Raw genomic sequence first — 72,089 nt, forward strand, 5'->3', positions numbered from 1 at the left:
TAATAAAAGAACTTGTAGTGCAAATTAATGCATTAAGTTTATTAGGTGCTTACTGAGTATTGAATGTGTGAGAATTCTCAGTAGCTATTCAAAAGGCGGTATTCGAGAGAGGAAGTTTGAATTATGGGTTGAGTAGCAAATAATGCAATTTTTTTCAGACCATTATATTTCCCAAGTTAGATATTTATTTTGTGCTTATTTCTCCTAAACAATCATAATATGAGAAAGTAAACTGTGTTCAAAGATATCGATTTTTTTTTCTTTTTTTTTTATGTTTTATTTTCCTTACCATTTAACAAGGAAAAAGAATTGATACATGCATTGAACTTACCAGAAATAATCCATACCTTCTTGCAACACGCAATCTCATTGGCTGGGAGGAAAAAATAACACCCTTTAAAATTTGTTTTGCTATCACGAAATAAAATTGAGTGAAAAATCTGTTTTTTGCTGGAACAGACTGATAAGATAGCGACAATTTTTCCATTCATCTAATTGCCCAGTTCAGTGAGTAATAGGAGTTCATCATGATCTAACAATTCTACTTCATTTGAAAGAACACCAAGATATTGAAGCTCAACAGATAAGAATAACCCATGACTTCATTTGTTCCTCAATCCCCAACACAAGCAACCATAGGTAATTAAAATACAGTTTATAAAAGAAGTGTTTTCCGCTAAAAACAAGTATTTAATTTCAATATTAGAAGTTTAATTACATCAATTACACATTAAAAAGTGTTTAAAAGCATTTCCAGATCTGACGATAATATACCTAGTACCTAGATGCTTCAGACCAAACTGTCAGTTTTGCCTCCATAGAACATTGAGTAATGATGTGACAAAATTCATATAAATCTCAAGTCTCACACATGATGATGTTGGCACTTAAATCAACAGGGTTCATTGAAGAAGGAACTTTTTTAATGACAGGTTATGTGGTCAGCTTTCAACTGGAGTTCTGGATTTTAAAGTGTTGTTCTTAAGGGCATTGTCCCTTTTCGTCACATTTGAGTAACCTGGCAAGCTTGATTTTTGATTTCGATATGACTTCAGATTCTAGTAGAATTGGATGTGACTCCAGATTTTGGTAGAAATTCTATAGCAAGATTTAGATGAGTTACTGTATCTGAATATACAGCAAAGGCTGATTTGTCAGCGTATAAGTGGGCGTCATAATGAACGTAGAATTATCAGAACTAAACTCCTTGGTTCCCGTACTGGGGGTTGTAAACACAAGTTGCTTCGAACCCAGAGGTTGGCTTTCTAACACATCAGAACTCATTACTAGCTGTGTAGTTCCTCCAGTGTCCACCAGAGTGTGCCTGTCTAGGCGATTCTCCAATAGTTGATGGCTTTCCAATAGTTCATTACTATTCAACAGTTGACTATCGAGATGACTAGAAGTTTGAGGAAGAATGACTTCGTACTCTTGAGCGGGATTATTTTCTATCACAGCAGTTTGAATAGGGTTGTTGCTATTAGGAACTTCTACTATGGTATTTGCAGCAACTTCTGAAGACACCAGGGTCTGTTTGATGAGCTTATCTCCTGGAAGAAAGAGAAAACTCAACTGTAAGACTGTACAACATGGGAACACGAGAGAATTGACCATCCAAAATAAGAAATAAGCGAAGAACTTAATATTAATAACTATTTCCTTAACTGTTAGGCCTACTTCAAACTATTCAAAACTGTTAGACCCACTTCAAATTACACAAGAAATCGAGAAAATCTAAAAATTCCGAGACGAAACTTCTCATTCTCGAACTTTTCCAAATAATAATAATCATAATAATAAAAATCACAAGATACTCACGATTCATCTCCTTGCCTGTTTTACAGGCAAATGACTCTTGCTTGACGAACTTAACATGCGGGAACTGGTGTTTGATAAAGTAAAGGAACGTTGTATATCCCATCAGTCTATCATTAGTGTGGTTATCGTTATCTTTACTAGCTCCTTTGGGGGCGAATTGTTTCATATATAGAGCGTGAATATGTTTCCGTGTGGATTTATCAGAAGAAATGGTAAGGGGGGTGCGGCCATACCTAGAAATAGAGAGTGGAGGTTAGCGGCATACCGGCATACCTAATTTAAAAATAAGGGAATTTGAAAGGCCGGGATCACAATGTGAGTTTAAACTCAGTTTAAACTAAACTCCTTAATTAAGGATTCTAATTGGCTTAAAAATAATAATTTTGGCTTTGTCCTATCCTGTCTTCCTTCTCTCTTTGATTTCGGGATGATAAGACCTTAGCAGTTACAGTTCCCCCTGTCAAACCTCATACTGATGACTGTCCAGTTCGATTCCGGTACTTTCTGAACAGAAAGGGCACGGAGAAAGAGAAAGAAAAAAAAAAAAAAAAAAAAAAAAAAAAACATGCTATTGATTTAATAATTAATTAATTCACTCTGATTCTACCGTGCTACCCACTTCACTACTGAAGTTTCCCCAGACTCACTTTTTTTCCTCCCTGTCTATCTCTCTTGCAATACCTCCCTACCTCTCTCTTTCGGTCCTTATTTCCCTTTCTTTTGTTACTTAAACTGTCAACACTTCTACTGTCTGCACTGATATATTTTTGTAGATAAACTTGTGTCACTGTCTATGTCTACACTTTGCACTGATAAGGGGAGTACCATGTTGGTAACCATGTAGGTACGTGATAAAAAATTAAAGTAATGTTTACCTAACTGTTGGGGGAAAAAGTGAGTAAAAAATATTTGTTCATTATAACACATCAGGATCATATACTGAATACACAAAAGTTCCTGACAGCTTTGCGGAAAAGCTGGAAAGCACTTGAAAAGTGGACAAGACGGTAGGGTGTGTGAATGAAAGGAGACAAGATAAAATAAATACGAATAATAGTAGACACTGGGAAAGTGTGAGAATAAAAAGGAGAAACTTGCAAGTGAATAAGGAGCGCGGTCCGCCCCGCCAAGTCAAAATGGGATTGACATTGAATATAAGGTATAGGAAAAGAAGGACGCGGCGTACGCAGTGAGTGAGTAATAAAAAAGAACTACTCGTTTTATTCTTTTTAGTGTACTACTGAGTCAATCAGATCCAAAAATATAGCACGTCTGCCTTATAAGCGCTAGGTCACGGGTTCGATTGGATTCTCGCCCAGGGTGGATTTTATCCTAAACAAATAAGGTTCAATCTCGGAACGGCTGACTTTCTTCTATCCTGTCTTTCTTCTCTTTTCGTTTTCGGGATGATAAGACCTTAGCAGTTACAGTTCCCTCTATCAATCCTCTAAAAAAACGATACTTTTATATGTAGAGGTAGGTAGGTATTGTTTTAGTTTACACATATTTATGATCAAAAATGGAATTAGCAATGTAATACTTAGCAAGTGATGACGCTTTCTTTGTCAAGTAGTCCACGGTATAAACCTTTACTCACCCTGAGCCGGCACCATATTGTTCGAAGAACTTCTTGAGGAATTCCGAAGCCTGGTTATATGTCTCCAGTGAGAACACATTGTGAGGACGTTTGCCCTGATTCCCATGCACCCTGGGCGTTACCCCGTGTGACATGAGGTGACATCGGATACGTTTCAGCTGATATCGGGTGCAGTTCTCTAGGAACAGGAATGCCGTCAGACACACTTTCCTACCCTGGAAATCACATACATATAAACCGTGTAAGATAAATTGAAATTTTTAATTGTGTTAAGCATATTTAAATGCTTGTCACAACAATCGTTCCCCAAATATTACACCTAAGTAAGTAGATAAATTTTAAAACTTGACTTTGACTCGAACCACCAACCTCCAGATCCAGAGTCCAATGCGTTAACAACTGCACCACTGAGATTGGTGTGTAAGATAAATTGCAAACATATGTCCCAAAAATCCCAAATTGTGAATTTATTTATGTTAAAGCAGAGCCTTTTCACAACTTTGTGTGGGTATCACAGCATTACGAAGTGCCTCCTTTCCAATCCATTTTCAGAATATTTTTACACTGATAATGCCGCCACTGGCGCTGGTAGCTACTCGATCAAACCAGCTACTCAATTGTCGAGCATAGAACCGATAAAACTTCTAACCCGCCGGGAATCGAATCCGGGACCCCCACTCGGCCACGGAGGTTGCTAGATCCTAAAATTCTTACCTGATAGAAGTAATGAGCCCTCAGTCGTTGTCTCTCCTTATTTTTGCTCGTTTGATTACAGCTAATACAAGCCTTTATCAATCCCATGAGGTACATATCATGTTCAGCCTTTGTTAACTCGGTAATATTCAGCCTATGCCTGAGGAGAAAAAGAAAAAGATTATTAGATAAGGCGGTTCGGATATGAGATACTCAGAGGAACGTGAATACTACGGCTGTTAAGATGTGAAATGCCGGCTTTAGCTAGCTTGGATAGGAATTTCGCCTGCATCGTAAGCGCTAGGTCGCGGGTTTGATTTCTGTCCGCACTTCTTTGGAAATGTTTACTTCCGCCTAGAGTAGGTCTGTAGGTACCAGGTACCTGAGCCACTATACAAGTTCAATGCAACTTCAAGTTATTGTAATGTAGATATAGCCACTACCACTACGAATACTGTAGATATAGCCACTACCACTACGAATACTGTAGATATAGCCACTACCACTACGAATACTGTAGATATATATAGCCACTACCACTACGAATACTGTAGATATAGCCACTACAAACACTATGATAAGGTATATTATCCTATGGATAGGTAACAAACTTCAGTAATGCACTTTTATTCACATGCGAAGAATCAAGGTAGGGTTCTTTATCTGCCAAGGTTCCCTCATCTTCTTGACAAAGTCAATGCTAGACCTCAAATGTAAATATAAAGTCGTTCCTACCTGCTAGATAAATAATTACATTGCCTATTAACTAGGACAGGTTGGGAGGTAGGGACACATATCTAGCAAAACTGTTCGTTATTGAACGAAGTGCTCAGAAAGGAATGGCATTGGATACATTTAAAAGAGCGAGGTTCATTCCTGGAAAATTTGGTTGATCTATGTGCATTAGGGGCGAAGTTTTGGGGGTATTCCGGGAACTTTACAGTCGGATCTCGTATCCAGTGCCTATTAAAACACCATAATTGGCATGGGACAGATACTATTGCAGAATGTAAAAAGAATGGAAAGTTACCCTTCACAAGAAGGACAAATGAAGCCGGTCTGACAAAGAATGTGAGTGGGTACAAGTCTAGGCGTTCTGTATACATTATGATCTTGCTTGAAATTTGGAGTGTAGGTGTGATATGTGCCAAGAGGTCTTTCGGGGATGATGTCAGAGGACGCAATATCAATAGATTATATTGGTACAATGGCAACTAACTGAAGAAAATAGACAGAACTTTACATGCAAATGAATGTACGAGCTACCAAGACCTAGATATACCCCAAAGAAACCCAAAGGTACTTGTATTGGAAAAGAAAAGCAATTAATAAACTACATAATAAACTAAAGAAATATTGCAAGGAGTGGTTCGTACTACAACACATATGACAAGTAGCACTTGAAAACTTAAATAATTATAGTATACCACGTTCTACTATGAATAAAGAACAATCAGAAAAATCACCATTGAAAATGGTTTTCAACGTTGACTTAACCCGATGGCAATTGTACCACAGGGAACCAAGACCCATGTCTTGGAATCCTAGGGGTTCACAATGGGTGGGAAAATTAAAAAAATTCCAACAGCAATTTTCCAAAGAAAAATACCTCAACGACAGAAACATATAGCGAGCCTAATGCAGCAAGGTGGTTAGGAAAAAAATGCAACAACTAATAACTGACGAGTTTATCAAGAATTCCAGCAAAGAAAATCAGTTGTTCCGATAAGATTCTAGAATCGCACACACGCAGACTTAAACAATACAGAAAATTAGCAGAATTATGCTAAGAACTCTAAGAAGATTACTAGTATAGCTGAGAATGAACACAACATATTCCCTGAAACCAATCAGGCTGGTTGCAAGATTTTTGAGCTACGAATAATGACAAGTACAGCTCTGACCTGGATATTTAATTTATGTCATTTTCATGAGGTGACATCATGGTGACCTCATAACAAGCCTCGTTATTTGCAACATCTTCCTGTGTTCCCATAAAGGACATGATTGAATTGAGAGGTGCACTCAAGTCATCTTTTTCAAATCGCGTTGAAAAAATGATGCATACTAAAGTATATACAATCAATGTTATAGTTACCGCCCTTTTCTCAGAGTCTCAAGTTTCATCGTTCGTTCAAATTCTTGAGAAAATTGGTGATTCTGCCTTAGCCCGCTGTTCTATCAACAAAATTAGATAGGTACTTTAGAGTCAAAAGATATAATAAAGAGATTAATCCATTTATAGGTCGTAGCTTCTTCTTTTCAAATTAGTGTGTGTTTCATGGAAGTACAAGTAGAGTATGCCAAATACCAACAAAAATTCTCGAGGAAAGAAGGAAAATGTTCTGAATTTCTGCTTTGTAATAATTTATGATATCCACATGATGTTCATAAAAACATTAATTTCACACAGAAGCATCTTCTACATTCGCACATCACTTACGTAGGTTATTTTATAAATAGCGAAAACTAGAATGAAGTATCACATTGAATGTGTTTATTTGAAAGTAACCTGTATCTACTCATGCATATGTACCTAAACAATAATACAAAATATGTTTTTGTGTCTCCTAACATACTCTGGGAAGAGTTTTCTTTTTTTTTCCGATGCCATTATTATATTTTTCATTATCTTCTGTCACTCATCCATCTATCAGACCATCAGCAAATAAGAAGGTACATAGAACTACATTAATATATTCCTACGTATCATAATAAAAGTTTTAAATATCTACGTACAACTAGTAGAACTAGTTCTACTCAGATTCGATAAAAAGTCTCCATAACAGGGGAATCTTGTAAGAAAAGCGTCTGTCAACCCCTCAATAATTTTGAATTGATAGAATCAAAGGTGTTTTATAAAAAGTACCTACCTCCTGTAACTCTCCTACCTATTTCACCTCTAAGGTTTGGAAAATAAATCGTTACCATATTAAGAATTTTGAAAATCGAGAAATGAATGGAAATAATATCCGTTTTGAGATCCGTCATCGTCAGTCTATAACGTTCATCGTTCAAAGAAGTAATCCCAAAAGTACGTAATCGTAGGTCCAAAAAAATTCAAATTTTAGAGCAAGAGAAGTGCTGTCCCACAGCACCCACACGTTTACCTCTGTGCTCTCAAACACAGCTGACTCTACCTTCTTGTCCCGTTGAAATATTGCTATCAAGAAAAATCACATTGAAAACAGCTGTTTTGAACTTATTTTTCGCATAACCATAGGTATCACTTTATTTTCATATAAATCTCAAGTCTCACACATGATGATGTTGGCACTTAAATCAACAGGGTTCATTGAAGAAGGAACTTTTTTAATGACAGGTAATGTGGTCAGCTTTCAACTGGAGTTCTGGATTTTAAAGTGTTCTTGAGGGCATTGTCCCTTTTCGTCACATTTGAGTAACCTGGCAAGCTTGATTTTTGATTTTGATATGACTTCAGATTCTAGTAGAATTGGATGTGACTCCAGATTTCAACACGCAATCTCATTGGCTGGGAGGAAAAAATAACACCCTTTAAAATTTGTTTTGCTATCACGAAATAAAATTGAGTGAAAAATCTGGTTTTTGCTGGAACAGACTGATAAGATAGCGACAATTTTTCCATTAATCTAATTGCCCAGTTCAGTGAGTAATAGGAGTTCATCATGATCTAATAATTCTACTTCATTTGAAAGAACACCAAGATATTGAAGCTCAACAGATAAGAATAATCCATGACTTCATTCGTTCCTAAATCCCCAACACAAGCAACCATAGGTAATTAATTAAAATACAGTTTATAAAGGAAGTGTTTTCCTCTAAAAACAAGCATTTAATATCAAAATTGGAAGTTTAATTACATCAATCACACATTAAAAAGTGTTTAAAAGCATTTCCAGATCGACGGTAATATACCTGGTACCTAGATGCTTCAGATCAAACTCAGTTTCGCCTCCATTGAACATTGAGTAATGATGTGACAAAAGACCCCTGTTTGAACTTGGTCTTTATCTTCTTCATTTCGTCATCCTCATCTGCCACATCCTCCCCACACGCCTCTTCCTCCTCGTTATTTTTCTTTCTCAATCTCTTCTTGTTTTTCTTTTTCGGCGCTTCTTGTTCAGGGACATGAGCGGTTTCAAATTCACTCAGGAATTGAAGAGGACATTCCGAATCAATGTCGACATCGTCAGTCGAATGACTCGGGTCATTGAGGAGTTGAAAATTCGAATCGTTGTCCTGAGAAAAAAAACAATGCGTTAACAACTGCACCACTGAGATTGGTGTGTAAGATAAATTGCAAACATATGTCCCAAAAATCCCAAATTGTGAATTTATTTGTGTTAAAGCAGAGCCTTTTCACAACTTTGTGTGGGTATCACAGCATAACGAAGTGCCTCCTTTGCAATCCATTTTCAGAATCTTTTTACACTGATAATGCCGCCGCTGGCGCTGGTAGCTACTCGATCAAACCAGCTACTCAATTGTCGACCATAGAGCCGAAAAAACTTCTAACCCGCCGGGAATCGAACCCGGGACCCCCACTCGGCCACGGAGGTTGTTAGATCCTAAAATGCATACCTGATAGAAGTAATGAGCTCTCAGTCGTTGTCTCTCCTTATTTTTGCTTGTTTGATTACAGCTAATACAAGCCTTTATCAATCCCATTAGGTACATATCATGTTCAGCCTTTGTTAGCTCGGTAATATTCAGCCTATGCCTGAGGAGAAAAAGAAAAAGATTATTAGATAAGGCGGTTCGGATATGAGATACTCAGAGGAACGTGAATACTACGGCTGTTAAGATGTGAAATGCCGGCTTTAGCTAGCTTGGATAGGAATTTCGCCTGCGCCGTAAGCGCTAGGTCGCGGGTTTGATTTCTGTCCGCGGCGGACTTTATCCTAATACCTAATACGATGTGATTTTTCACGTCAAACCGAATGGTACTACTTTCATCTCTATCCGACTTACATTTGAGAAGTTACGGGTTCAATACCCCTTGTCAACGATTTTTCCGCAAATGTGATTCGGCAAAGTTAATAGAAAGTCGTGTGATGTTCACACCACCACACCAGATTTTTACTTTCCTCATCCTATAACAAGGAGAGTAAAGGTAATTTTACCTGTACACACTCCTCGGATCCAAATCCTCGAAACAGTTGCTGTCCTCACAATCGCACCCCTGTTTGAACTTGGTCTTTATCTTCTTCATTTCGTCATCCTCATCTGCCACATCCTCCCCACACGCCTCTTCCTCCTCGTTATTTTTCTTTCTCAATCTCTTCTTGTTTTTCTTTTTCGGCGCTTCTTGTTCAGGGACATGAGCGGTTTCAAATTCACTCAGGAATTGAAGAGGACATTCCGAATCAATGTCGACATCGTCAGTCGAATGACTCGGGTCATTGAGGAGTTGAAAATTCGAATCGTTGTCCTGAGAAAAAAAAAGGAAAAATAAAAGAAATTAGAACGATGTTTACTGAACGTTGTAGGTTTACAAAGAATATTTTATAAAAAGTACCTACCTCCTGTAACTCTCCTACCTATTTCACCTCTAAGGTTTGGAAAATAAATCGTTACCATATTAAGAATTTTCAAAATCGAGAAATGAATGGAAATAATATCCGTTTTGAGATCCGTCATCGTCAGTCTATAACGTTCATCGTTCAAAGATCAAAGAAGTAATCCCAAAACCCAAAAGTACGTAATCGTAGGTCCAAAAACAAATTTAAATTTTAGAGCAAGAGAAGTGCTGTCCCACAGCACCCACACATTTACCTCTGTGCTCTCAAACACAGCTGACTTCAAACACGCAATCTCATTGGCTGGGAGGAAAAAATAACACCCTTTAAAATTTGTTTTGCTATCACGAAATAAAATTGAGTGAAAAATCTGGTTTTTGCTGGAACAGACTGATAAGATAGCGACAATTTTTCCATTAATCTAATTGCCCAGTTCAGTGAGTAATAGGAGTTCATCATGATCTAATAATTCTACTTCATTTGAAAGAACACCAAGATATTGAAGCTCAACAGATAAGAATAATCCATGACTTCATTCGTTCCTAAATCCCCAACACAAGCAACCATAGGTAATTAATTAAAATACAGTTTATAAAGGAAGTGTTTTCCTCTAAAAACAAGCATTTAATATCAAAATTGGAAGTTTAATTACATCAATCACACATTAAAAAGTGTTTAAAAGCATTTCCAGATCTGACGATAATATACCTAGTACCTAGATGCTTCAGACCAAACTGTCAGTTTTGCCTCCATAGAACATTGAGTAATGATGTGACAAAATCAATGATAAAACAAACTTGACACACATACACATGGTGTTTCCTTGTGTCTGAATAAATACAAGTTGCTGTTGTAATAAAATCAGGTTCCACTGAACAAGTTTCATTCCTAGCTGTCAGATCACTAATGCTAGCAGAATGGCATTTATGATGAAAAAGAAGAGATACACATTCACTGTGGAACTCATTGTAGAAGACTTGAATGCTGTTCCATTTGTAAATGCTGTACTGTTTGTTAAGGTAAGACTTCTGGATGGAAAGAACTTCTGTGAAACATCTACACGAGAAGAAGTCAAGAACCATACTGTTAAGTGGGGAGCAAAGTTTGAGTTTGTCAGAGATACACATTCACTGTGGAACTCATTGTAGAAGACTTGAATGCTGTTCCATTTGTAAATGCTGTACTGTTTGTTAAGGTAAGACTACTGGATGGAAAGAACTTCTGTGAAACATCTACACGAGAAGAAGTCAAGAACCATACTGTTAAATGGGGAGCAAAGTTTGAGTTTGTTTGTAAAATGAGTGCTAATGCATCCACAGGAGTATTAGACCCATGTAACTTACGTATTTCAGTGAGAAAGGAGTCAAAAGGAGGCCGATCCTATCAAAAACTAGGATTTACAGATTTGAATTTGGCAGAGTTTGCAGGTTCTGGACAAATCATGCATCAGTGTATACTGGAAGGTTATGATTCCAAGAACAGACAGGATAACTCAGTCCTCAGGGTAAAGATTAGAATGAACATGCTTTCTGGTGATATTTTATTCAAAGTTCCTTCCCCTTCTCTCAAGCAGAAGAATATAACAGATCCCACTACAACAGACAGGATAACTCAGTCCTCAGGGTAAAGATTAGAATGAACATGCTTTCTGGTGATATTTTATTCAAAGTTCCTTCCCCTTCTCTTAAGCAGAAGAATATAACAGATCCCACTACTGAGATGAGTGATAATATTCATGATGATGTATCAAGTGGATCTTCCAGCTTTAGTAGTCACACTAAGAAGAGACCTGGCCTATTCTCATCTGATCTATTACTCAGTGGCAGAGAAGATGATAATGAAGATGTCAAATGTCAAGATGATGATGTTTCTACTAACCCTACTAGTCAATCACAGTCCTCCCAACATTCAAGACAAAGCTCAGGAGATATGTCAAATGGTGTTAGTCGCAACACTAGCCATGGCTCAGGGCTTAGTGAAACTGATTCATTAGATAGAAACAAAGCAAGCATTGAGAGGAGGAAAAAAATTGTAGAGGAAACCATGTCATCAAGTGGGAAGATAGAAGTGACAAGAGTGGATGCTGATATGTTGATAGATGAGCTTATTAAAGCAACTAACTTACAGCAGAATGAGTATGACAACCAGAACACTGGACTACAGTTGTTCATTGCAAAGGATGGCACTACAGCACTAGGAAGCCAGGATCAAGTCAAAAGTCAAATTATGTCAACCCGCACTTTCAAACAAGTAGTCATGCCTTCAGAAAATTTGAATTCCTGAGACATTGCTTTTATGTTAGTAAGCTTATTGTTTATTTTATTACTTCATTTTGTTGAATTCTAGTTCCAGCAAAAATCAATTCCCTTATTGAAATTTCAATTTATCAATAATAAAATGCTTACCTACCTACTGTATCATTTGGTATGTACCTATGATGTATACTTGAAAAACATTGCATTTATTTCTAGGTAGGTACCTAGCTATGTATCTAATAATTAATAATGGACAAAAGGGAATGGAAAAAGTACCTATTATCAAATATGTATAAGGTTATATATTTTTTACTTTACCCTAAGATCATTTAACTTGCTTTGAATAAAACATTGTGCAAAAAAAAAAAAAATCATTCCAGAAACAAAAGAATTTTTACAAACTCTGTTTCAATTATTTTCATACAGCTTCTTTTTTCTTTTCTTTTCCTATCTTGTTACCTTTAAGAACTGCTTTTCATTTAAAACTGTTACCTATTTACTTAAACTTCAACTGGATATAATATACATTGAGGGTAGGTACTCAGTTAAAAGTTGGGTTTCAAGTGGAATATTTTTGATATGTATTTGCGATGGAAAGTAGCAGCTTTAGCTTTCGCCAAATGGTGATGGCAGATGAAAGAGAGGAGATCTTTTTGTGTCTGCCATTAGGTAGGTACACTATTTAGGTTCCCTTACATATTGGAACACAAAGATTAAAAAGTAAAAAAACCTTGGTTTATTTTCAAAAATGTATTAGACCAATGTGTTAAATAGGTAGGTACCTAACTTTTTTTAACCCAAGATTAGGTAAATACCTAAGCTATTAAGTAGGTACTTACCTGCCTATCAAATGAAAAGTTCATTAGCTGAAAAATAAATATTTGACTTTGAAGCTAAGTTTCCTATTAAAACTGGGCAAATGGCATGTAATCTAGTTACTTTTTTTTTACAAATTCAACTTCAAGGTAAATGAGTTGATTTATTATTCTTCAATATTGAGTGTTTGGTTTTTGAGTTGTTTGCAAACCTGATGTAATACTGTACTTGTTTATAAAGTGATATTTTTAATGTTATAATCCAATAAGTAAAAATAAATAAAATATGTTTTATTTAATGTTTTAATACTATTACCAACTGTCTGTTTTCTCTAATTTTTGACATTTACAGCAAAGCTGCTTTTAGTAGTAAAAAATAGAAGGGGACTTTTGAATTTGGTGTGGGCAGGACACTCACAAATATGTAATATGTACTTGAGAGAAGTGCAAAGTGGGGGCAGTGGGTATGGGTATACCTTAAGTTCTATCAGAGAAAATGATCATTTATCTACATAGGTCACTAGTCCCTACAGTACCTACCTTAGTGTGCTTCCTGATAGAGTACCTACAGACTGTCACATCTCAAAAAAAAAAAAAAAAAATAAGGAGGCTGCTATGAAAACCATTGAACCAATCAGAAGTTGCCTTTCATTCTCATACTGTGTGGCACAAATAAAATGGGTTATTTTCTGAAGATTTGTAAAGGAAGATACTGTAGGTACACAATTCTTTCTTTTTTTTTTTTAGATATGACAGACTTATAAGTTAACATCATGCCATTAAAGGAAATGGAAAACTTACCTCTACATCAATTGTGGGACTCTTGGATGCATCCAAAGGTTCAAACTTGAACTTCTCAACGGGTTGATCACACAGCTCATCTTTGAAACACCATTTGTTACTATCTTTTTCTAAAGATGATAGTTCCTGAGGGGAGAAGGAAAGAAAAGCTAGAGCACTTACAACAACGAAAAAGAAAGCTCCTTTTTGTGGTCAACCTAACCCTATAATAAAACTGCTCACTGCTCAAATAGTGAAAGCTCCTTTTTGTGTTTAATCTCACCACCAAACCCTATAATAACACTGGTCACTGCTCATTTTTGTAGCAATTTTCCATTGACGTGACTTCTGAACAAGTACCAAAAATGGTTTACTTTACATTTTGCTACTCCCGTGCCACATATATTGGTGTTCATGTTCTACACTGAATATGTGCCCAAAGTAGACATGGAGTGGATTTTCTACTCAAGTCAGAACTCAAGTACATACTCATAATATGGAAAGATTAACTTGAAATAATTTAGTAAAAACTGTGGGTAAGTAAGAAACAACTACCAAACTTACCATTGTAAAATTCCACTTTAACTTGATGTAGGCTAGAATATTGAAAGGACTTGATTTTGAGATCCTGACATCTGAGGGAAAAAAGAGGCAAATGTAAATGAACAAACATGTCACAGACCGGAAAACACACAAACACTCACTTCCACCTACATGTACGCATTAGAAAATACACAACAAAACTAAATAAAAACACAACTGAAAATGCAAAACTGCACCGGGACAATATCTCGAAAACCGTAACACATCGAATGTTAATGAAATTCAATTGATAGCGACAATTTGTATGAGAATCACATGTTGAGTGAACGATACCCGATTCTGAACTGAATATACTGATTCTACTGATAGTACACAGCGTGCTAGCCAATGTCAGACAGCGGGTGCCAAAATGAGCCACGACCCATTAGGGAGAGCTATTTGCCGTAGAAATTGCTCGTTACAGAAATACGAGGGGAGGAACTTTAGCTCTAAATTAACGGCGGGACGCGGTTACGCTAGCAGAAAGAACTGCGCAGAAACGTATGCGCACAAACACATTAATGCGTTGCCTGCAAGGGAGCTTTGCTCGGGACATTTGATGTGACGTCATCGCCTACGGGAGCGTATGCCGTGACGTCAAAGTTAACGATTTACCGGCATTTTTTTAATCGATTTATCTCGGGATCTAAAAGTCGTAGAAGAAAAAGAAAAATTCCGTTGGTCCTCATTTTTTCTGCTCTATGACTTTGAAACATCACCCAAGTAAGCGCAACTGATCTATTTGCGTGTTTTATGGTCGGGGCTACAATCTGAGTTTGAACTCAGTTTAAGCTCAACTTCCCGATTAAGCAATCTGATTGGCTAAAAAAGTGATTGTTTTTTTTTTTTTTAATCATCCAACTAGATTGATTAATTCAATTGTTTAACACTCAGATTTTGGTCCCGGCTATAACGTTCGGCATATACGTCCATATGTCAATGATGTTAAAAAATGTTGGCTAAAATTTGACCTGACATGGTTTCGAACCACCAACCTCCAGATCCGAGATCCACAGTGCTGTGCTACCTAACCTAATACACTACAATCACTACACTATTAAAGTTTGAAGTCCCAGACAGTCTTCTTTCCTTCCTGTCTATCACTCTCTCGCAATCCCTTCCTTTCTCTTTCTTCCCTTTAGTTTGTCACTTAACTGTCTACACTTCTACAGTTTGCACTGATATACTTTTGTAGATACACTTTTGTCACTGTCCATGTTTACAGTCTGTACTGATAAGGGTATCATGTTGGTAAACATGTAGGTACGTGATGAAAAATTAAAGCAATGTTTACCTAACTGTTGGGGGAAAAAGTGAGTAAAAAGTATTTGTTCATTATAACACGTCATATACTGAATACACAAAAGTTCCCGACAGCTTTGCAGAAAAGCTGGAATGCACTTGAAAAATGGACAAGTACGATAGGGTGTGTGAATGAAGGGAGACAAAATAAGATAAATGTACGATAGTAGAAACTCGGGAATTTGAGGAAAAGGGAGGAATTCGTGAGAGATTGGACAAAAAATTTAAAACAAAAGAAAGCGCATTTTGCTCGAATTTTTGAAATTATGAGAATATCCTGCCAATAACAGGATCAGAGAATTCATTTCCTAGAGTTCGAGGTTACGCCGATGTACATCATCACAGACTAGAGATGTGTAAATAATGAGTGAGTTATCTCTTTTCAGTGGCCTATTTTTTTTCTAAGAGGTTTAATAGAGGAAACTAATCGTCTCGAAATCGAAGAGAGACAGGAAAGACAAAGCCAGCCATTCCGAGAATGTAGTTTATCTAATACGGAATCGAACCCGCGACCTAGCGTTTACAACTCAAAGGCCGACGCACTATCCTCCAAGCTAACTAGGCTGGCACTACCGAATCAATCAGTTACATCCTACAACATCTAACTCAATCTTCAACTCCCTAAAGGTAAAGGGAGATAGGATCTGACCCATTATAGTCCACTGAAAAAAGAAGCTTTTTTAACTCACTCTTGACACATCTTTGTCTTGACATTTATGGTTTTTTTACGGTATTTTTCCCTTACTTACCCTGAGCCGGCACCATATTGTTCGAAGAACTTCTTGAGGAATTCCGAAGCCTGGTTATATGTCTCCAGTGAGAACACATTGTGAGGACGCTTGCCCTGATTCCCATGCACCCTGGGCGTTACCCCGTGTGACATGAGGTGACATCGGATACGTTTCAACTGATATCGGGTGCAGTTCTCTAGGAACAGGAATGCCGTCAGACACACTTTTCTACCCTGGAAATGACATACATATAAACCGTGTAAGATAAATTGAAAATTTTAATTGTGTTAAGCATATTTAAATGCTTGTCACAACAATCGTTCCCCGATTATTACACCTAGATAAATTTTAAAACTTGACTTGTGCTATTCAAAAGGCGGTATTCGAGAGAGGAAGTTTGAATTATGGGTTGAGTAGCAAATAATGCAATTTTTTTCAGACCATTATATTTCTCAAGTTAGATATTTATTTTGTGCTTATTTCTCCTAAACAATTATAATATGAGAAAGTAAACTGTGTTCAAAGATATCGATTTTTTTTTATGTTTTATTTTCCTTACCATTTAACAAGGAAAAGGAATTGATACATGCATTGAACTTACCAGAAATAATCCATACCTTCTTGTGAGGAGATCTTTTTGTGTCTGCCATTAGGTAGGTACACTATTTAGGTTCCCTTACATATTGGAACACAAAGATTAAAAAGTAAAAAAAAACCTTGGTTTATTTTCAAAAATGTATTAGAAGAGGAGATCTTTTTGTGTCTGCCATTAGGTAGGTACACTATTTAGGTTCCCTTACATATTGGAACACAAAGATTAAAAAGTAAAAAAACCTTGGTTTATTTTCAAAAATGTATTAGACCAATGTGTTAAATAGGTAGGTACCTAACTTTTTTTAACCCAAGATTAGGTAAATACCTAAGCTATTAAGTAGGTACTTACCTGCCTATCAAATGAAAAGTTCATTAGCTGAAAAATAAATATTTGACTTTGAAGCTAAGTTTCCTATTAAAACTGGGCAAATGGCGTGTAATCTAGTTACTTTTTTTTTTACAAATTCAACTTCAAGGTAAATGAGTTGATTTATTATTCTTCAATATTGAGTGTTTGGTTTTTGAGTTGTTTGCAAACCTGATGTAATACTGTACTTGTTTATAAAGTGATATTTTTAATGTTATAATCCAATAAGTAAAAATAAATAAAATATGTTTTATTTAATGTTTTAATACTATTACCAACTGTCTGTTTTCTCTAATTTTTGACATTTACAGCAAAGCTGCTTTTAGTAGTAAAAAATAGAAGGGGACTTTTGAATTTGGTGTGGGCAGGACACTCACAAATATGTAATATGTACTTGAGAGAAGTGCAAAGTGGGGGCAGTGGGTATGGGTATACCTTAAGTTCTATCAGAGAAAATGATCATTTATCTACATAGGTCACTAGTCCCTACAGTACCTACCTTAGTGTGCTTCAGATATGACAGACTTATAAGTTAACAGTTTTTGTTTTTCCAAAATCAAAAAAAAAAAAAAAAAAAAAAATAGAAAGTAAAAAAAAAAAAACTAAAGGTGGCTGCTATGAAAACCATTGAACCAAACAGAAGTTGCCTTTCATTCTCATACTGTGCGGCACAAATAAAATGGGTTATTTTCTGAAGATTTGTAAAGGAAGATACTGTAGGTACACAATTCTTTCTTTTTTTTTTTTAGATATGACAGACTTATAAGTTAACATCATGCCATTAAAGGAAATGGAAAACTTACCTCTACATCAATTGTGGGACTCTTGGATGCATCCAAAGGTTCAAACTTGAACTTCTCAACGGGTTGATCGCACAGCTCATCTTTGAAACACCATTTGTTACTATCTTGTTCTAAAGATGATAGTTCCTGAGGGGAGAAGGAAAGGAAAGATAAGCTAGAGCACTTACAACAATGAAAAAGGAAGCTCCTTTTTGTGGTCAACCTAACCCTATAATAAAACTGCTCACTGCTCAAATAGTGAAAGCTCCTTTTTGTGTTTAATCTAACCACCGAACCCTATAATAACATTGGTCACTGCTCATTTTTGTAGCAATTTTCCATTGACGTGACTTCTGAACAAGTACCAAAAATGGTTTACTTTACATTTTGCTACTCCCATGCCACATAATTATATTGGTGTTCATGTTCTACACTGAATATGTGCCCAAAGTAGACATGGAGTGGATTTTCTACTCAAGTCAGAACTCAAGTACATACTCATAATATGGAAAGATTAACTTGAAATAATTTTAATTTAGTAAAAACTGTGGGTAAGTAAGAAACAATTACCAAACTTGTGAGTTTCCTCTGGGACAAGTAAAATAAATTTGGTTTGTGCTTGACTTGATTGTGTTTTCAGTGCCATTTTAAGGTCCAGACTCCACAGAGTGGATACGTAAAACAAAGTCGCTACTAGTCGCTGTCACTTTCACAGCTGGTGGGTAAGTGATTTTAGTTTTTTAGTGCAGTACCTGCTTATCTACATAGGTACCTATACCTACCATCTTTACCAGAGTAGCCTGAATACACGTGCATTTAAGTAACTTGCATGCAAACATTTATTACCCAGTGTATCACTCACTTGCATGCAGACATGTTGCATTGACCCGTGTGAACACTGTCCTATCAATTTGCATGCAATCCTATCTTGCCCCTTGCAAATACAGTATCGCATTGACTTGCATGCAAATCATGCACGTGCTATTTGAAATCAGTTTAAATCAGTGTGGCGTGTGATTTTCAAAAGGGGAAGCTATAAACCCATGTCCGGATCTGCTGGTGGCAGGGGGGCCTTAAATTGTGTAGGTCGACTATGTGTGGACACAGCTTTATAGAATTCTGGTTGATCTTAAATACCTATCTGGTAAGTTGTAAGCTAGAGGAGGTGAGGAAAAAATGTAGTGACGAATGGACGAGTTGCAATTGAGAAAATATTATTAATAAAAGGTCGATTCCTACCTAAAAAGTTATGAAAAATCCAAATTTGAGCTTGAAACTCCAAAAAAGTAACCTTTAAAAGGTCGAAAATTCAATTTTTAATTGCCGTTCTAATGAAAAAGTTCAAAGAGTTGTGACGTCAGATTTCACGTCAAAATGCCCAGAAACGCTTGCGTACAAACAAACGAAGCGGGAGTCATGAATTCTGACGTCATCGTCTACGGGAGCGTATGCCGTGACGTCAAAGTTCACGATTTACCGGTATTTTTTAAATCGATTTATCTCGGTATCTAGAAGTTGAAGAAAAAGAAAAATTCTGTTGGTCCTCATTTTTCCTGCTCTATGACTTTGAAACATCACCCAAGTAAGCGCAACTGTTCTATTTCCCCCCAGATTCCATAGAGAATACATACGAACATACGTCACTGGTTTAAATAAGCACTCTTCCTGAATTTTTCGTCTGTTAGTTCATCCTGCTTCCAAACTTAGAACTAGGTTGTAACTGGCCCTGGTTATATGCGGTTGTGTGCTGTTTTAAGCATTTTGGTGGGGACGCCAAATTGCAAGGTAGGTAGGTATCTAAGAGGACTCTCACCTCTCAGGCTCTTATTTTGTTCCTTTACCTACTGTGAGCTCGACTCGAAAAATTTGGAGAATCCCCCCCGTTAAATACCTGTTTGGATTCTGCCCCCCCCTCTCTCTCTCTCTCTCTCTCTCTCTCTCTCTCTCTCTCTAACATCCTGAATACGAGCCTCTACCTACATAGTTAGCTTCAAAAGATTAAACATTAAAGCTACAGGGTGCGTTTGAAAAGAGAAACATGCTCAGATGTTCTTACCTGATGATTTCCCAGCCGTAGTGGCATCTTCTGTCATAGATAGTCCTGAATAGGAGCTCCTCTTCATTTCATACTCCTCCATCACTTTGGCCGAACTCAGTTTGAACTGCTCCAGAAATTCTTCGATTTGTGACTCCATTGTAAAGCGTTTTTATTCGATTTTCATCTAATGAAACCACATCACCAACATTTAGTTCTGACAAGACACTTCGTTTTCCTCAATATCAACTAATTAACACTATTAGATCAGTTCTGTTTATAAATTTTATAGCAAGTCTCAAGGGTTTATGCTCAGTTAGGTAGGTAGGTAACTACCTATTTTAATAGAAGATTAAAATTTGTTAATTTGTAACTTTGTTATTAGTGGTAGATAACTTGGTTATGCCCAAGAGCTAAAGGAGATAGGTACTTAGGTAGGTACCCTAGCACCTAATTATTTGGTCTTTTCAGGATTTTCTGACTGAAAAGCTGGGTGTGGTGAAACTAAAATTCACCCTCTCTTGATGCATGGTTCCAACACCTAAGTACTTGTACCTATAAACCTACTCGAGATGGTGCTGAGACTTACCTTTATTTTTTAGAACTCAACATTGTCATTCTTGACCTTACCTTAGTTAGGTAGGAACTATTTTAGTAAATAATTATAATTAGGAACTTGCCTACTTACTTATTTGTTTACAATCTTGAGCATTTTATTGCAGTTCAAAAATAGGTTGAAAACATTTGGAAAACAATAAGGTCATACCTTACAAACCCAATGACTTAAATTAGTACCACAGTTACCTACTTACCTACATATCCTAACTAGGAGGATCAAGGTGTCATATTTGGACTTTCAAAGTAAGGACCTATTTAATCATTAATCCTTTTTTTTTACTTATACACATGTATCTATCTATAGGTAGATAGGTACCTACACTTCTACATTTATAATTAAGTATTTTAAAATTAGATTTCTCTCCTTATTTAAATTGAGAAAATTACAAGATCGTTTTAAATTTAACTGCTCAGATTTAATTGGGTACATAAATTACCTCCCAAAAATAATAATAATAAAAAGGCAAGAAAGAAGGAGATAAATTTTTACCAAAATATTGCACACCTGACATAGGTTAAGCACTTCAAAACAAAAAATTTATTTTTTAGCACTGAAAAAAAGAAAATATTTTGAATTTTTCCTTATCAAAAATTAACTTCCTACTAGGGCTCATAGCCCTCAAAATTTCGGGTATTGTAAAATGAAAATGTTTTTTTCACTCAATCTTCAAATAGCGAAAATAAATGAAAGTTCGATTTGAGAACTTTAGACGGGATATCGAAATCGAAAAGTTCAAAACGATAAAGGAAGATTGAGGAGTAAGTAAATACTTTTCCCTAGCATGAGCTTTTTTTCCCCTCGGTTATTAACTTTCTTCAAGTTGGTAGGGTATATAAATATGCTATTACTTGCTTTTATAGTCTAACTTGTTCACTAAATCTGCCTTCATAAATAGTTATCGACTGATGACTCCTACCACCAAAATGTCCTGTAAAAAGGATGACGCAAAATTGACTTTCAAAGCTGTTATCGAAGGCATTTCAACGGTCCGATATTCGATACATATCGATAGCGATTTATCGTCTTTCGACGTCGAATATTGACGCACATGCGTCGATTACATAACGCCACCATGTGTATTGTGATAGCTCCGTGTACACACACACACATCTCAGCAAATCGATTTGTGTAAAAAAAGAAAAATCTCTTTTGCGTACTCTCTGCACCAAAATACAACACAATTTTCCCCGCTCCATCCTCCCTGATCAGTTATTTGAACTTTAATGCTTCATATAGAGTTTTTGCTTTCTCGAACATCTTGTACGGGGAGTTTTGTTATCATGTAATTTCGTGTTATGTCATTTGAAGAAAGGAAACCTTGTGAAAAGCTTCGAACGTGCGTTTTGGCTAGTTCCAATTTGTTCTGCAGGTACATTAAAGAATTTAAGTAAATTATAGGTGTTTGGATTTTTCTGTAGGTAGAGAGGAAGCGCAAGGGACGACAAGTGTCAGATAGAATCAGGTGCCTATCTACAGAAAACCCATTGAAGGTATCACCGGGAGTGGCATACAGAAACGGATCTAATGAAATAAGAGAGGCAAGTAGAGCGGCAGGTACAAGAGGAAACTCGAAAGGTCGGAAGTCTCCAATTGGGTCCTTTTGGTGGAGACGCCAGACTTCTCGGGAGAATTTTTTTGAGATATTCTAAATGCCAATGCTTTCTCGTTACATACGTTGTGTCAGTTTCCTCTACTAGTGGGTGGCCCAACGTCACAATTTTGGCCAAAAGCTGCATTTATTCAGGAAAGCACCAAATTTGGTATGGACCTTCATTGGGAAAATATGAAACTTTTAGGAAGGGGTGACACCAAAAATCATGCACACAAACAAAATGGCGGCCTTTTTTCAAAATGGCGACCAAAAACGGGGTTTTGATAATATCTCGTTTCCGGTAACTTTTTCCTAATAACAATGAATTAGAAAGTTTTTTATATTTATATTTCCTACATTTTGTAAATTTACACTTTTTTTCTAGGATGTACCGTAATCCCGTACCGTAAGGATTTTTCGAACATGGCGGCCAAAAAAGAGGTTTTCTCATAATATCTCTTTTCAGCTAATTTTTTTCTAATAACAATAGATTAAAAAGTTGTTTGTTTTTTTCTTTCCTACATTTCATACATTTACACTTTTTCTCTAGGATGTACTGTAATCCCATAACGGTCGATCCCGTTTCAAAATGGCGGCTAAAAAAAGGGTTTTTTGAGAATATCTCGTTTTAGGTAATTTTTTTCTAATAATAATGAATTAGAAAGTTGTTTGTATTTCTATTTCCTACATTTTTTACATTTACATTTTTTCTCTAGGATGTACCGTAATCCCGTACCGTAATGATTTTTCCAAAATGGCGGCTAAAAAAGAGGTTTTCTTACAATATCTCGTTTCCGGTAATTTCTTTTTATGAACTATGAATTAGAAAGCTGTTTGTATTATAATTTTCTACATTTTATACATTTACACTTTTCTTCTAGGATGTACCGTAATCCCGTAATGGTCGATCCCGTTTTTGGGATATGCTGCTACTATAGGGAAATCCTTAAAAATTGTCCAATATATTGAAATAATATATTGAATTGTATGTTTTCAGGTATGCTGACTTGAAAAAAAGTGGTTATTTTGCCGATTTAAGAAGCTATATTACAGATGGACAAGATGGCGGCCAAATAAGACAAATAAATTAATTTTCTATTCTTTTAATCCAGTTTAGCCCAAGCTGTACATAATTTTTGACATGTGAATACGGTGCGGTGGTGGTACCCATTTTGCTGTTGAATACTGATCTCAGGACAACTTGCAGTTCCTATATGGTGTCGATCATTCGTGTCGACAAGGTAAGTTATAGAGTCAGAGTGTGCAGGCTCGTATAGAACCTACCCAAACTTGACAATACTAGACCTGCCCGAAGTTGACGGTACTATTCATAGAACTCAGACATTCCCTCGGCCTCGACATGAGAAGAAAAGACAAGCCTGTGAATGTGAATGGCTAGCCTTAGGCCAGCCATCCACTCACAGGTGCACTGATCAGGTCCGCCTGTCAGGTCTACCTGATACCTCATGAGTAAGTACGCACACTATCATTTAGACCTGACAGGTACGGCTGAAAAGTTCCGCCTGTCGGGTCTACCCTATACCTGATGAGCACACACGATATTAGGTAGACTTGACTGGTGGACCTGATCAGGTTACCTGTGAGGTCCACCTGATAGTGAGTGGCTGGCCTTAGGCCTGACTGTTGGTGGAGACTGCCTGGAAACTACTGGTCGAATATTCCAGGCCACTTGCCTGATTGATACAATGATACAGATACAGATACACGGTGTTACGCAGAGCTGAGCCAGCTGACGGTTAGAGCGGAGCCAATGCAGCCAGTGTGATAAGGGCTTGAGCCTATAGGTACTGAGCCGTTATCCCGCATGCATTGTGTTCATCAGTTATAGAGCAAGCTCTTTTCTACCATATTCTCTAAAATTGGGGAGGCACCTTGAGATAGAGGTCTTATCGTCACACAATTGAAGAGAGAAGAATAGGAGAAAGCTAGCCGTTAAGAAAAAGAACCTTATGCCGACCGTCTCATCTGACAGACTAAGGTTTCACAGACCGGAGTGTGGCATACCGTCTTAACATGTGTGCGGAAAAAGCTCGAGACCCAGGTCTGTGAGAAGAGGTCAGCCTGAGTGGCTGGTCTAAAACAAGGTGGATCAGAAGTGTCTGCGCCAGCCTAGTTTAAGTTAGCTTGAAAGGTAGCGCGTCTGCCTTGTAAGCCTATGTCGCGGGTTTGTTTCTGTTCAAATATACATAAGTGTACAGTATTACAGTTGTTTCTGGCGCAGACGGCAGCTAGGGGTCTCGCTAAATCAGCTAAACCCATTTCTTTAGGCGGTAATTGAGGTTACAATGACACTGGCTGCACTAGCTTAGCTCTGACCGTACGCTTCCTGCGTAACGTGTATCAATACTATCAATGATGTGCACTTTCAAACAAGTAGTCATGCCTTCAGAAAATTTGAATTCCTGAGACATTGCTTTTATGTTAGTAAGCTTATTGTTCATTTTATTACTTCATTTTGTTGAATTCTAGTTCCAGCAAAAAAACAATTCCCTTATTAAAATTTCAATTTAATAATAAGAAAATAAAATGCTTACCTTTACCTACCTACTGTATCATTGGTATGTACCTATGATCTATACTTGAAAAACATTGCATTTATTTCTAGGTAGGTACCTAGCTCTGTAATCTGTATCTAATAATGGACAAAAGGGAATGAAAAAAGTACCTATTATCAAATATGTATAAGGTTATATATTTTTTACTTTACCCTAAGATCATTTAACTTGCTTTGAATAAAACATTGTGCAAAAAAAAAAAAAATCATTCCAGAAACAAAAGAATTTTTACAAACTCTGTTTCAATTATTTTCATACAGCTTCTTTTTTCTTTTCTTTTCCTATCTTGTTACCTTTAAGAACTGCTTTTCATTTAAAACTGTTACCTATTTACTATACAGCTTTTTTTTCTTTTCTTTTCCTATCTTGTTACCTTTAAGTACTGCTTTTCATTTAAAACTGTTACCTATTTACTTAAACATCAACTGGATATAATATACATTGAGGGTAGGTACTGAGTTAAAAGTTGGGTTTCAAGTGGAATATTTTTGATATGTACGAGTATTTGTGATGGAAAGTAGCAGCTTTAGCTTTCGCCAAATGGTGATGGCAGATGAAAGAGAGGAGATCTTTTTGTGTCTGCCATTAGGTAGGTACTGGTTGACATTTTAAACTTAATTTTTATACCAGGACTATCCTTCTGTCATATCATAAGAGACAAAGAGGCTTTTGGAAATGAGTTCCACAGCTTACAGAACTTACTACCTAGTATTTTTTTTCCTATTCAGCTTTCCTATCAAAGAAAAACAAAAGTAACAACTTACCTCTTATTTATGACTACAATGTATTTTATCTTTTCCCGAAGATCTCACTGAGTGACTCCAAACTTACAAGTGATCAAGGGTTGTATTTCTTTGGTTTCTGGAACTTCCACTGGCAAACATGAATATGAAAGCTCCTTTGACACATGCACCAAAACCAAGTTTTCAAAAGTGTCAACTGTCAATCTTCATTCTTGTCCTAATATGATGATCAAAGAACAACAGAAGACTGGAACTGGAAGATTTTAAACTCGTAAATCAGAATTTAAAAGCTTCATTCTTTAACAAAAGGGTAGGTACCTACTCAAACTTTCCTTGAATCTACATTCAAAAGTTGAAACTTAAAATGTTAACTTCAAAAATTTCAAAGAGCAAAAGGCAAAAGCTGCAAAGATAGAACTTTTTTTTACTTTCTCAAATCTCTTATCACATGGTAGATTTGTCCCAAAAACACAAAATGTGCGCGCGCAACTTTCTGAAAAACCCATCCCTACCACAGAGTTTTATTGTAGGCCGTCTGTCCACTGGAACCGATTTTGAAATACCTCGCTCTGTTCCAAAAAAAAACTCCGCACATTCAGCATTTCGCACGGCAGAAAGAATTTTTAGGTAGGTAGATAATAATAACTTATAGGTAGGCAGGTAGGTACTTCCCTATTTAAAAAAAAAAAAACTTGCATTCCTAGGTACCCAAGTTTGCGTCCAAAACATGGACCATAATATTGGCCCAAGACTAGACTAAATTCTATACCATCCTACCATCGACCCTTGCACCTCCGGACCATCGAAGTGGTTACTGAAGGCTGAATTGATGCTAAATGTTTGAATGGAATCAATTTGGAACCGATTTTATGGTTAAGCTGACCACAACAGTAACAGTCGCTAATTCGGGTTTCTGTGTTTCATCCGCAATCGTAATGCCATTGAAGAATACCTGTTGGTGTGGAAGGAAGGTACGGTTCACTTTTGTTCGTAATAGACTGCTATCTAGACCTAGCTATTGGAGAATTGAACACATTCGACGAATTTCGGACCAGAGTATCCGGATATCCATCTCTGTTAGAAAATTATTTGGTCAAGTGTTTTTTTAGTGTTGATCCTCTGTGACCGGGATTGTTTTTGATACATTTCCTACTTGTCTATGATCAAAGATGAAATTATAGTGATCCGATGATTACGAGCGTGGTTTTTCGCCTGATTGTGTCTAAAAATCTGAAGACAGTGAGTAGGTTATGTTTGTAACAATGATTTAAGGAGTGCTTTAGGTTTAAGGTATCTATGGAATTCTTTTTCCTCATTCTGGATTCTGATCTGTATCGAACACACTGCTAGATATCTGTAATTTGTTAGGTATTGATTTAATGGGACTACATGACCTAATCCGACATACTAATTAAAGCACCAACTACGCTAAAAATAATTTTTTCATACAGAAATAATCTTTATCGAAGATTTATATTCAAATCTTAAGTTTAACAAGCTGAAGTTGTTCCAGATCAAGCTAATTTATTCTTCAGACCTTCATCTACTTGATTACCTACTTGAAAAAGTCCATGTACGAGTTGCATCTAATAATTCTAATACCTATTACTTACAGTTCACAGTATGTACTTGTTACTTTTGTTGCTACAAAGAACTTTATATTATTCATAAATGAAACTCTTCCATCGTACTGCTTTGAGGCAATGCGCCCATGATACAAGCTGCACTGCCTCTTTTATGCTGGATTTTACCAATTCGGAATTGAGATGAAATTAGGATTTCCCTATACTTAATAGCCAGGTCAACCTCGGATTGAACTTAATCCTGAGATTCCCGAGACAATCCACGGTGGTAAAACTCGACCTTATTGTTTAGTTTGCCTAGCATTATCGACTATACAGCAGCGGTCACGACCAAATTTACAAGTAGTCTGTGACGAAGATTTTCTTTAGGTCGGGAACACTGCCCGAATATTCCGGATGAATTTTCGGTTCGTACATAACGTCCCCGGTGTCCAAATAGGAGACATCACTATAGTTGATGGCCGCGATAAGCGAATCCATGGACAGGACAGGCGCCAAACGTCGCGAGTTAGACGACAGAATACGTCGCGACGGAGGAGGGGAGCCCGCGACCAACAATCGTCGCGTGTTGGGAGGCGAGAACCGGATCCGAGTGTTCCGCTGTCAAACTTTTTTTTGACTTGGCAAGGTTTTTTTTTTTTAAATGATCAAGATAAGAAACACACTTCTGGCAAGTTAGGACACAAATTTCAGTTTCATATCCACCTGAATGATTTATCATACAATCTGATTGTATGTTCAGAATTTCAGATCAGAAATGTGCACCAGACTTTACGGTTGACATTTTAAACTTAACTTTTATACCAGGACTATCCTTCTGTCATATCATAAGAGACAAAGAGGCTTTTTGAAATGAGTTCCACAGCTTACAGAACTTACTACCTAGTATTTTTTTCCTATTCAGCTTTCCTATCAAAGAAAAACAAAAGTAACAACTTACCTCTTATTTATGACTACAATGTATTTTATCTTTTCCTGAAGATCTCACTGAGTGACTGGCATCGTTATTCTCAATGATAACTTCGTTGAAGAATTTCTCTTTGAACTGTTGCAAGTTTTGCGAGTAGATTGGATTGGTCTTGTAAGTGTTAGGTGACATCCGGTCAAGCTCGTTGCTACTTCCATGGATGCTGAAGTTAGGTTCATTCCCGCTGTACTGGGAGAAAGAGGTATGCTTGGGGTAAGCTTTAGCTTTGTTCATGTTGCAGTTGGTGATCTCTACGGCTGTCATGATGTTAGCGTATAGTTGAGAGTTGACAGATAGAGGTGTCGGAGACAACACGTTGCTTGTAGTTCGAATTCCTAGAACAGAAAGTGCGAATAAAATAATTAATAAGAATTAAAACCAATCCGGTTAACAGGAATAAACCTAGCGGACTTGAGTTACCTGATAGAATGATTTAGCTTACTGGGTTAAGCCACGGTAAGTAAGACAAATGATCCGCTGCGCTGTTAATAAATATCATATTTAAATACACGTCTGAGGTTTAATCTCGATTCAAATTATCCAATGGGATTACTAATTGATAGGTTTATTGTCTATATTCTTGTTACCAGCCTTTCATTTAAAACCAAAGCATCAAGGTCGTGCTCTGATTATCGAATCATGAACTTTACTAAATACTCAAAACCAGCTGTATTCATGATTCTTATTTATCATTTTATTCATTGTATCTAGAAGATTTAATTGAATCTTATGTCCTAGTGACTTCTCATTTCTCTCTCCCCTCCTTTTTTCTTATTCTCCATCATTCTCCTCATTATTTCTGTTCCCTCCCTCCCTCTTTTCCATCCTTATGTTTGATGTCCCTCTTGTACTCCTTTCGGCTTTCTCTCCTGCCCGTCCTTTCTCTCTCCCCCTTTTCTTCTTTTCTCTCTATCCCTCTCTTTCTCCCAGTCTCTCTCCTTCCCTCCCTTCTTGTTCTTCTTCTCTCTCCCTCTTTCTTTCCCTTTCGTTCTTGTTTTCTCCTATATTCGAAGTTCATTATTCCCTCACTATTTTCCCTCCTTTGCCTTTTAAGTTTTTCTCCTGTGAACACCCGCCTTATTAAGTTCCTCTGTGGAATGAACACCTCTGTGTTTGAATTTGTTGCTCCCTCATTTTTCTAGTTTCTACTTTTATCAGTTAAGTAAGTTGTAACGACTTTTATCTTTAATTCTTTATCAGTTTTATCTTTTACGGCTTTTGGTCACTTTTTGGCTATTTTATTTTAGTTTTTATTTCACATTTAAGTATTACTTTTCACTTTATTTTTCCTTTTTCTGTGTGTGTAATTTAATATTCATAACTTCTTCAATATTTTGATACCTGATACTTACATAGGTAGGTGGTACCTACTTTAATTATTCAATGTGTTTTTAACATGGTACCAGGTACATGGTCTGTTGGTAGGACTACAAAGTGCCTTGAACTGATTCTGATTTGTGAGTTTCCTCTGGGACAAGTAAAATAAATTTGGTTTGTGCTTGACTTGATTGTGTTTTCAGTGCCATTTTAAGGTCCAGACTCCAGAGTGGATACGTAAAACAAAGTCGCTACTAGTCGCTGTCACTTTCACAGCTGGTCGGTAAGGGTAAGTGATTTTATTTTTTTAGTGCAGTACCTGCTTATCTACATAGGTACCATCTTTACCAGAGTAGCCTGAATACACGTGCATTTAAGTAACTTGCATGCAAACATTTATTACCCAGTGTATCACTCACTTGCATGTTGCATGCAGACATGTTGCATTGACCCGTGTGAACACTGTCCCATCAATTTGCATGCAATCCTATCTTGCCCCTTGCAAATACAGTATCGCATTGACTTGCATGTAAATCATGCACGTGCTATTTGAAATCAGTTTAAATCAGTGTGGCGTGTGATTTTCAAAAGGGGAAGCTATAAACCCTTGTCCGGATCTGCTGGTGGCAGGGTGGCCTTAAATTGTGTAGGTCGACTATGTGTGGACACAGCTTTATAGAATTCTGGTTGTTCTTAATTAATACCTATCTGGTAAGTGGTAAGCTAGAGGGGGTGAGGAAAAATTGTAGTAACGAATTTTCCCCCAGATTCCCTAGAGAATACATACGTCACTGGTTTAAGTAAATAAGCACTCTTCCTGAATTTGTCGTCTGTTAAGTATTTCATCCTGCTTCCAAACTTAGAACTAGGTTGTAACTGGCCCTGGTTATATGCGGTTGTGTGCTGTTTCAAGCATTTTGGTGGAGGCGCCAAATTGCAAGGTATATAGATGTAGATCTGTCCTAGGACAGGTTTCAACACGACGTTCTCCACTTTTCTCGATCTTGGGCGTCCTCCTTCATTTGTCCAAACGTTCTTCCATTCAGCACATCTCTCAGCATTCCAAACCTCTTTCTTCCTATTGATCTCTTTCCTCTCAGCAAGGTAGGAATCTAAGAGGACTCTCAGCTCTCAGGCTCTCATTTTGTTCCTTTACCTACTGTGGGCTCGACTCGAAAAATTTGGAGAATCCCCCCGTTAAGTACCTGTTTGGATTCTGCCCCCCCGCCCCTCCTCTCTCTCAATAACATCCTGAATACGAGCCTCTACGTACATAAGTAGTTACCTTTAAAAGTTTAAACATTAAAGCAGGTACTCAAACTTTCCTTGAATCTACATTCAAAAGTTGAAACTTAAAATGTTAACTTTCAAAAATTTCAAAGAGCAAAAGGCAAAAGCTGCAAAAAGAGAACTTTTTTTTTACTTTCTCAAATCTCTTATCACATGGTAGATTTGTCCCAAAAACACAAAATGTGCGCGCGCAACTTTCTGAAAAATCCATACCTACCACAGAGGTTTATTGTAGGCCGTCTGTCCACTGGAACCGATTTTGAAATACCTCGCTCTGTTCCATAAAAAAACTCCGCACATTCAGCATTTCGCACGGCAGAAAGAATTTTTAGGTAGGTAGGTAGATAATAATAACTTATAGGTAGGCAGGTAGGTACTTCCCTATTAAAAAAAAAAAACTTGCATTCCTAGGTAGGTACCCAAGTTTGCATCCAAAACATGGACCATAATATTGGCCCAAGACTAGACTAAATTCTATACCATCCTACCATCGACCCTTGCACCTCCGGACAATCGAACCTGCCTAACGAAGCCTGGAACCTCCTGTTTTTTTTTGTTTTTTTTTTTTTTTTTTTTTTTAAATATATAGATACCCTTGAAAATTTTGAGGTTTGTCTGCGAGTGTCAATGATTTTATATATGGATTTTTCCGATTTTTGATACTCTCTTCAATCTTGAACCTGGGGTCTCTCTCAGGCGAAATCTTGCGGGGTACCTACTCCGAAAAGGTATCTACGCCACTGAATTTCGGCTCCTGTGAACACCCGCCTTATTAAGTTTCTCTGTGGAATGAACACCTCTGTGTTTGAATTTGTTGCTCCCTCATTTTTCTAGTTTCTACTTTTATCTTTTATCAGTTGTAATAACGACTTTTCTTTTATGAGTTTTATGGCTTTTGGTCACTTTTTGGCTATTTTATTTTAGTTTTTATTTCACATTTATTACTTTTCACTTTATTTTTTCTTTTTCTGTGTGTGTAATTTAATATTCATAACTTCTTCAATATTTTGATACCTGATACTTACATAGGTAGGTACCTACTTTAATTATTCAATGTGTTTTTAACATGGTACCAGGTACATGGTCTGTTTGTAGGACTACAAAGTGCCTTGAACTGATTCTGATTTGTGAGTTTCCTCTGGGACAAGTAAAATAAATTTGGTTTGTGCTTGACTTGATACTAGATCTGACAAGACTTTATTTTCCTAAATATCAACTAATTAACACTATTAGATCAGTTCTGTTTATAAATTTTATAGCAATTCTCAAGGGTTTATGCTCAGTTAGGTAGGTAGGTAATTAAACTTTGTTAATTGTAACTTTGTTATTAGTAATAGATAACTTGGTTATGCCCAAGAGCTAAAGGAGATAGGTACCCTAGCACCTAATTATTTGGTCTTTTCAGGATTTTTCGACTTAAAAAGCTAGGTGTGGTAAAACTAAATTTCACCCTCTCTTGATCCATGGTTCCAACACCTAAGTAAGTACTTGTACCTATGAACCTACTTGAGATAGTGAGGCTTACCTAACTTCATTTTTCAGAACTCAACATTGTCATTCTTGACCTTACCTTACTTAGTTATCAGTAAATAATTAGGAACTTGCCTACTTATTATTTTACAATCTTGAGCATTTTATTGCAGTTCAAAAATAGGTTGAAAACATTTGGAAAACAATAAAAGGTCATACCTTACAAACCCAATGACTTAAATTAGTACCACAGTTACCTACTTACCGACATATCCTAGCTAGGAGGAACTAGGTCTCATTTTATTTGGACTTTCAAAGTAAGGACCTATTTATTCATTAATCCTTTTTTTTACCTACACACATGTATCTATCTATAGGTAGATAGGTACCTACACTTCTACATTTATAATTAAGTATTTTAAAATTAGATTTCTCTCCTTGTTTAAATTGAGAAAATTACAAGATCGTTTTAAATTTAACTGCTCAGATTTAATTACATAAATTACCTCCCCCAAAAAATAATAAGGCAAGAAATACCTAATGAGATAAATTTTACCAAAATATTTCACCTGACATAAATAAAGCACTTCAAAACAGAAAATTTTATTTTAGCACTGAAAAAAAGAAAATATTTTGAATTTTTCCTTATCAAAAATTAACTTCATACTAGGGCTCATAGCCCTCAAAATTTCGGGTATTGTAAAATGAAAATAATGTTTTTTCACTCAATCTTCAAATAGCGAAAATAAATGAAAGTTCGATTTGAGAACTTTAGACGGGATATCGAAATCGAAAAGTTCAAAACGATAAAGGAAGATTGAGGAGTAAGTAAATACTTTTCCCTAGCATGAGCTTTTTTTCCCCTCGGTTATTAACTTTCTTCAAGTTGGTAGGGTATATAAATATGCTATTACTTGCTTTTATAGTCTAACTTGTTCACTAAATCTGCCTTCATAAATAGTTATCGACTGATGACTCCTACCACCAAAATGTCCTGTAAAAAGGATGACGCAAAATTGACTTTCAAAGCTGTTATCGAAGGCATTTCAACGGTCCGATATTCGATACATATCGATAGCGATTTATCGTCTTTCGACGTCGAATATTGACGCACATGCGTCGATTACATAACGCCACCATGTGTATTGTGATAGCTCCGTGTACACACACACACATCTCAGCAAATCGATTTGTGTAAAAAAAGAAAAATCTCTTTTGCGTACTCTCTGCACCAAAATACAACACAATTTTCCCCGCTCCATCCTCCCTGATCAGTTATTTGAACTTTAATGCTTCATATAGAGTTTTTGCTTTCTCGAACATCTTGTACGGGGAGTTTTGTTATCATGTAATTTCGTGTTATGTCATTTGAAGAAAGGAAACCTTGTGAAAAGCTTCGAACGTGCGTTTTGGCTAGTTCCAATTTGTTCTGCAGGTACATTAAAGAATTTAAGTAAATTATAGGTGTTTGGATTTTTCTGTAGGTAGAGAGGAAGCGCAAGGGACGACAAGTGTCAGATAGAATCAGGTGCCTATCTACAGAAAACCCATTGAAGGTATCACCGGGAGTGGCATACAGAAACGGATCTAATGAAATAAGAGAGGCAAGTAGAGCGGCAGGTACAAGAGGAAACTCGAAAGGTCGGAAGTCTCCAATTGGGCTTCAAAAGATTAAACATTAAAGCTACAGGGTGCGTTTGAAAAGAGAAACATGCTCAGATGTTCTTACCTGATGATTTCCCAGCCGTAGTGGCATCTTCTGTCATAGATAGTCCTGAATAGGAGCTCCTCTTCATTTCATACTCCTCCATCACTTTGGCCGAACTCAGTTTGAACTGCTCCAGAAATTCTTCGATTTGTGACTCCATTGTAAAGCGTTTTTATTCGATTTTCATCTAATGAAACCACATCACCAACATTTAGTTCTGACAAGACACTTCGTTTTCCTCAATATCAACTAATTAACACTATTAGATCAGTTCTGTTTATAAATTTTATAGCAAGTCTCAAGGGTTTATGCTCAGTTAGGTAGGTAGGTAACTACCTATTTTAATAGAAGATTAAAATTTGTTAATTTGTAACTTTGTTATTAGTGGTAGATAACTTGGTTATGCCCAAGAGCTAAAGGAGATAGGTACTTAGGTAGGTACCCTAGCACCTAATTATTTGGTCTTTTCAGGATTTTCTGACTGAAAAGCTGGGTGTGGTGAAACTAAAATTCACCCTCTCTTGATGCATGGTTCCAACACCTAAGTACTTGTACCTATAAACCTACTCGAGATGGTGCTGAGACTTACCTTTATTTTTTAGAACTCAACATTGTCATTCTTGACCTTACCTTAGTTAGGTAGGAACTATTTTAGTAAATAATTATAATTAGGAACTTGCCTACTTACTTATTTGTTTACAATCTTGAGCATTTTATTGCAGTTCAAAAATAGGTTGAAAACATTTGGAAAACAATAAGGTCATACCTTACAAACCCAATGACTTAAATTAGTACCACAGTTACCTACTTACCTACATATCCTAACTAGGAGGATCAAGGTGTCATATTTGGACTTTCAAAGTAAGGACCTATTTAATCATTAATCCTTTTTTTTTACTTATACACATGTATCTATCTATAGGTAGATAGGTACCTACACTTCTACATTTATAATTAAGTATTTTAAAATTAGATTTCTCTCCTTATTTAAATTGAGAAAATTACAAGATCGTTTTAAATTTAACTGCTCAGATTTAATTGGGTACATAAATTACCTCCCAAAAATAATAATAATAAAAAGGCAAGAAAGAAGGAGATAAATTTTTACCAAAATATTGCACACCTGACATAGGTTAAGCACTTCAAAACAAAAAATTTATTTTTTAGCACTGAAAAAAAGAAAATATTTTGAATTTTTCCTTATCAAAAATTAACTTCCTACTAGGGCTCATAGCCCTCAAAATTTCGGGTATTGTAAAATGAAAATGTTTTTTTCACTCAATCTTCAAATAGCGAAAATAAATGAAAGTTCGATTTGAGAACTTTAGACGGGATATCGAAATCGAAAAGTTCAAAACGATAAGGGAAGATTGAGTAGTAAGTAAATGCTTTTCCCTTGCATGAGCTTTTTTCCCCTCGGTTATTAACTTTCTTCAAGTTGGTGGGGTAAATAAATATGCTATTACTTGCTTTTATAGTCTAACTTGGTCACCAAATCTGCCTTCATAAATAGTTACCGACTGAGGACTCCTACCATCAAAATGTCCTGTAAAAAGGAGGACGCAAAATTGACTTTCAAAGGTGTTATTTCAACGGTCCGATATTCGATACATATCGATAGCGATTTATCGACTTTCGATGTCGAATATTGACGCACATGCGTCGATTACATAACGCCACCATGTGTATTGTGATAGCTCCGTGTACACACACACATCTCAGCAAATCGATTTGTGTAAAAAAAGAGAAATCTCTTTTGCGTACTCTCTGCACCAAAATACAACACAATTTTCCCCGCTCCACGGCTCCATCCTCCCTGATCAGTTATTTGAACTTTAATGCTTCATATAGAGTTTTTGCTTTCTCGAACATCTTGTACGGGGAGTTTTGTTTAAAAGTAATAGAAAGTAAAAAAGTAGAGAGAGAGAGAGAGAAAGAGAGAAATAGTGGGTGAGGAGGTGGGAGAGTATGAGTAAGTTTCTACGGATGACTCACTCCATCTTAACTTATGACTCATTGCCTTTCCAGATGAAAGGAGTGGAGGGGGTGGTAGGTAGTGCGAGGCTCTCTTCCCTCCCCTCCCTAGTGACATCTCATTTCTCTCTCCCCTCCTTTTTTCTTATTCTCCGTCATTCTCCTCATTATTTCTGTTCCCTCCCTCCCTCTTTTCCATCCTTATGTTTGATGTCCCTGCTTTTACTCCTTTCGGCTTTCTCTCTCCCCCTTTTCTTCATTTCTCTCTGTCCCTCTCTCTCTCCCAGTCTCTCTCCTTCCCTCCCTTCTTGTTCTTCTTCTTCTCTCTCCCTTTCTTTCCCTTTCGTTCTTGTTTTCTCCTATATTCGAAGTTCATTATTCCCTCACTATTTTCCCTCCTTTGCCTTTTAAGTTTTTCTTTGAGTTCCGATAGGGGTTTGATAAAGGTCAGAGCTAGGTATAGGTATCTCTACTATTGAAATGTCTGAAGTAATAAATGTCATCTGTTCTATCACAGTCTCACACAAAAGCATGACACTTGCCAAAATGGCCTTGTTTCACACAGGGCATACATACAGTGTGTTTATAAAGTCCTCCCCCCCCCATCTTGGTCAGCTAGAGGTAAAAATAGGCCCCAAATGCCCCGGTGCAAAATTTCAAGTTTCTAAATTTACCCCTTTTAAAAACTAAGAAAGGGGGGGGGGACCTTATGTCTTATGAACACATTGTATGCATTTAGTTGACCGTGATGAATCAATGGATGGTGACTGCTGACCGCCACCTACTGATAAGTTCATTTAAGTACCAATTATTTTAATTTCGAATTACCTTCGTACTTAGTGGATTTTTGTCGAAGACACCACCAATCTATGGAAAAGACTACCTATTGAAGGGCAAAAAATTACACCGATTTAATATACTTTAGGTAGGTAATGATTATAGGGTATATTTTTTTATCATTATAAATAAGTTATCATACAATATTAGTTTATGGTACAGAGTGAGAAAAATAAATAATAGAAAAAATACTATACATGTGAAATTCTAAGCGAGTTTGAAACTATGAAAAATGTATGAAGCGAATGGAGAAATCTAGCTATTCTAATACATCAAATTCGAGTAAAAACGTCCATGTACAACTTATTGTAAGTACATGATAGTCTTATTCTTTCAATTGTAGACATACTGTAATGATTAATGTCCTAAAAAGTCTACACAAGAAGCTTACACAGATGGAGAAGAAAAAACGGCATTTTCCTACTGCATAGAAAACTGCAAAAGTGGCATAACTTCTCAAGAAAATTTCATTCCTTGTTCGAGTCCTAACGAAAGTGAAGCACCAAGTTTTATAAGAAAATCGATCTAGTTTTACCTACAAGAAATGCAAACTAATAGTCTACACAAGAAGCTCACACAGATGGAGAAGAAAAAACGGCATTTTCCTACTGCATAGAAAACTGCAAAAGTGGCATAACTTCTCAAGAAAATGTCATTCCTTGTTCGAGTCCTAACGAAAGTGAAGCACCAAGTTTTATAAGAAAATCGATCTAGTTTTACCTACAAGAAATGCAAACTAAATCATCAGAAGAACCAGCGTGAACGACCAGTAAGGGCGTCCACAAAAAACAATTATGTACAATAGCATACCCTGATTTATCCACAACCTCAAGGATATGTGTGATCAACCGTTCCAGCCCGTCTGTCTTGTAAATTTGATCTAAAAAACGTGGTTACTGAAGGCTGAATTGATGCTAAATGTTTGAAAGGAATCAATTTGGAACCGATTTTATGGTTAAGCTGACCACAACAGTAACAGCCGCTAATTCGGGTTTCTGTGTTTCATTCGCAACCGTACTTAATGCCATTGAAGAATACCTGTTGGTGTGGAAGGAAGGTACGGTTCACTTTTGTTCGTAATAGACTGCTATCTAGATCTAGCTATTGGAGAATTAAACTTATTCGACGAATTTCGGACCAGAGTATCCGGATATCCATCTCTGTTAGAAAATTATTTGGTCAAGTATTTTTACTTTCTATTTTAGTGTTGATCCTCTGTGACCGGGATTGTTTTTGATACAGTTCCTAGTTGCCTATCATCAAAAATGAGATTATACTGATCCGATGATTACGAGTGTGGTTTTTCGCCTGATTGTGTCTAAAAATCTGAAGACAGTGAGTAAATTATGTTTGTAACAATGATTTAGGGAGTGTTTTAGGTTTAAGGTATCTATTGAATTCTTTTTCCTCATTCTGGATTCTGATCTGTATCGAACACACTGCTAGATATCTGTAATTTGTTAGGTATTGATTTAATGGGACTACATGACCTAATCACCTAATCTGACATACTAATTAAAGCACCAACTACGGTAAAGATATTTTTTTCATACAGAAACAATCTTAATCGAAGATTTATATTCAAATCTTAAGTTTAACAAGCTAAAGTTGTTCCAGATCAAGCTAATTTATTCTTCAGACCTTCATCTACTTGATTACCTACTTAAAAAGTCCATGTACGGGTTGCATCTAATGATCTAATAATTATAAATTTTAATATTACCTACAGTTTATACGTTCATAGTAGGTACCTATGTACTTGTTACTTTTGTTGCTACAAAGAACTTTATGTTATTTATAAATGAAACTCTTCCATCGTACTGTTTTGAGGCAATGCGCCCATGATACAAGCTGCATTGCCTCTTTTATGCTGGATTTTACCAATTCGGAATTGAGATGAAATTAGGATTTCCCTTAATATCCAGGTCAACCTCGGATTGAACTTAATCCTGAGACAATCCACGGTGGTCAAACTCGACCTTATTGTTTAGTTTGCCTAGCATTATCGACTATACAGCAGCGGTCACGACCAAATTTACAAGTAGTCTGTGACGAAGAGGAGGTATGCTTGGGGTAAGCTTTAGCTTTGTTCATGTTGCAGTTGGTGATCTCTACGGCTGTCATGATGTTAGCGTACAGTTGAGAGTTGACAGATAGAGGTGTTGGAGACAACACGTTGCTTGTAGTTCGAATTCCTAGAACAGAAAGTGCGAATAAAATAATTAATAAGAATTAAAACCAATCCGGTTAACAGGAACAGACCTAGCGGACTTGAGTTACCTGATAGAATGATTTAGCTTACTGGGTTAAGCCACGGTAAGTAAGACAAATTATCCGCTGCGTTGTTAATCTACATAAATATCATATTTAAATACACGCCTGAGGTTTAATCTCGATTCAAATTATCCAATGGGATTACTAATTGATAGGTTGATTGTCTATATTCTTGTTACCAGCCTTTCATTTAAAACCAAAGCATCAAGGTCGTGCTCTGATTATCGAATCATGAGCTTTACTAAATACTCAAAACCAGCTGTATTCATGATTCTTATTTATCATTTTATTCATTGTATCTAGAAGATTTAATTGAATCTTATGCATATCGAATACACTGGTCGAACATCATTTATAGAACTAAATTCAATATGCAACCTCTCAGTGGGAAAGTCCAACCAAACCTCTGACTTCTATCCTCACGAACAAGACCTTTAATAACTTAAGTCTGACCTTTTAAATCACTTTGAGAAACCAAGTACGTGTGGATAAACCTATCCATATTACCTATTTGTAACTTGTATTGTTTCATTTTCAGTCTATAAATAATTTCACATCCACCTTCGACTATTTCATTGAGCTGTTTAATAATGTGTAACATTTTCAAAGAACAAACAATTGAAACTGATTTAGATCGAGTGTTCCGGCTGAGGGGAGTTTTGTAGAACTGTCGCGGGATGTAGTTGTTGGCGGCGGTGCACGGTGCTTCCAGCAGGGGTGGTTCGGACAGTCGCTGAAAAAGAAAGTGAAATAAAATTGTAATTAGATAAGATTTTACGATGCGGTGAGTTTTAGAGCAGATGCAAATGTTGTGCTTGATTAAGTGTAAAAATTCCCCCCGATTACATTACTTTCCTTCCTATAGGATAAGGAAACTAAAAAGAAAGAAGATCTATCCATTTCAACGGATTATTAATGTTTTGACACCTCTCAGATAAAACACTAGGGGCTCTGGAAGAACTGGGCTGAATTCCAAATTCCAAACGCTAAGATGCCCTGATACATACACTCATGGTCATTCTCTCAATCAGAGTAATTAATTATATCTAGATTAGTCTAGATGAGGTCAATGCACTCAGCCAGCCTAAGAGAGCCAGAAATGTCAACAGTAAACGGTTGCTCAGGTAGTCACTCATCCTGATACCAACCATACGCAACGTTGCTCTTCAGTGATCTATTGGAAACTGATACGTGTCATCGCCGCGTTGCTAATGTGAATGACTTGGAGGAAAGGTTCATTTTCCTCGATGATTTATCAAACGCCCTATCCGGTTCTTCTTTATAAAAGTTCGCCATGAGTTGGCATATTTTTGAACCAACCAACGCTGATCGCTGCCGCTGGTTCAAGTGCAATTAGCAATCTTAAACCTCCCAAATTTTGTAAATAAAATACGATTCTATTCGCCTAATAGATGCCATTGTCATTTGCTCCCACGCGATTAAACAGAATCAATTTCTAGAAATTTATATGTACCTACACATTCTACATAAGTACCTATATGTATACTTTTTGTAAGTTGTATATTAGGAATTTATATTATGTAGCTAATATACATACATATTTGTTAGAGTCACAACAAGGAAATAATAGAAAAGAATTTCGGCTCTCATGATCAGAAATGTCACCAAGAATCTGATTTCTCTTTCGATTCGTAAATGGGAATATTCTTCCGGCGAAATGAATTAACAGAGTGAAAAAGTAGAAATGAATTAATGTGAATTAATATTGAGAGACAATGCGAAAATGCCGTAAAAGGGAATATTCTTCAGGCGAAATGAATAAATTAATATTTTCATGAAGTATGTATGTACCTATTAATATTGATATCAAGTATGTATGTACCTTTTAAAGGTATTGATCCACCTGCATCTGGATCAATACCTAAGAATACACAATGCCAAACTCGGACTGAAAAAGTAGAAGACAGGCAAGAGACAGAGCTGTAGAAAACTCTGATGACCTTCCAAGGAGTTCGCGCCACTGGCATTTCAAATCCAAAATAGACATAGGCTAGATCTCTAGAAGTAAACGAACCTAGCCAAATTTAGTGGAAGTGTAAGTGGATCAGATTAATCTCTTGTCATGTGGGCAGACAACATGAGAATTGGATTCTACAAGAACGAAGCTCTACACTTTCTCCACTAATATGAAGTGAAGAGATGAAATCAATATGGCGCCAAATTCTATTCCATGTCAACTTTGCTGTCTGTGTTTGTTTCCATACTTGAGTACGACTATTTTTGAGATCATCGTCATCAATAGCAATTCAGCAAGATTAAACATTATCCGGATAGCAATGATTTTCAATGACAAATTAAAAATGTCCTATATGAAGAAAATCCAAGGTCATTATGCAAGAGAGTAGCATTATGCAACAGGTATGCAGGAATTCAGGATGTATCGTGTCATCAAATCAAACCATCTTAAATCGAACTAGATCTTTTCACGTTAACGCAAACTCTATGACACCCACCGACCAAGTCCTATAAAAATCAATTTGTTTTCATGTTTATGCAAAGAACCAATCAAGCAAAGATAAATAAGTCAGTGTCATAAAAAGAATTACCTATCAGGTGTTTAAATGAGTGATATAAAACGAGTCTCGTTGGTTTTATGGAGGATTCAAATTGGCTCGTAACAATTTATTATGGAAATCATACCTACCAGAACTAAGTGGAAATCATTACCGTGGACAGGTGACCGCTTGGAAACTTCATTTGCTATACTACTGTTTGGATTTAGCCTCATGGTGACAATAATAATGGAGGAGCTCCTATATAATTGAACGGGCCTTAATGCGGTCGTATTAGGCCAGCCACTCACTATTAGGTAGACCTGACAGGCGAACCTGATAGTGTGTGGCTGGCCTTAGGCTAGCTTCTAGCTCTAGCCTTACACTCTATAGGCTAGTCTTTAAGGCTTATTCATATTCAATTCCTGGCAAATTTATATTTTTTTGGGCGTAGGTATTGGGAATAACTACTAAGGAAAATAGTAACCATAAGTGACAAAATGACCTTTGCAAAAGGTAAACCTATAGGGCAACTGGGCAACTATTTATTCTTTCTCTTCTTCCTTCCGCATTCTAACACTTGAACATCCTCGTTTCAATTGGCTCAAAGTGACATAGGTTACTAGTGTGAAGGTCAAGGGTTCGAACCCTGGGGGGTCAATTGATCTGTCTTTGTCCATAAATCAATATTATTGATTGACCAAATCAATTGCCATCTCAACATATTTGCTCTTTGAATAGCAAGTGGTAAACTACTGACTTCCTTTTCAATGGGACAATGTCCCTTCGATTCTTTCTCTAGGTCAGATCTCACAATAATATCAAACCTTATAGCTCAAGCATGTCCAACCCGCGACCTAGGCTTTATAGGTTGTGGTTATGTACCCCTGGGTTGGGCTTTCTAGGACTATTAAAAGACGAAAAAAAAAATCAACTCAAGCCTAGAGTACGTCAACCTTAGATGAGACCCAAAGACAGCTCTAAGTCCGAAGTCAGTCGATTAGATCTCAAATTTGATGTCCCTGACAACCCATAGAGTAGAAACTCCAGAGTAAGTAGATATACAGCTTATACCTAGATATAAAACTTATACAGCCTGCACATAATAGAGGTATCTAATACGAATAGCCTATGCCTCCTGAACATTATACCTACATTATGTACAGGTAAGTACCTACTTACATAAGTAGGTATCTAATACTGATGGTGGGATGAACAATCTAACATAACAAGTGAATTCACCAAGAAGGTTCGCAAGGATTATAACTCAATAACCTGGCAGTACCTAGCACAGGCAAGTACTATGACTATATAATGCTGTTATTATATTATGCTACAACATAATGGAAGGTTATACCGATTGTCCGTGTGAATAAGCTGAATAGACGTATCTGAATAAGCACAGACTAATGGATAGAGTTGTAGAAGTGCCTAATAGGATACCTATACTCGTAATATTGTAGGGTATACAATGGGTACTTCATATTATAGGTAAAGGATATCGTAATTGGTAAACCAAATCTTCAAGCTCATTTTGCCGCAGACAGATCGCTTTCTGTGTGCAGACACCTTAATGGCAGGAACGGTTAGTACAGTAAAGGTCCCGGGTTCGATGTCCATCACTGTTAAAAAGTTGCACTAACATATTGCACTCCTATTTCGATTGCAATGTGGATAGAGGTATTTAAGATCTAGGAAATCTGGGATTCCTAACCTACACATGACAAGGGCTACAACCCACAAAAACATATAAAACATCAACAACAAATTGCTGAGAATATTAATCCAGAAAACTATTTTATCCGGCGATAGTATTGGACAGACTTATACTAGTCCAGGAGAAAGGTCAATCGACCATCCAGTCTTGTAGGGTATTGGATTAATGAAAAAATTGTGAATGATCTTCTTTTTAGCTTCTTAACCTGCATCTCTTTAATAATGAGTCTGCAAAAGGGTGGTATCTTGGGTCAAACAAAAGCTGTTTAGTGCATTTGCTTGGTAAATGGGTGGATACGAGTTCATCACTGATTAAAGCCTCTTGAAACCTCACTTGCTTGAGACTTTCACCACGTGTTCACATTATAATTTATGGATTAGGTGGTGGAAAAGACCTTACTTAGGCATTAACGAAGTGATTACTACATCAAGTAACCATGGTTACTTTTGACTCAAAGATCTAGGGATCACTAGATCGACCTAGAAAATTTACACAAGTAAGACTGATCAGTCTGGTATTGTAGGGTTAACATGATCAGAGTTTAAGGTTTCTTCGATACCACTCTCATACGCTGTGGAAGGTATTAGTATGTCGCGTCCTACTTTGAGTTTATCTTCTACCAACAATTAATATACTTTCCCAATATTTGGTTAGCTTTCAGTAGATCTCGTTGCTACCGTTTTATTGACTTTTGACTAATTTTGGAAGCATTTCATTAGTTGATGACAGAATATAATGGCGCTTTTCTTTTTAGATGTGGCAAAAATACCGAGGTTTCTTTAGTAGATGTGGCATAAACGCCACATTGGTTTGATTCAATATAGTTGTAGTTCAAATCCCTTTGATTTGTTGTCTATTGTATCCTTGTGTGTGACGCAGACAGCTTTTTTGGATTATTAAATGTAAAATTTACTGTACCCAACACATGACAAGGGCTACAACCCACAAAAACATATAAAATATATCAACAGCAAAATGCTGAGAATATTAATTCAGAAAACTATTTTATCCGGCGATAGTATTGGACAGACTTATACTAGTGCAGGAGAAAGGTCAATCGACCATCCAGTCTTGTAGGGTCTTGGATTAATTAAAAAAATGTGAATAATCTTCTTGTTAGCTTCTTAACCTGCATCTCTTTAATAATGAGTCTGCGAAAGTGTGGTATTTTGGGTCAAACAAATGCTGTTTAGTGCCTTTGCTAGTTCAATGGGTGGATGCGAGTTTAACACTGATTAAAGCCTCTTGAAACCTCACTTAATTTTTGAGATTTTCACCACGTGTTCACATTATAATGTATGGATTAGGTGGTGGAAAAGGCCTTAGGCATTAACGAAGTGATTACTACATCAAGTAACCATGGTTACTTTTGACTCAAAGATCTAGGAATCACTAGATCGACCTAGAAAATTTACACAAGTAAGACTGATCAATCTGGTATTGTAGGGTTAACATGATCAGAGTTTAAGGTTTATTCTTCGATACCACTCTCATACGCTGTGGAAGGTATTAGTATGTCGCGTCCTACTTTGAGTTTATCTTCTACCAACAATTAATATACTCCTATACGAAGGATTGGTTGTCAACATGTCAACACTTCCATATTCAACATGGTGTGAGATAGGCATAACTCACGGCTGTATCTGGATAGCTATAATTGCCTACTTTTCGAAATTAATTCACATCCAATACTCTATCCTGGAAACGGAATATTTAATAGAAGGCACTACTTACATAGGTACTACTAGCTATCTACTGGGTATCTAAATGCTAATGTGTTATTTGATTAAAAGACTACACACGTACAGTTATGTGGTGTCTCTAGTCAATGAGAGAAGGAGATTAGAGGATTGCAATTAATATGTTTCTTGCGGTGTTGGATTACCGGATAATAATACTGATCAGGTATCCATATATTTACATCCATCTACTAACACTTGATAGACAAATTAAATGGATATGAATTTCTTGATTAAAAGTCGTCGGATTAGATACCTCAAAGCAATACTGGGTGTGATGGAATCCCACTTTACCGTGGTGAGTAGTTTTCACTGTGTCGTTTTTCTAGACATTTGCCAATTTAAGAAAGAATAAAATGCACCTGAAAAATAGGGTTGCATGAAAAATAGGGGAAAATGAGTAGGTAGGTATTGTATTACAAAAGAACAGAGAAGTTTTAATGTTGACAGCAGGGGAGCATAGGCATAAACAATACTTGGGCTCAAACAAAACTCCGCGGTCGGTGTTCTTTTTTTATGCAATTTTCATATGGAGGCTATTGTGCAATAATTTGACGGAGGCTTGATTATACAATCCAATCGGTATGAATACCCATGTACACACTGATTTTATTATTTATGAATTGAATTTATGATATAAAGACACAGGGAAGCTCTAATAATTCTAATAAATAACGAAATTTCATAAGTAGATAGGCTATATTCTGTAAGATACCAAGTAGAAGTCCCTATACTTACCTAGTACCTACTTATGATATGTTTACTAATCAGAATGCTGAATGAGGCTCCAAGTTTCACAATTGTTCAAATTGAAGACTATCATAATATGTAGCACTGAATAGATATTAGATTTGCTAACCTAGAAATAACGAAATTTCATAAGTAGATAGGCTGTATTCTGTAAGATCCCAAGTAGAAGTCCCTATACTTACCTAGTACCTACTCATGATATGTATACTAATCAGAATGAGGCTCCAAGTTTCACAATTGTTCAAATTGAAGACTATCATAATATGTAGCACTGAATAGATATTAGATTTGCTAACCTAGAATGTGGTCCTACCGTAGTGTACTTATGGTAAAGCTAGTTTTATCACTATTAAAATAGACACAGGATTAGGTCATAGAGGTAGTTAGATTTACGAGCAAACTGGTATCAGAGTATACTAATGTACCTACAACATACACAGTAGACTGGTATACCATATAGCCGAGGATTAAAGCTTTGTAAGGTTGTTCTGCCAATCTAAAGCAAAGTCAGCACTTAATGACGTCCAAATTACAATGAAATAACCGTCCTAAGTAGCGCTGACATGCTGTCCCTCTGAAGCAATAGTGCTAACGTACAACAATAATGACTTATGTAGTTCCTAAATGGTGATGATTGGTCTATTTCGGTTGTCTGTGAAAGGCAAATTTTAGGATGTGTTTTGACAGAAGCTATAAAGTCTAAATTACTCCTGTGTAGCTTCATTGATCCGTTTGCACATAGGGCTATCTGGGACACCATCTAGTATGTGTTCTTTAATTTCAGTAGTATGAATGACTGTGCATTATTAGGAACGGCTGTTGAAGATAATTAATATGGATGTGTGGACAGTTGGTTAATGTAACCAGTGTATCGGTTCCTTCTACTTGATATGCTATTCAACACGCCAGCTATCTATTCATTACGAGGATACTTTACACATTGTATTCCTTACACTTCATATAAGCGTACTTGACCACTTTCCCTTTTCAGGAGCAGCCAAAAATTCCAATGTATTATTGATTACTTGGTTTGAACTGGACTTCAATTTATATAAAAATTGAGCAGACCTTTCATAACTTATTTGATTATAAATAAATTGGACGGAAATTTCAAAATCTCAACTCACATTTACAAGTATTTGAACGTATGACTCTTGTGTTTTAGAGACCTAAATTTGGTATTGAAGTGGTATTGTACATACTCTTATTACTACTTATCGTAAGATAATGTTTCCCAACATCTATAGGATTACTGTATATGTTGTCCTTTAAACTGGACTTGCTGAAGGTGCTCTGAGGTCGACGAAAGCCATCAGCAAAAAATAGCATCCACAACGTATTGCCTTATTTGTACAATAGAGTGGAATCTAGAATGCCATTAATCATGTTTGACGTTGTGTAATTAATTAAAGAAGAAAAAAAAAATACATAAACTTCATTACTGATAGAACAACATTGCTTGACTGATACCTACCTGATTAAATAGTTGGATATAAGTAGATCTAGTTTTTTTTTTACAAATTTTATTTGCAAGTGAAAATGTAGGTTTTTCGTACACATTTAGAGTTAAAAACTTTGATGTAGCAGATTGATAATATTCTGTTTATAATACATAGGTAATTATTTGAATATCTAAAATTCTACACTTGAATTTGAATAAGTACCCCATCTTTTATACCTTTTAGTCCTTTTACATGAAAGTATGGAGGTACCTTCATTATAAATTTGGACACACATTTACCAAAGGAATTTCTGTTTGCTGTTGAACTTTTTGTACGTCTGTCAAAATAATGATGCATATTGATTGATTTGACGTCGTGTGAAAGTTTAACAAGTCTACCTTCTAATACTATCAGCTATCTACAGAATATTATCTTGCGCTGAATGTTGTATTTTAGGGTCCCATGTTCTTACGTATGCTGTACATATATTAGGTTCCATAGACAGCACCCATGAATTAATATTTTCAACACCTTCAGGGCCTTTTCCTAATGAAAAGTGTGGGTGATTGAGTCCCAAATAATTGTTGATTTTAATATGGTTGAAGGTTTTTGTCTGATGTGTAGTTTGTATTAATATTAATATATCTTTTGTAGTTTGAAGGTAAACGGCCTGTGGATACGGAATGTTTGATATTCCTTGTTGTAATTCCTCTGGGTTTTCAGAGTTCCTCTCTTATTATCTTCATTGGTGGATGTGCAATATTTCCCATAATACACTATGTGAATTAGTGGATGTGCAACATTCACCAGACGGCATTTTTTTCTATTTATTTTTCAAGAGGTTTGATAGAGGGAACTGCAACTGCTAAGGTCTTATCGTCCCGAAATAGAAAAGAAAAGGAAGACAAGATTTCCGTTCAGGATAAAATCCGTCCCAGGCAGGAATCGAAAGGCAGACGAGCTAACTAGGCTGGCACAAGGCGTTTAAATCTATTAAAAAGGGGAAGAAGGAGACGTGCTCTGAACACGGCAAATAGAGGATATCAACGAAATATATGAAAATCTCTCGCTCTCCTCATTTTGGACGTGTACCATAGATAGTATAGGTTTCAACACACTCATAGCTGATCGTATATGTGTTGCCAGGCTCGGTGAAAGGACACCAGAATAGCAATATAACATAACACTATGTGTGCACTGGAGAAAGTAGCATTGAAACACATTTCGTGTACACCATCTGAAGAATTACAAATTCTCCTCGCTGAGAAAATAGAAGCGAACGAGTGAATTTTAAATTAGGTATTGAGGTATGTGTATCAAAGTAATATGTGGGAGTCGGCCAGCAGGTTTATAGCAGGTGATGCCAAATCATAACAATAAACTCAAAGTCGGAACTTCATCAGGTCGGGAACACTGCCCGAATATTCCGGATGAATCTTCGGTTCGTACATAACGTCCCCGGTGTCCAAATAGGAGACATCACTATAGTTGATGGCCGCGATAAGCGAGTCCATGGACAGGACAGGCGCCAAACGTCGCGAGTTGGACGACAGAATACGTCGCGACGGAGGAGGGGAGCCCGCGACCAACAATCGTCGCGTGTTGGGAGGCGAGAACCGGATCCGAGTGTTCCGGCTGAGGGGAGTTTTGTAGAACTGTCGCGGGATGTAGTTGTTGGCGGCGGTGCACGGTGCTTCCAGCAGGGGTGGCTCGGACAGTCGCTGAAAAAGAAAGTGAAATAAAATTGTAATTAGATAAGATTTTACGATGCGGTGAGTTTTAGAGCAGATGCAAATGTTGTGCTTGATTAAGTGTAAAAATTCCCACCGATTACATTACTTTCCTTCCTATAGGATAAGGAAACTAAAAAGAAAGAAGATCTATCCATTTCAACGGATTATTAATGTTTTGACACCTCTCAGATAAAACACTAGGGGCTCTGGAAGAACTGGGCTGAATTCCAAATTCCAAACGCTAAGATGCCCTGATACATACACTCATGGTCATTCTCTCAATCAGAGTAATTAATTATATCTAGATTAGTCTAGATGAGGTCAATGCAATCAGCAACTGCATAAAATGCAATCAACTGCAAAACTACATAGTAGGACAAGTACATCCGAATGTAGAGGACAACCCCATCTTGAGACAACCTCATCAAACAAGAGAATCAGGAGATTGCTTTTCCTCCCGAATCTATACGAAATTTCGTATAGATTCGTATAAGCTTAACCCAACCTTTAAAGCTATGTGTCCCTACACCTAAGCCTCAGAGTGAACTTCTTGTGTACGAAGACTATGTGCTATATTCCAACAGATAAAGACTTGAAAAGTTCCCTAATCCAGTATTTTTCCCATCCATCATCTTTCTATGAAGAGTTGTTTAGTTACAATATTCCTATTTGATAAAAATATCATATTTGCTGTGGAGAAAAATTGGGATTAACCCCTGTTTAAGGCGCTAAGTTTAGCACTGGATATTTGTCCTAAAATAATCCGTGAAATTGCACTGGATTACTGGATATTTTCCCAAAAGGATTCGTGGAAGCGGCATCATTAGCTAAAATGTACCCCAATTGCCTCGTGTCGAAGTTACAGTTGGATTATCAGAGAGTTGGTAACTTGGTTAATAACGCCTCTAGCTTAGGCTGAAGACCGGCAGACCAATGTCTCATGTAAGTGGGCCAATTTTCCTTTTCAAATTTCAATTTCATCAAGTTCCATAGTCAAATAGATCTAAACATCTAGTAGACCAGCCTGTCGTTCTAATTGTCATTGCGTTCTGGAAACGCAAAGCACAATACATAATAGAGTGAGATGGAAACAATGCAACCTGCAACAACGGAGCCACCCTTCGTACGTTGATATCACCGGTGAATCTAGTCGACATACACCTGTATAATGAATTCAATGCGCATTTTTGCAACAAATGTCACTAACAGTAAAGCACACATCACTCCGTAACTGGAGCCTTCAGAGGGAGTCAAGTGGATATCAACTGATTTAATTCCCCCTGAAATCTCCAGCTACCAAGTCCATCCAACAACAATATGCCGCAAGCCCCCAAGCAATACAATGTGAATGAGTTGATTTCGAACTCAAAGATCGTGACATGAACTGAAGGTGATGAACAATTGGTTTTACCTTCATGTGTTACCAACAACTGTACTAGGTGTTACTAGATCTATGGATGCAATGACGGTAGTACCTCTGATATATGAGAAAATTACAGCTGGCACGGGATATTCGGCTGAAGCTACGATATATGAAATGATCCAAATGGTCAAAAATACCTCGTAAATTGAGAAAACAAAGTATTTAGAAAAATTAGCCACGAATTTAGGTGGGTAATAATGTTATTAAGCTCACATCTCATGGTCATGCGTGTTGAAAGGTTTTTTGTGAACAATAATTTGAAGGTAAGTTTACCTACCGAAGCAATTTTTTGTAAATGAATTATGGTCAGTTAGTCAGGGTGAAAAAAGCTTGTTAGTCATACAAATTGAATAATGTTTAAATTTGATAGTTCATTGTTGATACACTCTCTTACCCAACGATGAAGGATATCCAATACCTAACTATTAATGATCAATGTATCTACATAAGTACATAGGCCACATAGATATTTGAGAACGCCTCTGGATGTTTTCATTGCGATACATAGTGCTCAAAGCTGCAATCATTAGATTGGTCTGTACTACTGTAGTAACCAAATACATATGTGATTTACATATATCTAAGGCCATATTCTAATTAGCTAATTACACAATCCAAGAGATGACATTTTGTTAATGGCATATGCTACTAAAAACTAAAGCAAGTAATACTGTTAGGAAGTCCCGATTTTTCCTTACCAACGGGGAGGGTCAACCATATTCTTAAAAGTGTGTTAGTAATGTTTAAAGAGGATACTCTATTACTGTGTTTTCATTAAACGGAATGAGACTATGTTGTGTATTTTGTACATGGCTATTATCGTAGATATGATATGGTAGACATAACGGAATTATTTAACTATGACGAACAAGTAACCTTGCGTCTGTACAGAAGCCAATAGGATGGTATAGTCGAGCTGATGGAAGATATACAGAGCAGATCAAAGAAACATGATGAACACCAATAATTTGTGACAAACCAGAGAGTGAAAAGATGCAGTGCAGAGAGAAGAAAGTTTCCTTGAATATCAGGGTGAGCTCTAAAACGAGATTAATTTGAACTCAGTTTTAAATATAGCAGACTGAGTGTAAGGATACCGGTAACTACACCTAACGATAAAAACACTACAATTCAGACTTCAAGTTTTAAAAATATAAATCAGGGTGTCTACCAGACTGGAAAACCGGGAAAAGTCAGGGAATTTCATGGAGACTGGAAAAGTCAGGGAAAAGTCAAAGAAACTACACTACGAGCGATAGGAGTCGGTCTCTAATTGTAATTGCATGTTATAAGATAAGACTTGGATACTTTGAGATAGTAAAATCGATGGTAAATCTGTAAGATACAACTCACATGTGTACGAGATGAATACGCAGTAATTAAGAGTAAGTAGTAAATATAAGTAGTAGTCAATAACTTTTACCAACATTGGGTTCGCTGGTAATTTGTTCTACGCTCATGTTCATCTAGGTACACTATGGTTAATAATAGGCTATTCTTATTGAATATGTATTCGAAGAATGATCGTGGTAGTCGTCAGCCGATTACATTAATTTCCTTATAGGATGAGGAAAGTAAAAAGGAAAAAAAAAAAGCTTTACCGCCTATTATAGGTACTAGTCTTTTATTTTGCTCCAGTGTAAAAGGTAGGTTAGGTTACCCTACCCAAGAAGAGTGGTGACTGTAATATTAAATATAAATACGTGTTGGTAACATGTGAATGGAATACAATGTTGACAGTATTGAAAAAAAATTGAGAAAATAAAGACTATCTCAAAATTGGTAGATCAACATTACCTCCACTTTCACCAATATTGTTTGTAAACAACGTCGCGTCAATTGTAAAAGTGTGTCCACACATAGTCGACCGGCTCTCGATCGATGTCTACTGAACCGTCCACACTGCCTCGACAGCGTAGATTTACCTCGTCGGTCGATAACGATCGACGACCGGTCGACTATGTTTGGACACACCTTTAGACTTCACGTTCTGTCTTTATTTCAGCTATAAAATAGAATAGAATATACCCTGCTTATACTGCCAGAATGAGACTGAAAGTCCCTTTACTCCCGCAGTCTAAGCAAGGTCTCATGTATTTGGTACAATATTTTCAAAAATAAATTACAATAGACCCTTGCTTAACATTAATTTCCTTATAGGATGAGGAAAGGAAAAAAAAGAGCTTTACCACCTATTATACTAGTCTTTTACTTTGCTCCAGTGTAAAAGGTAGGTTAGGTTACACTACCCAAGAAGAGTGGTGACTGTAATTAAATACGTGTTGGTAACATGTGAATGGAATACAATGTTGACAGTTGACAGTATTGAAAAATTGAGAAAATAAAGACTATCTCAAAATTGGTAGATCAACATTACCTCCACTTTCACCGATATTGTTTGTAAACAACGTCGCGTCAATTGTAAAGGTGTGTCCACACATAGTCGACCGGCTCTCGATCGATGTCTACTGAACCGTCCACACTGCCTCGACAGCGTAGATTTACCTCGTCGCTCGTCGGTCGATATCGATCGACGACCGGTCGACTATGTTTGGACTCACCTTTAGACTTCACGTTCTGTCTTTATTTCAGCTATAAAAGAGGTGGATAGCTGGATAGTTTCTTGGTTACTTCGTGTTGATTTATTCTATATCTTTCTTCCTTTTGCCCCTCCCTCAAGGAAAAAGGAGGAGGTAAAAGAGGTGGATAGCTGGATAGTTTCTTGGTTACTTCGTGTTGATTTATTCTATATCTTTCTTCCTTTTGCCCCTCCCTCAAGGAACAACCCTGTTCAAATGAAATTAAATAGAAAGTGACGCATCATGAGAGGTTACGAATCCTCGCGCTGCATGTGTCAGAGGTAGATATCAGATCAGGCCAATTTGCACCGATTTCAGATTTCAATATCTAACGACTCACTTCCGTAAATCCTGCTCCTAATGAATACGTTCTGTAATACCTTCAGAGATCTAATCTACATTTAATAACGTAGTTTGTACTATTATTTGGTAGGATCTCTGCTAGCAGTGCCGAACCCATGTAATATATCTCATGCCAGTAAACCAGACTAGATTTCTGCATTCCTGTGATGCCCCCATTCCCAAAATATAACAAACCTGTCGTCTAATTATAAATCACCCACATAATTCTAGAAGGATGCCTTCCATATAGATATTGTATCACATTTATTACCTATTTAATGATAGTCATGTCAGCACTAAAAAAATTACAGAATCAATGATGCTAATATTTTGAATCCATAGTTCAGGCTGCACACTATACTTCTCAAGGTGGATATCTTCGCAAAATCCTTTCTTATTGCACACCTAGACCATAAAAGGAATATTCCTACCAAATTTCAGCTTTCTAGGTGTTGTGGTTCTTGAGATAGAGCGATCAGTGTGTGAACTATGAAATGTGAAATGTGAACTGTGAACTGTGAATGGATCTCGTTCTTATAATATAAGATATCTTATATTATAAGAACGAGATCCATTCACTCATTCACATTTCACATTTCACACACTGATCGCTCTATCTCTAGAACCACAACACCTAGAAAGTTGAAATTTGGTAGGAATATTCCTTTTATGGTCCAGGTGTGCAATAAGAAAGGATTTTGCCAAAATCTAAACCGATCCTGAGATATGATCAATTTTTGATCGCTGAAATCTCCATAAGAAATACACAGAGTGCAGAGACTGCGGGAGAGAAATGTTCCGCTCTCGACCAACTTTTTGAGTTTCGTTTATGTTTTTAGTTTGATAAATACAAGTTCGGCCATGCCTTTTCCAGAAGTTTGGCCATGCCTCGGGATGAACTAGCGGGCTTCCGGAGCGAAGCGACGGAATTCAGCTAGTCTTATATTATAAGAACAAGATCCATTCACTCATTCACAGTTCACATTTCACATTTCACACACTGATCGCTCTATCTCGAGAACCACACCACCTAGAAAGCTGAAATTTGGTAGGAATATTCTTTTTATGGTCTAGGTGTGCAATAAGAAAGGATTTTGCGAAAATCTACACCGATCCTGAGATATGATCAATTTTTGATCGCTGAAATCTCCATAAGAAATACACAGAGTGCAGAGACTGCGGGATAGAAAACTTTTCCTCGCTCGCCTAATATTTGAGTTTCGTTTATGTTTTTAGTTTGATAACTACAAGTTCGGCCATGCCTTTTCCACAAGTTTGGCCATGCCTCGGGATGAACTAGCGGGATTCCGGAGCGAAGCGACGGAATTCAGCTAGTTCCAGATAAGATTGTGGATCACAAGAAGTCCTCTATAAATCTTATTGATGAACTGATTATAGTTTGCAGCAAGTAATAGGCACTCTAAAGGGAAAATGTACTATTTGATGGTGTGAAGTTCACGATTTGTCTTATTAGAGAGCTTTAGCAAAGCCTCAGTAATTGACGGTACGGATCCGTTATCATAACCATAATTGTCGCCGTAAAAAAGAAAGAATTTTCGTTTGAAGTTGGAGCATTTATTGAGATTGTTCGGAACATAGCTTGACGTAAACCAAGTCCTGCTATGTGTGTAACGTTAGAGCAGGTAATATGTCACACAATTGTCACACTGACAAAGATGATGATAGTGACAAAGAGAGAGATAGAGAGAGAAATTGCCTTGAATGATGTTGATGGTATAGCAGATACCTAGCTGCTGCCTGCGAGTACAACTTTCTCCACGAGTTGCCTGCTTACCTGCCTAGTGCCAGAACTAGAAGCTAGAGCTCATTTCCTCGGCCATGTTTGATAAGTATATCAGTGACATAATATGCGGTTTCGTTCAAGCTGACTAGAATGGCCAAACCTTGCCCGTCACGTATTTGTCATGTTCATCCTGGCTACCTAAAAAAGGTTGAGGTTGAGGAATCTTCCATCGCTGGCGCTGTGGCATTTCAAGTAAACAATCCGGTTGCATAGATAAACTCCTAATCTTGTTCCTTTTATTATGGATGAAGTTTGGATGAGGTATAGCCCTTTGACGTATTCCAAATGTAATATCCGAGTGGTTATTCCAACTGCTTGGAGGCAATCCAAAGTATGTGACAAAGGAAAGCCTTTAATAAAAGCACGAAAATAGAATGCTCTGTAAGTACGTTATTGAAACGTCCATGGACTGAAAATTATCGATGTTAGAAACATTTACATTGATTCGTAATAACAATTAATTATTATTGTTATAGAATACATAAACTTCATTACTGATAGAACAACATTGCTTGACTGATACCTACCTGATTAAATAGTTGGATATAAGTAGATCTAGTTTTTTTTTTACAAATTTTATTTGCAAGTGAAAATGTAGGTTTTTCGTACACATTTAGAGTTAAAAACTTTGATGTAGCAGATTGATAATATTCTGTTTATAATACATAGGTAATTATTTGAATATCTAAAATTCTACACTTGAATTTGAATAAGTACCCCATCTTTTATACCTTTTAGTCCTTTTACATGAAAGTATGGAGGTACCTTCATTATAAATTTGGACACACATTTACCAAAGGAATTTCTGTTTGCTGTTGAACTTTTTGTACGTCTGTCAAAATAATGATGCATATTGATTGATTTGACGTCGTGTGAAAGTTTAACAAGTCTACCTTCTAATACTATCAGCTATCTACAGAATATTATCTTGCGCTGAATGTTGTATTTTAGGGTCCCATGTTCTTACGTATGCTGTACATATATTAGGTCACCTTCTAATTTCTAACACTATCAGCTATCTACAGAATATTATCTTGCGCTGAATGTTGTATTTTAGGGTCCCATGTTCTTACGTATGCTGTACATATATTAGGTTCCATAGACAGCACCCATGAATTAATATTTTCAACACCTTCAGGGCCTTTTCCTAATGAAAAGTGTGGGTGATTGAGTCCCAAATAATTGTTGATTTTAATATGGTTGAAGGTTTTTGTCTGATGTGTAGTTTGTATTCATATGAATATCTCTTTTGTAGCTTGAAGGTAAACGGCCTGTGGATACGGAATGTTTGATATTCCTTGTTGTAATTCCCCTGGATTTTCAGAGTTCCTCTCTTATTATCTTCATTGGTGGATGTGCAATATTTCCCATAATACACTATGTGAATTAGTGGATGTGCAACATTCACCAGAAGGCATTTTTTTTTTCTATATATTTTTCAAGAGGTTTGATAGAGGGAACTGCAACTGCTAAGGTCTTATCGTCCCGAAATAGAAAAGAAAAGAAGACAAGATTTCCGTTCAGGATAAAATCCGTCCCAGGCGGGAATCGAAAGGCAGACGAGCTAACTAGGCTGGCACAAGGCGTTTAAATCTATTAAAAAAGGGAAGGAGGAGACGAGCTCTGAACACGGCAAATAGAGGATATCAACGAAACATATGAAAATCTCTCGCTCTCCTCATTTTGGACGTGTACCATAGATAGTATAGGTTTCAACACACTCATAGCTGATCGTATATGTGTTGTGAATAACAATATTTTTTGTTTGGAGATAGGTTTTGAGATGACTCTTTGAAAAGTATTAAATTTACTTCTACTACTTTTTACTTCACATATTCCAAAGACGTATTAGGAGAGTTTAGTTTTGTAAATTACAACCGTTCAATCGTGGTATTTGTTGAGAAGTCGTGTGATTATTTGTTTTATGTAAGTATGTAGTATGTACGTACATAGAAATCTATGGTTTGTTTCGAATATTATACTATCATGCATTTTAACTTACCAAGTTTGGTATATGGTGAATCTATTTCGTGTACACCATCTGAAGAATTACAAATTCTCCTCGCTGAGAAAATAGAAGCGAACGAGTGAATTTTAAATGAGGTATTGAGGTATGTGTATCACTGTATCAAAGTAATATGTGGGAGTCGGCCAGCAGGTTTATAGCAGGTGATGCCAAATCATAACAATAAACTCAAAGTCGGAACTTCATAGAGGAAGGTCCGGGACTATATTCTCTAGTTACCACGAGTATTTCGCGAGTTTAAATTTAAGTTCTGGAACTCATAATTGGGATTAATCCAATAAAAATATGATATCATCCATGTGTTTCAAATTGCCAAAGAATGACGGTGTTTGGTGTTGCCGGTCCCTGGCCTCATCGGATTTCGTCATACCGAAGTAAAAGTAATGGCAAGTGCCAAACCAGTGGGCTAGTGTAACCCAGGGGTTAGCAGACCGAGGTTAACACGGTACCACAGGGTTTAGTCATGCGACGAAATAAGGAAAGTGATCATGACATTATACCAATGATGACCGCGGAGATGACCACAAATCGGTGACATTCTGACTTCTTTTTCTTTTTTAAGAGGTTTGACAGAGGGAAATGTAACTGTTAAGGTTGTATGGTTCCGAAATGGAAGGGAGAAGGAAGACAGGATAGGAGAAATCCAGCCGTTCCGAGAACAATCCTTCAGGATAAAATCCGAACCGGACAGGAATCGAACCCGATTCCTGGCGCTTACAAAGCAGACGAGCTACCAACCAAGCTAACTAGGCTGGCAAAAACTCCGACTTTGAAGAAGATACCAATGGTGACCGCGGAGATGACCACAAATCGGTGACATTCTGACTTCTTTTTCTTTTTTAAGAGGTTTGACCGAGGGAAATGTATCTGCTAAGGTATTATCGTTCCGAAATGGAAGGGAGAAGGAAGACAGGATAGGAGAAATCCAGCCGTTCCGAGAACAAACATTATCCCTTCAGGATAAAATCCGAACCGGGCGGGAATCGAACCCGATTCCTGGCGCTTACAAAGCAGACGAGCTACCAACCAAGCTAACTAGGCTGGCAAAAACTCCGACTTTGAAGAAGGACTGCTTTCTTATAGTTTTGTATCTTGCATTCACCTACGTTCTTACAGAATCAAGGAAAATCCACATAATTTACCCTACACTCCTATTTTCATGAAGGTCAATCATGAAGTATGACCGAAATTATTACCCGTACATAACTTGAAATAATAGTCCAGGTAAGTACAAACAATGTGGATATATCATATTTAAGCTTTATGTAATTTCAAGTTCATTCTCCTCGAAGTTACAGTTTTGTATCTTGCAAATACCTATATTCACCTACGTTCTTACAGAAACAAGGAAAATCCACATAATTTACCCTACACTCCTATTTTCATGAAGGTCAATCATGAAGTATGACCGAAATTATTACCCGTACATAACTTGAAATAATAGTCCAGGTAAGTACAAACAATGTGGATATATCATATTTAAGCTTTATGTAATTTCAAGTTCATTCTCCGCGAAGTTACAGTTGGTTTATCAGAGAGTTGGTAACTTGGTTAATAACGCCTCTAGCTTACGCTGAAGACCGGCAGACCGATGTCTTATGTAAGTGGGTCAATTTTCCTTTTCAAATTTAAATCTCATCAAGTTCCATAGTCAAATACATCTAAACATCTAGTAGACCAGCCTGTCTTTCTAATTGTCATTGCGTTCTGGAAACGCAAAGCACATAATAGAGTGAGATGGAAACAATGCAACCTGCAACAACGGAGCCACCCTTCGTACGTTGATATCACCGGTGAATCTAGTCGACATCTTGTCCTTGATATCCACCTTGAGAAGTATAGTGTGCAGCCTGAACTATGGATTCAAAATATTAGCATCATTGATTCTGTAATTTTTTTAGTGCTGACATGACTATCATTAAATAGGTAATAAATGTGATACAATATCTGTAAAAAGGTATAAAAGATTGGGTACTTATTCAAATTTAAGTGTAGAATTTTAGATATTCAAATAATTACCTATGTATTATAAACGAACAGAATTATTATCAATCTGCTACATCAAAGTGTTTAACTCTAAATGTGTACGAAAAACCTACATTTTCACTTGCAAATAAAATTTGTAAAAAAAAACTAGATCTACTTATATCCAACTATTTATATTTAATCAGGTAGGTATCAGTCAAGCAATGTTGTTCTATCAGTAATGAAGTTTATGTATTTTTTTTCTTCTTTAATTAATTACACAACGTCAAACATGATTAATGGCATTCTAGATTCCACTCTATTGTACAAATAAGGCAATACGTTGTGGATGCTATTTTTTGCTGATGGCTTTCGTCGACCTCAGAGCACCTTCAGCAAGTCCAGTTTAAAGGACAACATATACAGTAATCCTATAGATGTTGGGAAACATTATCTTATGACAAGTAGTAATAAGAGTATGTACAATACCACTTCAATACCAAATTTAGGTCTCTAAAACACAAGAGTCATACGTTCAAATACTTGTAAATGTGAGTTGAGATTTTGAAATTTCCGTCCAATTTATTTATAATCAAATAAGTTATGAAAGGTCTGCTCAATTTTTATATAAATTGAAGTCCAGTTCAAACCAAGTAATCAATCATACATTGGAATTTTTGGCTGCTCCTGAAAAGGGAAAGTGGTCAAGTACGCTTATATGAAGTGTAAGGAATACAATGTGTAAAGTATCCTCGTAATGAATAGATAGCTGGCGTGTTGAATAGCATATCAAGTAGAAGGAACCCGATAAGTAGTAATAAGAGTATGTACAATACCACTTCAATACCAAATTTAGGTCTCTAAAACACAAGAGTCATACGTCAAATACTTGTAAATGTGAGTTGAGATTTTGAAATTTTCGTCCAATTTATTTATAATCAAATAATGATAAGTTATGAAAGGTCTGCTCAATTTATATAAATTGAAGTCCAGTTCAAACCAAGTAATCAATAATACATTGGAATTTTTGGCTGCTCCTGAAAAGGGAAAGTGGTCAAGTACGCTTGTATGAAGTGTAAGGAATACAATGTGTAAAGTATCCTCGTAATGAATAGATAGCTGGCGTGTTGAATAGCATATCAAGTAGAAGGAACCGATACACTGGTTACATTAACCAACTGTCCACACATCCATATTAATTATCTTCAACAGCCGTTCCTAATAATGCACAGTCATTCATACTACTGAAATTAAAGAACACATACTAGATGGTGTCCCAGATAGCCCTATGTGCAAACGGATCAATGAAGCTACACAGGAGTAATTTAGACTTTATAGCTTCTGTCAAAACACATCCTAAAATTTGCCTTTTACAGACAACCGAAATAGGCCAATCATCCCCATTTAGGAACTACATAAGTCATTATTGTTGTACGTTAGCACTATTGCTTCAGAGGGACAGCATGTCAGCGCTACTTAGGATGGTTAAGAAGGAACCGATACACTGGTTACATTAACCAACTGTCCACACATCCATATTAATTATCTTCAACAGCCGTTCCTAATAATGCACAGTCATTCATACTACTGAAATTAAAGAACACATACTAGATGGTGTCCCAGGTAGACCTATGTGCAAACGGATCAATGAAGCTACACAGGAGTAATTTAGGCTTTATAGCTTCTGTCAAAACACATCCTAAAATTTGCCTTTCACAGACAACCGAAATAGACCAATCATCACCATTTAGGAACTACATAAGTCATTATTGTTGTACGTTAGCACTATTGCTTCAGAGGGACAGCATGTCAGCGCTACTTAGGACGGTTATTTCATTGTAATTTGGACGTCATTAAGTGCTGACTTTGCTTTAGATTGGCAGAACAACCTTACAAAGCTTTAATCCTCGGCTATATGGTATACCAGTCTACTGTGTATGTTGTAGGTACATTAGTATACTCTGATACCAGTTTGCTCGTAAATCTAACTACCTCTATGACCTAATCCTGTGTCTATTTTAATAGTGATAAAACTAGCTTTACCATAAGTACACTACGGTAGGACCACATTCTAGGTTAGCAAATCTAATATCTATTCAGTGCTACATATTATGATAGTCTTCAATTTGAACAATTGTGAAACTTGGAGCCTCATTCAGCATTCTGAACGCCGGTGTTTGTGTTTTTCGTACATAACTACCTGTCTTTTTAAACTTTTTTTTTTTTGTAATTTTTTCTGTTCATTAGTCAGTTCCCGTATTTTCCATAGATTTGGAAAAAAACCCGAACAAAGGTGTGTTCCGGCGGAACATTTGATTTTTGACAAAAATACGGATTGTTCCGGGAAATAACGTACGGTTGGCAACCCTAGTTGAGGTTGAGGAATCTTCCATCGCTGGCGCTGTGGCATTTCAAGTAAACAATCCGGTTGCATAGATAAACTCCTAATCTTGGTCCTTTTATTATGGATGAAGTTTGGATGAGGTATAGTCCTTTGACGTATTCCAAATGTGATATCCGAGTGGTTATTCCAACTGCTTGGAGGCAATCCAAAGTATGTGACAAAGGAAAGCTTTTAATAAAAGCACGAAAATAGAATGCTCTGTAAGTTCGTTATTGAAACGTCCATGGACTGAAAATTATCGATGTTAGAAACATTTACATTGATTCGTAATAACAATTAATTATTATTGTTATAGGATTAACCCCAAGGGGCCAAGTATAACTTGGCAGTACGAGAGCTATAATGAGCTTTAGAAAGATGAAGGACTTAGGATTATTGTATGTACCTACATACTATTATTGACCGAGGCATTTAACAAATCATTTCAATGAGTGCCATCTTCAATTCTTCATAGGTCTTGGCTTTTGCCCTTTTGTTAGGATGATTTAAACTTTAAAGGCATTAAGCTCACCTAAAGTAAGACCTTTGCTGTTTGCTCCTTCTGATGTATGACTCGTAAACTAAATGATCTCCAATAAATAATTAGATAACTTAATGTTAATGAGCTTTAGAAAGATGAAGGACTTAGGATCATTGTATGTACATACTATTATTGACCGAGGCATTTAACAAATCATTTCAATGAGTACCATCTTCAATTCTTCATAGGTCTTGGCTTTTGCCCTTTTGTTAGGATGATTTAAACTTTAAAGGCATCAAGCTCACCTAAAGTAAGACCTTTGCTGTTTGCTCCTTCTGATGTATGACTCGTAAACTAAATGATCTCCAATAAATAATTAGATAACATGAATACACATATTATTAGTAATCATAAGTAACATTGAACCATGAAAAACAGTACTACAGTTCATAGAACATAATGTTACATACAAGTGCGTATACCATTAGTACTAAGCAACAAAATATGAACAAAAGCGTTATTACTTGGATACCGACGATGTATCTCATACGAAATTTTGTTTAGTAATTAAACCAGAGATTGTGTTCATGACTTGTCTCTCCTGACCATCATCTATCCTTGTAGCATGCTCATGTGGTCATGTCAAATACGGAAATATCTCGAAGCCTCCATGATGCTGTATCTTCTGTGTTGTTGACAAAAAAATGTCAAGGAAAATTGGCCAACACATGATGGTATCTTTTATCAATTGTGTTTCTGAACAATGGTCAAGGCTTGATACTTCAACCTTCTAGGATCTAGGACTTCTAGAAATAATGCCAATATCTATCACACAGTACAAAACTTTTGAAAAGAAGTTAGTGGCAAAAGGATGAAGTTGAACCGTCTTGAATACACATATTATTAGTAATCATAAGTAACATTGAACCATGAAAAACAGCACTACAGTTCATAGAACATAATGTTACATACAAGTGCGTATACCATTAGTACTAAGCAACAAAATTTGAACAAAAGCGTTATTATACTTGGATACCTACTATGTATCTCATATGAAATTTTGTTTAGTAATTAAACCAGAGATTGTGTTCATGACTTGTCTCTCCTGACCATCATCTATCCTTGTAGCATGCTCATGTGGTCATGTCAAATACGGAAATATCTCGAAGCCTCCATGATGCTGTATCTTCTGTGTTGTTGACAAAAAAAATGTCAAGGAAAATTGGCCAACACATGATGGTATCTTTTATCAATTGTGTTTCTGAACAATGGTCAAGGCTTGATACTTCAAGTGTGGAAGGTAGGTAGAAGTCTCATCTTTCCATACACTCTAACATTGTTCGTCATGATCATCCCAGCCTCTTTCTTTTCAATTCATCTCAGATAGCACGTAGGCTTTGTGGTTCTTTCATTAGGATTAGCTTGTCCTCTCTCTTGCATGAACAATGGAGTCATCTTGGTAAAGAAAAAAAAAAAAAATACGTAGGCATTCAAGACCAGCGTAAACAAATATAAATAATATGACGAATGTTAAATGTTAAACCATTATGGGAACTCGGTTGAGCAAGACCACATCTCCAGTGGTATTAGCTGGAGATGGAACTTGGTGAAATCCAACATTAATCCGAATGTCAGCATCCATGTTAAGTGTTTCATTTTGTTCATTCCTATGAAAAGAAAACAGCTTAGCATCTAAAGCGTTCCAAACGAAGGTACTTTTAGTGTCATAGGTATTAACTACCTGGGAGGTCATCAACTTTGAATGAATGAAAGATGAGATCCTTCAAATTTCAGAATTTACATATTAATAGATACATAATATGTTTCAATTAGTATGAACAAGGTGGTGTTTAAATCATGATACCTATATTTAGGTGGTGCTTAGAACATGATATCTACATCTGATAATAATAATCATTCACGATAAGAATTAATTTAATTGAGATTATCTCTGTACAGTTCTGCAGAACTGCAGGCATCAGGCTCTGCTAGTTCAACTTTGAAAGAACTCAATATTGCTCTCAAGCCTTCTAACATTGCCTCTGGTATTTGATAGTCCTCCAGCAACTCTGGTCTGATCCAAGCCGGGTGGATAAATAATATGTTTCAGTTAGCATGATCAAGGTGGTGTTTAGATCATGATACCTAAGTATATTTAGGTGGTGCTTAGAACATGATACCTACATCTGATAATAATAATCATTCACGATACGAATTAATTTAATTGAGATTATCTCTGTCTGTACAGTTCTGCAGAACTGCAGGCAGGCTCTGCTGGTTCAACTTTTAAAGAACTCAATATTGCTCTCAAGCCTTCTAACATTGCCTCTGGTATTTGATAGTCCTCCAGCAACTCTGGTCTGATCCAAGCCGGGTATCTATTAGCACCACTCTAGTCATCTATTTATATTTTTTATTAATCATGTCTCATAAAAACATAATCATAAATACCTTGGCCTGAATCTTTTGAATTTATTTCATGATTATTCGATTTATGGCATACAGAGTGATGGTAAAGTAGCTGTTACCACCTGAGACTGTCGATGACTCTTTTCTAAAGAAAAAGTTTTCCTGTTTTTGGCAGATCATTCAACCATTTGAGTCATATTTTCTTATGATAATGATTATTTTGGTAGAAGTACTTTTTCCAAAGTAACTAAGATATTTGATTTTACTCTTGAAAATTACCAATTCCCAAATTGCCCTTGTGTTTTGGTTGATGTTTTACAAGTAATAATTTTGTTGTATCCTACTCATTTTCCCCTATTTTTCATGCAACCCTATTTTTCAGGTGCATTTTATTCTTTCTTAAATTGGCAAATGTCTAGAACTTTTAGGGCAGAATTTTATCTCCTTCTCCAGGGCAGAATTCTTCAGTTCACTTGGTCTACAAAACCTACACTTTCAAAATCAAGAACGAATCAACGAATGGGTTAATCTGGTCAACCAGTAGTATAGCCAATGGTTCTAACCACTACGGTATCGCCAGCGCCGATGCTAATATACATCCAAGTTGAAACTTCAAATGCATTCCTCAGTTGCCATTGGCCTTGCCCAAGGTCGTACGAAGCTCGGCAATCTCCTCACAAATTTGAATGTGAAATGAGCCAGGTCGTAAACATTGGGGATCAAACAGCGAAGGGGCGTGACTGTAATCAAACTTCGTATAAGAAGCTTAACCCGATAATTTTTTTAGAATGTAAATTTATTCGAACTTGGAACGCTTGGAAATTAAGTTCAGTTCAAAATAATAATGGTTCGGACGAGAACTGAAATGTCTGCCTCACAAGTCACAAGGCTAGCAGATTCTCGAAGAGGACAGTACTTTAGAAGGGAAGAAAACAGGGATGTTACGATGTTTCTGCCATGAGAGCAAAACTGGTCCAACTTTTGTTACAAACTCAATAAGATGGTGCAACTTTAGACATGTTGAGTTAATTAATAATGGTCAAAAACACTTTACATAAGTGACACATGACAGGGCAATCCTTTCTGCCACTATGTACAAGATAAGAACAGAATTTCTACCGCCTCGCCTTATTATATAGGAGCTCCTCCATTATTATTGTCACCATGAGGCTAAATCCAAACAGTAGTATAGCAAATGAAGTTTCCAAGCGGTCACCTGTCCACGGTAGGACTATGGACTGTACAGCAAGCATTAGTAATGGTTTATCATGATACGTGAATTGGTACTCATAATAATAATAATAGCTACTAAGTGATAATTATTTAACCCATTGTGTTCTCCATTTTATGGGAAATAGAGAGCACATTTTGAAAATAGAACATTTACGTACAGAGACTACTCAGAGGATCTTGATCTTTTAATTATCTTTTAATACATATGTACTTACCAACAGAAAAACTTTTCAAATCTTTTCCACCCTATCTTTCTTTTCACTAAAAACTTTTCAAATCTTTTCCACCCTATCCAAAGATTCCTACCACTTTAGCATTATTAACCTTCTAGGATCTAGGACTTCTAGAAATAATGCCAATATCTATCACACAGTACAAAACTTTTGAAAAGAAGTTAGTGGCAAAAGGATGAAGTTGAACCGTCCACTTTTAGGGCAGAATTTTATCTCCTTCTCCAGGGCAGAATTCTTCAGTTCACTTGGTCTACAAAACCTACACTTTCAAAATCAAGAACGAATCAACGAATGGGTTAATCTGGTCAACCAGTAGTATAGCCAATGGTTCTAACCACTACGGTATCGCCAGCGCCGATGCTAATATACATCCAAGTTGAAACTTCAAATGCATTCCTCAGTTGTAATATAATATTACAGGTAGGCCGTAGTTAGTTTCTGGATAATTAAATCAGATCTGGGGATGTTAGTAAGGTAGGTAAGTGAGAAAGACTGGTACAGGCTAAGGAATACTCCAAAAGAAACAAAAGGCTATCATTTTCAATAATGTAGTTATCTTTTTTCTAGAGCTTACTCTCCAGAGTAAGTTTTCCAGAGATAAATTTCTGAAACCAATTTGGACTGCAATTAAAGCATTAGGTTTCTCGCGTGTAGGCACCTCTTTACGTGATGAGACGCACATACAAACCTACACAATTGAGCATACGTATATGGCGAATACAGAGGTATTTACTGAAATTGATGATTTTATTGTTTAATAGGAGTGGTACAGTGTAGTGGTGCGAATGTAATTACTGAAGTATCCTATAGCACTATAAAAAATCTGGTGTGAACATCACACGACTTTCCTTATCCTATTGAATGATGCTTATTTGAGTGTTCTTTTACCCTAACTTTTACTATGGCGAATACAGAGGTATTTACTGAAATTGATGATTTTATTGTTTAATAGGAGTGGTACAGTGCAGTGGTGCGAATGTAATTACTGAAGTATCCTATAGCACTATAAAAAAAGACCGTGTGTAAACAAGAAAAGCCAAAGTGGATTTTAATTTGAATTAAATCACATCAATCTACATATTTGTACTACCTATCACGTTAATGCTATTTTCAAAGCCTTCATGAAAGTCGTCATTTTTCAGCTCCCATGGCGTAGTGGTCACTGCGCTCGCCTTGCACGCGGGAGACCCAGGTTCGATTTCCGGCGGGGTCAAGAAATTTGTATCATCCAAATGATTGATTCCGTGACTGGCTGTTGCGGGGCCCACTCAGCCTCGTGAGGAAAGGGTCAAGAAATTTGTATCATGCAAATGATTGATACCGTGACTGGCTGTTGCGGGGCCCACTCAGCCTCGTGAGGAAATAGTAGCTATGACATGTAAATGCGCATAGCGACCGGTGCCAGCATGGTAGGTAAACATTGGTTGTTAGGATTATTGAGAATCAAGAAATTTGTATCATGCAAATGATTGATTCCGTGACTGGCTGTTGCGGGGCCCACTCAGCCTCGTGAGGAAAATCCAAGAAATTTGTATCATGCAAATGATTGATTCCGTGACTGGCCGTTACGGGGCCCACTCAGCCTCGTGAGGAAAATGAGTGGCTATGACATATAAATGCGCATAGCGACCGGTGCCAGCATGGTAGGTAATCATTGGATTTTAGGATTATTGAGATATTGGGAAAATCTTACAATGCTGCAGTGAGCACCAAAGTTTGTGATATAATAACACAAAGAAACTGCATTTACATTTACAAAGTCGTCATTTTTCCACGAGAGAAGAAACTAAAAGGAAAAGGTGGACTTTCGTATTTCTTGAGGAGGCTAGACTTTCTTGAATAACTTTATAATCAAAGACACAAATATGTTTTTATCTAGGCATAAATTCTCTTCTCAGGGATGAAACAGATTTCAAAAGGTGTTTTTGATTTGACGTTCAACACATCAACCACCTTAACTACCAATACAAATCTATTTCTACATTCTGCCGCCACGTACAAATATTTTATTTGCTGCTCCATGTTAAGAATAACAACTTCAATCCCGTCTGAATACTAATTGCTTCCATTATCTAGCAGTCTACCTAGTATTGCATGAGGCATCATTCTATTAATAGGCCATCATGGACTTCTTTGATCTGGATAAGTGTCCCTAATCATCCAAAAATCCTAAAGACTTTCTTAGAACTCTTTAGGAGCTACTTGTAAAAAGTAAAAAGAGGAGCCATTTGCAGTCAAGTCCATAAGTAATGTCTCGGTTAAAGCAGCATCATGCGTCTAATGTAGCAGTTGTTTCATTGCTACGAAACAAAAACGGCGGTGGAACACTCATCTTAAAAAAAAAAAAGTAACTTAGGATTAGTATGTATCTTTGGATACCTGATGTGTTTTTGTATGCAAATAATGTTGTTGGTATTCAAATCGGAATAAACAAATTAGATTAATTAATAAAAGAACAAACTTTTACGGGTGCTTAAATCAGGGTTCGCCGTTCGCTTTATAACCGGACACGGAACTTTCGATCAAAACAGGTTTAACTAATTCTTACCGAGAAGTAAGAAGTAACCCAAAACTTTCTTGTCGCTGGTACTTATGCGGTGACCTGGCATGCTAAATAGGGAATTGTGTCACTTTTTTCTGGCGCAGTTGTTGGTTTTGTTCCCATAGACATCTTGAAAAGGGAAGGGACCAAAGGACTTATTGCTGACGGTAAAAATGTCCTGAGTATCTAGGTAATTGGTGCAGGATCAAACTGATAATGCTGCTTTGTGTCCTTTAGGGTGTGTTTATGAACAGGGCTGAGATGAGCTCGGACGACGTGAGATAGCTGTGCCGGCGGCAATTTTTAAAATTCATTTTATATTTATTTTTGTTTGCTTTGTAATTTGCTTGTTTTTAATAGCTAATATAAATGAAAAGTATAATATAAACGTGCAAACTAAAGATAAAAAGTAAAAAATGAATTCAGATTGTACAAGTTGCGGAAAAAAAATCAAAAATCCGAATTTCCCGCCAACTTTACACGCAAAAAGGCCGACGATGGCCTACGATGGCCCTGTTCATAACCACGGCCAGAAACACACTACTATCACGTCACGTGAGCTCACGAGGGCAGTGTTGCTCTCATGAACGAAATTACCTACAATATTAATGAGAAAACTTTGAACATCTTTCTGACCCCCCACGAGCTCACCTATACAAAATAATTAAACCCTTCTACTACACAAGCATTAGGTACCTTCTCATCTAACAATTTTCGATTGAAGATCGAACTACATCCTATTAAAATTCAACATATACTTCTGATCATCAATTTAATATCAAGAGCTTGAGGTGTTTCATCTCACATTGCTCCTTGTGGAACTGCACTATATCAATACGAATAGATATGAGTGAACAAGGGTGGTACTCACACGAAACTTAATGATGAACTCTATGTAAATGCAGTCACAGTAAATTTTACATTTAATAATCCAAAAAAGCTGTCTGCGTCACACACAAGGATTACATAAAACAAATAATCACACGATTTCTCAACAAATACCACGATTGAACGGTTGTAAATTACAAAACTAAACTCTCCTAATACGTCTTTGGAATATGTGAAGTAAAAGGTAGTGGAAGTAAATTTAATACTTTTCGAAGAGTCATCTCAAAACCTATCTCCAAACAAAAAATGTTATTCATAACAACTAACAACAAATGACTAGAAATGTTATTTTGATATTTGACTTGATTGATTTTTGGTTGTACTCAGTGGACTGTGAGAGAATATCACAACTACAATACTGCATGAAGATGTTCTCTTTCTTCGAGAACATAGATCATTGGTAGATGGTATTATATTAAAAGCATGTAACCTACATAGTAATTATGATACTGAGTATGAAGTAGATACTATGATGAATGGAAAACATTACAGGGTGTATACTTGATCTACTGACCACAGTTTAGTCTTCAACGAAGAAAGTTTAATAGGTAAACTACTATGATGAATGGAAAACATTACAGGGTGTATACTTGATCTACTGACCACAGTTTAGTCTTCAACGAAGAAAGTTTAATAGGTAAAAGAGAAAGACATTGCGATCTGATTGGCCGTAAAATTAAACTCCTACCCACTGCACTTTAGGACTTAAACGTTGGTAGTATAACTCAAACACCATGGTTAATGTGGTTACATAGGACTTTTTATAGTACTAGAGAGAGTTCTGTCAAAATCATTGCATGTCTTATAACTCTCAGTCTGATGGTTCAAACTCTCTTCAACCTTTAGGTTAACTTCATCATTTAATAAAATTAAACTCCTACCCACTGCACTTTAGGACTTAAACGTTGGTAGTATTAACTCAAACACCATGGTTAATGTGGTTGCATAGGACTTTTTATAGTATTAGTGAGAGTTCTGTCAAAATCATTGCATGTCTTATAACTCTCAGTCTGATGGTTCAAACTCTCTTCAACCTTTAGGTTAACTTCATCATTTAGGTTGACTTCATCAGATTTATTTGATAGAAAAAATGTTAGATATTGATGTATTTCCAATTTATATTTTTAAAACTTGAAGTCTGAATTGTAGTGTTTTTATCGTTAGGTGTAGTTACCGGTATCCTTACACTCAGTCTGCTATATGTGCTATAACTGAGTTCAAATTAATCTCGTTTTAGAGCTCACCCTGATATTCAAGGAAACTTTCTTCTCTCTGCACTGCATCTTTGCACTCTCTGGTTTGTCACAAATTATTGGTGTTCATCATCTTTCTTTGATCTGCTCTGTATATCTTCCATCAGCTCGACTATACCATCCTATTGGCTTCTGTATAGACGCAAGGTTACTTGTTCGTCATAGTTAAATAATTCCGTTATGTCTACCATATCATATCTACGATAATAGCCATGTACAAAATACACAACATAGTCTCATTCCGTTTAATGAAAACACAGTAATAGAGTATAGAGTATCCTCCTATGGAAATGGAACCTAATATATGTACAGCATACGTAAGAACATGGGACCCTAAAATACAACATTCAGCGCAAGATAATATTCTGTAGATAGCTGTCCCATAGACATCTTGAAAAGGGAAGGGACCAAAGGACTTATTGCTGACGGTAAAAATGTCCCGAGTATCTAGGTAATTGGTGCAGGATCAAACTGATAATGCTGCTTTGTGTCCTTTAGGGTGTGTTTATGAACAGGGCTGAGATGAGCTCGGACGACGTGAGATAGCTGTGCCGGCGGCAATTTTTAAAATTCATTTTATATTTATTTTTGTTTGCTTTGTAATTTGCTTGTTTTTAATAGCTAATATAAATGAAAAGTAGAGTATCCTCTTTAAACATTACTAACCCATTTTTAAGAATATGGTTGACCCTCCCCATTGGTAAGGAAAAATCTGGACTTCCTAACAGTATTACTTACTTTAGTTTTTAGTAGCATATGCCATTAACAAAATGTCATCTCTTGGATTGTGTAATTAGCTGAATAGAATATGGCCTTAGATATAAATCACATATGTATTTGGTTACTACAGTAGTACAGACCAATCTAATGATTGTAGCTTTGAGCACTATGTATCGCAATGAAAACATCCAGAGGCGTTTTCAAATATAATATCAAACTCATGAGTATTTAATAGTTCTAGGGTTCGAGAAAGAGTAGCAGATATGTAGATACCTTGGGAGCATATTGATAAAAAAATCAGGGTTCGCCGTTCGCTTTATAACCGGACACGGAACTTTCGATCAAAACAGGTTTAACTAATTCTTACCGAGAAGTAAGAAGTAACCCAAAACTTTCTTGTCGCTGGTACTTATGCGGTGACCTGGCATGCTAAATAGGGAATTGTGTCACTTTTTTCTGGCGCAGTTGTTGGTTTTGTCCCATAGACATCTCGAAAAGGGAAGGGACCAAAGGACTTATTGCTGACGGTAAAAATGTCCTGAGTATCTAGGTAATTGGTGCAGGATCAAACTGATAATGCTGCTTTGTGTCCTTAACAGTCGAGATTTTTTTTCTCAGACTCAGAGTTATGCGCATATCATTCTTAACTTTGTTCCCCCCCAGACTCAGAGATTATAGGATCCCCAACTATTAAGAGTCCAGAGATCACAAATAATATAGTGAACTGCTCTAAAAACTTTGCCACTTTAATGTACAGGAGATGTCCATTAGTATGAAAGACATCAATTGATAATTCTACTTTTTTGCACAGCACAAGAAAAAAAACTATACAAAATACATAATTAAACCCTTCTACTACAACAAGCATTAGGTACCTTCTCATCTAACAATTTTCGATTGAAGATCGAACTACATCCTATCAAAATTCAACATGTACTTCTGATCATCAATTTAATATCAAGAGCTTCAGGCGTTCATCTCACATTGCTCCTTACGAAACTGCACTAGCAATGAGAATAGATATGAGTGAACAAGGGTGGTGGTACTCGTACGTAACTTAATGATGAACTCTATGTAAATGCAGTCACAGTAAATTTTACATTTAATAATCCA

At 36.6% G+C, this 72,089-nt stretch overlaps 2 protein-coding genes across 5 annotated transcripts; one reads left to right on the forward strand and one right to left on the reverse strand.

Moving 5' to 3' along the window:
• Nucleotides 1-846: 846 nt before the first annotated feature.
• Nucleotides 847-27,961, reverse strand: LOC103505772. 3 transcript variants are annotated; one of them, XM_008470134.2, is made up of 8 exons: nt 27,905-27,961; nt 14,024-14,094; nt 13,481-13,606; nt 9,214-9,521; nt 8,672-8,810; nt 3,416-3,630; nt 1,819-2,051; nt 847-1,550 (listed from the first exon to the last, which is right to left on the reverse strand). In XM_008470134.2, the coding sequence occupies exons 2-8, from the start codon at nt 14,024-14,026 to the stop codon at nt 1,120-1,122; spliced, it is 1,455 nt and encodes a 484-aa protein (XP_008468356.1). In that variant the 5' UTR covers nt 14,027-14,094; nt 27,905-27,961; the 3' UTR covers nt 847-1,119. The 3 variants fall into 3 exon arrangements, with proteins under 3 accessions (XP_008468356.1, XP_008468357.1, XP_008468355.1); XM_008470135.3 differs by lacking the exon at nt 27,905-27,961 and adding an exon at nt 25,470-25,769; XM_008470133.3 differs by lacking the exon at nt 27,905-27,961 and adding an exon at nt 25,403-25,769.
• On the forward strand, nt 9,938-24,843 carry LOC113465993 (protein FAM102A-like). 2 transcript variants are annotated; one of them, XM_026821027.1, is made up of 4 exons: nt 9,938-10,558; nt 10,735-11,195; nt 11,315-11,878; nt 24,476-24,843. In XM_026821027.1, exons 1-4 carry the CDS (start codon nt 10,527-10,529, stop codon nt 24,487-24,489), a joined length of 1,071 nt encoding a protein of 356 aa, XP_026676828.1. In that variant the 5' UTR covers nt 9,938-10,526; the 3' UTR covers nt 24,490-24,843. The 2 variants fall into 2 exon arrangements, with proteins under 2 accessions (XP_026676828.1, XP_026676827.1); XM_026821026.1 differs by lacking the exon at nt 24,476-24,843 and having other exon boundaries at nt 9,939-10,558; nt 10,735-11,141; nt 11,261-12,994.
• Nucleotides 27,962-72,089: the final 44,128 nt, after the last annotated feature.

The sequence above is a fragment of the Diaphorina citri genome, unplaced genomic scaffold (assembly GCF_000475195.1).
Source record: "Diaphorina citri unplaced genomic scaffold, Diaci psyllid genome assembly version 1.1 scaffold194, whole genome shotgun sequence".
Classification (NCBI taxonomy): Eukaryota; Metazoa; Arthropoda; class Insecta; order Hemiptera; family Psyllidae; genus Diaphorina; species Diaphorina citri.

Bases quoted from the DNA above. Each gene is read 5' to 3' on its own strand.
- LOC103505772 (XM_008470134.2), bottom strand. The intron at 3,631-8,671 runs GTATGCATTTTA...TGTGATTTCCAG, and splicing joins GAGCTCATTACTTCTATCAG to GGTAGGAAAGTGTGTCTGAC. The intron at 1,551-1,818 runs GTGAGTATCTTG...TCTTTCTTCCAG, and splicing joins AACAGGCAAGGAGATGAATC to GAGATAAGCTCATCAAACAG.
- LOC113465993 (XM_026821027.1), top strand. From the start codon at position 10,527: ATGGCATTTATGATGAAAAAGAAGAGATACAC. The intron at 10,559-10,734 runs ATTCACTGTGGA...TCAGAGATACAC, and splicing joins ATGAAAAAGAAGAGATACAC to ATTCACTGTGGAACTCATTG. The intron at 11,196-11,314 runs ATCCCACTACAA...AGAATATAACAG, and splicing joins CAAGCAGAAGAATATAACAG to ATCCCACTACTGAGATGAGT.